Source organism: Chelonoidis abingdonii, chromosome 22, assembly GCF_003597395.2.
Source record: "Chelonoidis abingdonii isolate Lonesome George chromosome 22, CheloAbing_2.0, whole genome shotgun sequence".
In the NCBI taxonomy this organism is placed as follows: Eukaryota; Metazoa; Chordata; order Testudines; family Testudinidae; genus Chelonoidis; species Chelonoidis abingdonii.
This window is the reverse complement of record NC_133790.1, coordinates 9,724,874-9,791,127: the sequence shown is the minus strand read 5'-3', so window position 1 is coordinate 9,791,127 and position 66,254 is coordinate 9,724,874. Positions and strand designations below refer to the sequence as shown.

At 44.7% G+C, this 66,254-nt stretch overlaps 3 protein-coding genes and 5 non-coding genes across 9 annotated transcripts; 7 read left to right on the top strand and 1 right to left on the bottom strand.

Annotated features, from left to right (window-relative positions):
- The first annotated feature begins 5,740 nt into the window (after positions 1-5,740).
- BRI3BP (BRI3 binding protein) lies at positions 5,741-14,978 on the top strand. The gene is made up of 3 exons (XM_032791193.2): positions 5,741-6,016; positions 7,915-8,017; positions 10,246-14,978. Exons 1-3 carry the CDS (start codon positions 5,741-5,743, stop codon positions 10,662-10,664), a joined length of 798 nt encoding a protein of 265 aa, XP_032647084.1. The 3' UTR covers positions 10,665-14,978.
- A 2,492-nt stretch (positions 14,979-17,470) lies between these two features.
- On the top strand, positions 17,471-43,243 carry DHX37 (DEAH-box helicase 37). 2 transcript variants are annotated; one of them, XM_032791197.2, is made up of 27 exons: positions 17,471-17,674; positions 18,504-18,673; positions 19,612-19,724; positions 20,043-20,376; positions 21,308-21,456; positions 22,152-22,244; positions 22,875-22,971; positions 23,678-23,791; positions 26,046-26,147; positions 27,398-27,512; positions 27,898-27,993; positions 28,529-28,599; positions 29,432-29,576; positions 29,898-29,974; positions 30,723-30,955; positions 31,986-32,097; positions 33,155-33,261; positions 34,389-34,577; positions 35,614-35,738; positions 36,138-36,254; positions 36,539-36,711; positions 37,156-37,270; positions 38,113-38,250; positions 38,667-38,761; positions 38,856-38,929; positions 40,754-40,851; positions 41,981-43,243. In XM_032791197.2, exons 1-27 carry the CDS (start codon positions 17,572-17,574, stop codon positions 42,061-42,063), a joined length of 3,438 nt encoding a protein of 1,145 aa, XP_032647088.1. In that variant the 5' UTR covers positions 17,471-17,571; the 3' UTR covers positions 42,064-43,243. The 2 variants fall into 2 exon arrangements, with proteins under 2 accessions (XP_032647088.1, XP_032647089.1); XM_032791198.2 differs by having other exon boundaries at positions 17,669-17,754; positions 41,981-42,157.
- Positions 43,244-46,585: 3,342 nt separating this feature from the next.
- TRNAA-UGC (transfer RNA alanine (anticodon UGC)) lies at positions 46,586-46,657 on the bottom strand. The gene has a single exon. It is a non-coding gene; the product is annotated as a tRNA-Ala (tRNA).
- A 523-nt stretch (positions 46,658-47,180) lies between these two features.
- On the top strand, positions 47,181-47,252 carry TRNAD-GUC (transfer RNA aspartic acid (anticodon GUC)). Its single transcript has one exon. It is a non-coding gene; the product is annotated as a tRNA-Asp (tRNA).
- Positions 47,253-50,865: 3,613 nt separating this feature from the next.
- On the top strand, positions 50,866-50,938 carry TRNAF-GAA (transfer RNA phenylalanine (anticodon GAA)). Its single transcript has one exon. It is a non-coding gene; the product is annotated as a tRNA-Phe (tRNA).
- Positions 50,939-51,484: 546 nt separating this feature from the next.
- TRNAD-GUC (transfer RNA aspartic acid (anticodon GUC)) lies at positions 51,485-51,556 on the top strand. Its single transcript has one exon. It is a non-coding gene; the product is annotated as a tRNA-Asp (tRNA).
- A 739-nt stretch (positions 51,557-52,295) lies between these two features.
- TRNAA-UGC (transfer RNA alanine (anticodon UGC)) lies at positions 52,296-52,367 on the top strand. Its single transcript has one exon. It is a non-coding gene; the product is annotated as a tRNA-Ala (tRNA).
- A 2,418-nt stretch (positions 52,368-54,785) lies between these two features.
- On the top strand, positions 54,786-56,960 carry UBC (ubiquitin C). The gene is made up of 2 exons (XM_032791196.2): positions 54,786-54,914; positions 55,742-56,960. Exon 2 carries the CDS (start codon positions 55,745-55,747, stop codon positions 56,888-56,890), a length of 1,146 nt encoding a protein of 381 aa, XP_032647087.1. The 5' UTR covers positions 54,786-54,914; positions 55,742-55,744; the 3' UTR covers positions 56,891-56,960.
- The last annotated feature ends 9,294 nt before the right edge of the window (positions 56,961-66,254 follow it).

The following is a 66,254-nucleotide window of genomic DNA, read 5'->3' as shown; positions in this document are numbered from 1 at the left end:
AGAATATACCCACATTTCAGCAGCTTTAAAGACCAGAGAAAAATAGTGTGAACAGTATTCATTGTAATTCACCATTTTCACCCAAATACCTTTCAAATGCTACTTTTGTATAACAAAATCATCTCAAAACAAGATACTTCTGACACACACGCACCTCACTCCCGGTTTGGATTAAGGACACTCCACACACTCACTTGAATATAAATATGTGAATAAACCTGTGCGAGTATCCAAAGATTAAATTCCATTTTGAGAACTGAAGAGGTTGTCAGGTTGATACAAGGTGGCAGGATACACCACAACGTAGACATTTTATGGAATGATTGGAAGTCTAAACTCTTAAGCACCCTTACGAGGACTGTTCTAAAATAGACAAACTCCATAAGGAGACGCTAACAGGTTCAGCGCAAGTGGTTCTGAGAACTCCCAAAATAAAGCTTTAGTCACCAAAAAGACACCAAATGTCCTTTGTTCTGCTCCAGACCAGGCAGGGACAAAGGGATGGACCTTGCTTGTTCTGCAGGAGTGAGGGAGACCCTTCTCCAGTTGAGGAAACTTTCGACACAATAATTGAAGCAAATCTAGTTCTTGTGGACAACATATAAAAACGTACACTCAGAGTCCACTTCAGTCCTGGAATCTATTACATACATGAGAGTACTAGCTGTAATTTCAGATCTTGATTATAATAGATACAAATAATATTCATACCGGTACAAGTGAGGAGTCTGATAGTTCTAAAACACTAGTAATTATCTGTAGCTACCTTTCACCTCTTGATATTTAGGGTCTAAAGAAATGTGGCCCAGAGACACAACCTTAACCATTTTCCACCCCACTGTCAAAGTTTGTAGTATTTGGGGCTGTGCCTTTACAGACTGAGCTTCCCAGAAGAGAGTCTGGACTGGGTGCTGTGAAAGTATTGTTATTATGCACACAGAGTTGGAGTTGGACTCAGAACAAAGCAGAACTCTTGCAAGCAACTTAAACACTGTGTGATCACTGAACACCGTGTAGTTCATATGATGTCATAGCACTGGTCCCTGCCAAAGGTGCAATCACTATAAGGATGAGGTTGACATGGGGCCCTCACACAGGTAACATGTTTGGAGGAGGTGTAAGAAGCCTTCATCTCCAACCTTACCCAGCCTGCATAATGGCATGGGGAAGCCACAGCTCCTGTGCTATGAGGACCTGAGAGGCTGCTGTATTCCTACTCCCTAGGAGAGCTTCACCAGTGGTAGCAATCATGGTAGCATAACCCCTAATCCTGAGTACCTGCCCAGAGTAGCTTGTGGCTCTGGGAGCTTTCTCTATACTAGCACCATTTTGCTGGAAACATTGCTGGAAATCGACTCTTATTCCCAAGTCTCAACATTCCTTTGCTCTCTGGAAAATAGCTGTGAAACCCACTGGCAAAGTGTGCGTCTTCACCACCTTTAGTGGCAGGTCCAAACAAAGATAACAGCCTTCTACAACTACCAGTTACTTTTAGTTCAAGTGACAAGGGACTCTGCTGTGGATCTAAAGATCCCAACCCCAATGATAATGATCCTGACTCCTATGAAAAAAAATAGTTTGTGATCATGTAATTAGATTGCATCATAATACGCATACACAGAGGGGACCAAATTAAGATTGCACAAAGAAGTTGTTGGGGATTGCAAGGTTATTGCAGAGGGAGTTGCAGTACTGCTACCCTTACTTCTGTGCTGCTGCTGGCAGCGGTGCTGCCTTCAGAGCTGGGATCCCAACCAGCAGCCGCCGCTTTCCAGCTGCCCAGCTCTGAAGGTAGAGCCGCTGCCAGCAGCAGCACAGAAGTAAGGATGGCATAGTATAATATTGCCACCCTTACTTCTGCACTGCTGCTGGCAGGGTGCTGCCTTCAGAGCTGGTTGCCCAGCCAACAGCCACTGCACTCTGGCTGCCTAGCTCTGAAGGCAGGGCAGAAGTAAGGGTGACGATACCATGACCCCCCTAAAATAACCTTGTGACCCCCTTGCAACTCCCTTTTGGGTCAAGACCCTCATTTGAGAAATTCTGGTCTCTTCCCATGAAATCTATATAGTGTAGGGTAAAAGCACACAAAAGACCAGATTTCACTGCGGGGTGGAGGAGACCAGATTTCATGGTCCATGATGTGTTTTTCATGGCTGTGAATTTGATAAGGCCCTATTTATAATACATATACTGCACACCCACCTCTCACAGCACAACACACACACTGTACACCCTTCACAGCACAACACCCTTGTTGGCACCATTCCTCACAGCACAATACACCCCTGCCACCTCACGCCTCACAACATAACACACACCTACTCTCTTCAGAACACAAACACACCTCAGAGAGAGCCAGGCATCAGGGCAGCCACGATCAGACTGGTACATAACACACACGCCTACCCCTCCACACCTCTCCTCCTGTAGGCCTGGAAAGAGGATAATCAACTCCTTTTTTGGCCAATCTTATGATTTTGGGGAGTCTGACCTTGGGTGGTGGGTATCAAAGGCCAGGGGAGGCTAAGCTTCCCCTGACCCAGGCTGTGGCCCCACCCATGTTCCACCCCGAGGCCTCGCCCTCGCTCCCCATCTACCTAAAGCAGGCAGGAGCTCAGCTCCAGTCAGTGGCCTGGAGCTTGGGCCTGCCAGCAGTCACAGATCGCTTAAGGGGTCGGGCCAGCAGTCTGGGGTGGCGATAGAGCCGGCCCAGTGCTGGGGGAGCTAGGTGAGGCAGGCAGCCTGGGGCTCCTCCGGCTGTGGGGGGTGGGGCCTTGTGTGAAAGGACCGGGGCTGGCGGGCTATCGTCCCCGAAGGGGGTCTGACTCATGATTTTTGAATTTTTGAAATTGACAATATTGCTTCTTAGTAGTCAAGCTGTGATAAGATTCCAGGTAATATTTTCACTTTCCATTCTTCCCCACAACACTGCAGCCAGCTCCAATGCTCCCTTTTGCATTTTTTTAATTATTTACTGCCTCTGAGAAGAATTGTCAAAAGGAATTGAATAATTTAGGACAGGGGTTTTCAAACTGTGGGTCGGGACCCCAAAGTGGGTCACGAGCCCATTTTAATGGGGTCGCCAAGACTGGTTCCCCCCACCAATAAGGTCATGTAGTAATTTTTGCTGTCAGAAGGGGATCACGGTGCAATGAAGTTTGAGAACTGCTGATTTAGGACTTTGGAGCACAAGTTAAAGTGAAAGTCAATTGGACTCATGCACCTAAAGTCACTTGGTTGCTTTTGAACATGCCACCCAACCTCTAAATCAAGTTCATTCATGTATTTGGTACTTTCAGCAAAGTTGCGTACACATAAGCCTATCTATATATTTTCATATCAAATAACAGAGTGCCTTAGGCCCAGGGCTACCCCCTATTCTAATTCAGTGCACTTTCGTTAACAGGGGATGCAATACTACTTCTAATAGTCTTACATTTGCAGCCACTCAGAAGCCCACTCATCTCAATAAATGTCGTAACAGAGGATGTAGACAGTTTGAGACAACAGCCACCACTCTCCAGCTGCTCAACTCTGAAGGCAGCACAGAAGTAAGGGTAGCAATACTGCAACTCCCTCTACAATAACCTTGCAACTCCCCACAACTTCTTTTTGGGTGAGGACCCCTATAATTACAACACTGTGACATTTCTGATTTAAATAGCTGAAATCATGACATTTACGATTTTTTAAATCCTATGACAGTGAAATTGACCAAAATGGACTGTGCATTTAGTGGGGCCCTAATTATGAGGTGAGGGGTGTGCAGTGTGTGTGTTGCACTGTGAGGGATGTGCAAGGTGTGTGTGTTGTGAAACAAGAGGTGGGTGTGGTGCATTGTGAGGGGTGTGTGTGATGCACTGTAAGTAGAGTGACCAGACTTTCCGATATTAGGGACTTTGTCTTAAATACACAACTATAACACACACATCCCGGGGGGGAAGTGTCCTGATTTTTCACACTTGCTATCTGGTGATCCTATCTGTGAGGGGTGTGCGGTGTGTGTATATTGCGAAGAGAAGAATGTACAGTGTGCGTGTTGTTCTGTGAGGGTGTGCAAAATATTTTTTGTGAGGTGAGGATGTGCAGTGTGCATGTTGTGCTGGGAGGGGTGTGTGGTGTGTGTATATTGTGAGGTGATGGGTGTGCAGTGTGTGTGTGTATTGTGAAGGGAGGGGTGTGCAGTGTGCATTGTGCTGGGAAGGGTGTGCAGTATGTGTGTTGCACTATGAGGGGAGGGGTGTGCAATATATGTATTGCAATGAGGGGTGCGTATTGTGCGGGGAGGGGTGTGCGGTGTGTGTGTTGTTGTCAGGGGTGTGTATTGTGCGGGGAGGGGTGTGCGGTGTGTGTGTTGTTGTCAGGGGTGTGTATTGTGCGGGGAGGGGTGTGCGGTGTGTGTGTTGCTGTCAGGGGTGTGTATTGTGCGGGGAGGGGTGTGCGGCGTGTGTGTTGCTGTCAGGGGTGTGTATTGTGCGGGGAGGGGTGTGCGGCGTGTGTGGCTGTCAGGGGTGTGTATTGTGGGGAAGGGTGTGCGCGGTGTGTTGCGTCAGGGGTGTTGTATTGGGTTGTCGGGAGGGGTGTGCGGCGTGTGTGTTGCTGTCAGGGGTGTTATTGTGCGGGCGAGGGGTGTGCGGCGTGTGTGTTGCTGTCAGGGGTGTGTATTGTGCGGGAGGGTGTGGCGGCGTGTGTGTTGGCTGTCAGGGGGTGTATTTGTGCGGGGAGGGTTGTTGCGGCGTGTGGTGTTGCTGTCAGGGGCTGTGTATTGTGCGGGGAGGGGGTGTGCGGCGGTGTTGTTGCTGTTCACGGGTTGTGTTAATTGTGCGGGGGGTGTGCGGAGTGTGTGTTGCTGTCGGGGTGCGTATGTGTGCGGGAGGGGTGTGAGGTGGTGTGTTGCGCTGTGGAGGGGTGTGTATTGTGCTGTCAGGTAGTGTGCGGTGTGTGGTTGCGCTGTGAGGGGTGTGTATTTGTGCTGTCAGGAGTGCAGTGTGGACGCTGTGAGGGAGGGTGTGATTGTGCTGTCAGGTGTGCAGCGTGTGTGTTGCGCTGTGAGGGTGTGTAATTGTGCTGTCAGTGTATGTGCAGGTGTGTGGTTGCCTGTGAGGGGTGTGTATGTGTGCTGTCAGGAGTGTGCAAGCGTGTGGTTTGCGCTTGTGAGGGGTGTGTATTGTGCTGTCAGGAGTGGTGCAGCGTGTGTGTTGCGCTTGTTGAGGGGTGTGTATTGTGGCTGGTCAGGAGTGTGCAGCGTGTGTGTTGCGCTGTGAGGGTGTGTATATGTGCTGTCGGAGTGTGGCAGCGTGTGTGGTTTTTGTCCCCGCTGTGGGGGCTGGTTTGTGGGAAAAGGGGTTGTGTAGTTGTGTCGATGGTTGGTGTCGCGTGGAGGGGTGTGTATTGTGCTGTCAGGACGTGTCAGTGTTGTGTGTTGCCGCTTGTGAGGGGTGGTGTATTGTGCTGTCAGATGTGTGCAGTGTGTGTGTGCCGCTGTGAGGGGTGTGTATGTGCTCTGTTCAGGAGTGTGCCGCGTGTGTGTTGCCGCCTGTGAGGGGTGTGTTATTGTGTCTTGTCAGGGAGTGGCAGTTGTTGTCCCCGGCGAGGATGAAGCTGCCGAAAGCCGAGGCTCCTGCCCGGAGGCTCCTGGGCGAGCGGCCGGGCCCGAGAGCCAGGCTCCCGGCCGCTCCCGCTAGTAGGGGCGCTGCCAGCGCGCGCGTGATCCTGTGCGGCGTGCCCGCCTGGCGGAAGGATGCTGGACGGCGGCCACAGGACTCCTCGGTTAGGGCGGCGGCGCCAGGTGCTCTCGGCCGGGATCGAGCGACATGGCGGCGGCGGCAGCGGGGCGGCTCGGCCCGGCCTGGCGCTGCTGCTCCTGCTGCTGCTGGGCGAGGTGGGGGGACCTGGAGCCTGGGCGGCCCGGAGCCGCGGCGCCGACAAGCAGAACAGCCTCCGCCGGGCGGCCAGCGGCATCTACCAGGGGGTGAGCAGCCTGTTCGGCGAGGAGAACGTGCGGGCCCTGCAGAAGGTGAGACACCCCCCCGGCCCCCCGCAGGGGAGCCCCTGCTAGCGGGGTGAGGAGAACGCGCGGGCCCTTCGGCCGATTCCTCCCGCCATCCCGCGCAGCCCCCCTTCCCGGCCCGGCCCCCCCGTTCCCGGCTTCGGGCGCTCCCCTTCCCGTCGCAGGCCCCTCTCCTTGCGCTGCCCCCCAGCAAGTCCCTGGGCGCCCTGCGCCGGCCCTGGGGGACTAGGGCTGCCTGGTAGCAGCAATCGCTGAAAGCACCACGGAGGCCACCTGCCTTCGTTGCCTCCTCACCCCGAAGTGTCTCTTGGTTGCGTGTGGCGAGGCTGAAAGGGGGGGCTTGGTGCGTGCACGTTTTCATGTGGTTTATGAGCTAATAAACAGCCCCCCTCTGCGCAGACATTCTGCTCCCCGAAAGCTTAAGAGACCCCATTGTAAGGATGAACCAGCAGAAAAGAGCCTTCACAGAGACCATGGGGCTGGATGGGGGAGCACTGTGAGCAACTCAACGCAGCAGCGAGCTGTCTGGCTCCCTCTGTGGGTGGCTGCTCTGCGTCTCTAATCCACCAGATACTAACACAGGTTCGTGGGGTTTAGAAGCAGTGGGCAATGACCCTGGGCCCTCTGACCTCTAGTGGTCTAAAGCAAAGAAAACCAGGGTTTGAGAACACCTTACCATCCCAAGCAAACATTGAATGAGAAATCCTTAGCTGCCCCTTCCTTGCTGTTACAAACAGAAGTGTGGATGAATTATTGAACTAGTGCTGGGGGAGTAAACTAGAAGCAATAGTAAGCAATTTATACAGAGCATATATTTCTCTTTTGTCACAGTTCTTTTTGAAATATAATTACATAATTGTTTGTATTCAGTACAGTAAAGTATCAGAGGGAAAGAATCCTGAGCAAGGAAAGAAAAAAATGTGTTCAGATAAGATTATGGAAATGGAGAGAGGGGAAGGCTGAGCTGAATGTCACTAGGAGGCCAAGAGAAGCTTCTTGCACGATAGCTGGCAGTATGTTAGGGAGCAGCATGGAAGATGCAGGTGCTAGATTAGAGGAAGCAAGCTGAGCCAAATATCCATCTTTTTCATCTATAATCTTGATAGCTGTTTGTTCAGGAAGTTTATAGTGACAATCTTCAGAAGGCTGCCACTACATTGGCAAAATTTGGACCTGAAAACCTTTGGAGTAGCTTCTATAGCAGTGAAGGCAGTAGCATTGAGAGGATGCAGGTGTTTTTTCCACAGTGTTGTCTGACCCTTCTCAGCGATTCAGGTCAAATTCTTCAGGGATACACACAAGTACTGAAATAAGACTAACAAGAATTGTAATCTTCAAACCAAATTTAGATTAGGCTGTTTCCAAAACAAACCAAATCAGCCTTCAGGTGTACTCATTTTCTCATTCAGTCTTCTAACTTCACAAATTCCCAGTCTTAACCCCCTCTGTATCATAGTAACATGAAGGTATGTTAATTTACTGAATTGAATGAGTATAATTTGCACTGTCATTAAAGTTTTGTGTATATCTCCAACACATTGTTTATGGACCTGTCAGGTTTTCAGTAAATATCTGAGGATTGCATTGTAAGAGTTTTTAGTTTTCATGTACCAGTTATGAACGTGTTGCAAATAACACGCATATGAACAAGCAGGCAAACAAAATCTATGTTAATTTAGTTTTTCCTGTGATCTGGAAGGGAAGAAAGATTTGCTACATTTATTTTTAAATACTTGGAGGCACTCGGATATTATGGTAAAGGGAAATATATATTGTATGTACCTTGATTGATCAATCAGTGATGTATATATATTTTCAGATGTACTGAAAATTGAATAAACTGCATAAACCCCTCCAGGTTGATTTCCAATGGCCATTCTTTACAGTATAATTTTATTTTACAGTTTTTCTCTAGGCTGACGGAAAGATTTGTTTACGGTGTGGATGTATTAGTAGACACCGTCTGGAGAATATGGACTGATGTGCTGGATGTTCTTGGAATTGATGGTAAGTGTGGTGTCTGTTAAACCCAAAATTATGCAGGTAATCCTTATGGATGTTTTTACAGGTATGGGAAGGATGGAGAATGTTAATAAGGTATGTATTACCTTTGCATTTGTATTATCTTTGATACCTGTTTATTACATGCATTTCTAAATCATTCATCAGCACAGTTTCTGGGAGCACTTTCAGGGTTTACTTTTTGTCATTAATACTTCCAAACAAAAGAAGTAAAACAATCCTGCTACTCTACATTCTGTAGCATTGAATTAGAGAATGGAAAGAGATCTGACCAGTGAGCTAAAATCCGAGATCTGATAATTCACGGAGTTGAAAATCTGGGCAAAGAGATGTCTTGCATATCTTTCTAAATCTGGACAGGTTAGTGGTTAATCTTTGTTCTTCATTGGGTGTTTTGAGACTTGTGACTGGGTGTCATCCACTAAAGAGAATGGAGAGAACAGTTTCTAGAGCAACGAGAGTACACAACTATGAAGGCTGGTTTAGGTAGCTACCCTTTCTAATGTGTTGGTAGGAACTATTTCCCACCTCTTGTTTGTTTCTCTTTTCCTTAACAATTTAATCCCTCAAGTTCCATCTATCCCAACTCTCCTCTCAACGCTCCAGAAGCGGGTGAAGTGTATTGGTAAAGCAGTAGGAGAAAAGCTTTGCACTGCTACTATATCTGTTCTGTAATTAGGATTCAACACTGTTAAATTCTCTGGGCAGGGGCCTGGGAAATAAAACCTTTAAAGGGTTTGTGTAGCTTAATCACTTTACTGCGTTAGCATGGTGAGGATGCCTTGAAAATATTTCTCTGGAGTAAGGACAGTTATTGGAAAGTTTTCCTTAGAAAAGAATGAAAAAGGTCTGCATATTTTTTCCCAGTATTTTCACATTTTTTTTTCCATCCTTCATTTTGTCTGTTTCCTTGCCTGTACCTAAGTTTTTTTTCTTGTTTTCCCTCCTCTTCATTTCTCCCTTTTCTTACTCCCATCTATGATATTTGTAACATTCTTAATGCTAAGTCTGGTTGTATAGAACACTCTGTAAATGTGACTTCTTTCCTCTCTGTAAGAGAGAAAAGAAGACCCATGGTCCTGGGGATGCTGTAAATCAGACATTGGGGCTGGAACAGAGACATATTAAGAGGATTTTTATCTACTAAGTTTGTCACTTGTTGGAAACCATGTTGAAATTAATGGAGCACTGTTCTATGATGTGCTTTGCAATAGTTAGTAGTAGAATGTTCTCTCCACTTCTAACATCTTTTTTTGGTTTGACTGAATGACTAGCTTTTCCATAACCACAGCATACTGCTGTGGCTTGCCCATGTGCGCTAATATGGTGACATACTCGTTTGTGCTTATAAACCTTGCCTAGGAAATAGCACCTTGCTCCGGTGTTGTGTGAATTTTGAAGGAAAAGTTTGGGATATGTGGCTCTCTGATTATGATGACTGTGCTTGTAATCCATAGAGCAAAAAATAGACACTTTAAAAATTAAAATAATGTTTTTCCAACTAAATTATTTTCCTAATGGTTCTGGGATCTAGAGTCAATGAAGCTGAATAATTTTAAGCAGTCTTGCATGCATATGGAGTTCCTGTCATTAATCTCTTTACATGTTGTCATTATTTTATTGCTGATCATTTTATCAGATGGAATGGGATGAGGAAGAAGTCTAAAGGGTGAACTGAGAGTTGCTGCAGGGAAAGAAATGCAGAGGGGGAAAAGGAACGACACACAGGGAAAGGGCAGGGAAGCAAAGGAAGATGGGGGCGGAAGGAGAATGAAAAGAAACAAAGGGTAGAAACAGTCGTGATCCTACAGGTGCATGTATTATTCTGTTGTGTGATGCTGAATGCAGCTTAACAAATAATATCTAAACATTGTTACTACATGAAGGCCATATTTACCTTTGATCTTAATTCTAAACTTATGCTCTAGACTAGTGTGGCCCTCTCTTTAACTGAAGTGAATTCACTCAGTCACAGCCATAGAAATAATGTAGTGATTGCTGCTGTATGAAAGGGACACACAGGGGGTACATATATATTTATAATTATCCAGTAATTTGGTCATTCTCCCCCTCCCCCTTTTTTAGAAATCGCAGCCTTGAAACTTCTGCAGATATATGACCTTTCACTAGTTATGCTTACAGTTTACACTTATCTTTGCCTGAGGTAATTAAACTATCTTTTAATTTCTCATAAATTTGTTTTTATTTTTCAGCTTCCAACTTGACTCATTATTTCAGCCCTGCAGCAGTTGCCAACAACCCTACCCGGGTTCTTCTGCTGATTGGTGCTGTTTTACTTGCTTATTGGTTTTTGTCTGTCTTCCTTGGATTCTTCTTCTGTCTCTTACATATGCTGTTTGGTCGCTTCTTCTGGATTGTAAGAGTTGCTCTGTTTGCCCTCTCATGTGTATACATCCTCCAGAAGTATGAAGGAGAACCAGAGCATGCAGTCTTGCCTCTGTGCTTTGTTGTAGCAGTCTACTTCATGACTGGGCCCGTTGGATTTTATTGGAGGAGAAACAGCAGCAGCAGCCTTGAGGAGAAGATTGACCATATTGATAGTCAAATTAGACTTCTGAACATACGTCTTACTAGGATAATGGAAAACATGGACAGAGCTAATGACCAATGAAATAAAACCTATAGATCACTTTACACCAGCTCACTAGAAGGTTACTAAGCACTCTCTCACTGAAAGTTACTAAGCAACAAAATATCACATGATAAAAATGTGCAATGTTAAAACTTTAGATCATGTGTTAAGAATAAGAGTAATTTATCTAGACTATACACTCAGAAACATTACACTTGTAAAATAAGATATGAGATATTAGCTGTATATTCAGAGAATTTTATCCATGACGAGAATTTTATCAGTGAAAACGCTTACTTTTACAAGCTTTAAAAACATCTTTTTGTAGAGTTTTTATAAAAGCAAATTGAGTAGTCTATTTAAAATATTGAAGCTGAGCTGAGCATTATGCAAATTTGACATTAAAAAAAATCTTACTCAAGCTACCAAAAGTTTTTTTTGAGAAGTAGTGATTGTGGGTCCACGTTTTAATTTTTTTTACAAAGTTGTGAGCATTCTAATTTACTGTTGTCTTATTTCATTGCCTGAAGTTGCCTTTCCATGTAGTATGAAAAATGTTCTCACATTCAGGCCGAAAAATATCATACCATAGCTTTTAATGGCAAGAAGGGAATTACTTCATAAATCAGAACCCTTTAAAGCCACTCCAAAATGAAGAACCCATAACACTCTACAGGTATGTGGTTTTCTTTCTTAGTTGTTCATATTATGGACTTTGCCATCAGTGTTTTTTGGGGGTGGGGGGGGGGGGGGGGACGGTTTGTTTGTTTTTGTTCTTTAAAGTGCAGTTTAATAAAATTAAAATGTAGTGTGCTGGCAAATTTTCAGTGGCAGAGTAGTTTATATTTGATCTTCACAGTAAAGCATTTTCCACATAGGCGTGCATAGGAAGAAATAGGATTTATTTATTTTTTTAAATCTCAGGACCCACATGCTTCCTCAGAACAAAAAATGCAGCAGATAAAATACTTCCAAATGTATTGTTGCTTAAAGCTTTCTCAGGACCAATAAGCAGCAATAAATCTATCCTGAGGAAGATCTGGATTTTTTTCTAAAATTTTAAGTCTTACGGGTGCTTTTTGCTTGAAGTCCGTGTCCCCAGTGGATCTTTGGGGAGGTCAATCACATTATGGAGTGTGTATAAAATAGGGGATTATTTCAAAGTGATGTTGGAGAGCTTTGAAGCAACTTTATTTTGGTGAGTGTTTGTATTTGTGTCCGCATTAGACTATCATTATGACACTGACTTTGTAAGATTTCTTGAAGTGTGTTGAGACAAAGGTAACCTCAGGGAAGAAAGCCTGAGAAATCATTTAACTTTTGTAATGCAGTGCTTTCAAGGGTGTTACGGGGATCTATGGTGAGAGAGTATTTATACCATAGCAATGAGCACAGTACAAATACCCAAATAGGTAAAATGCACTATCATTACGAAGAACCTGTTTCTAATATTTTTAAAAAGCTGTGTTAAAATAAAATGTGGTACTGAGCCAAAACATGCTATTTCACGTGTCCTCGTCTTCTGCAGAGGAATTGCATATAACCACCTAAGCAGAATTTGGCATTCTGTCTTCAATTTGCTGCTTTGGGGTTTAACCAGGATTTTAACATTTCATTGAATTTTCATTGTCAATTTCCTTTTAATTTTTAATGCCGAAGTATACAAGACTATTTAGAAAGTGCATGTTACTTGCCTAATCTCTCTTTTGGTCTGTTGTATTGAACATATATTACTATGATTTATTTTTAAATCCATATTTATGGGCATTTTAAAATGTAGGGTTTTTTGACCTTTGGCACCAACTTGTCAGTGATCACTTAAACTTAGTTGGTATAATGTGCAATTGACAGTATGTAGTGTGAGCCATTTTAATCCTTCATGCCATCTGAGTGGCCACATATGCAAATGCAAAAACTGAATCCTTATGAAGTTTTTGTTGAAAATTGCGAAGTATCTGATTTAACCAAAAAAAGCCCCCCAAAACAACCCAACCCTTCCCCATAAAACAATAAATAATTATTGTGTGATTATGTGCAGGCTTCCAGATTAATAATGCTGTATGTAAACTTTTTTCTTCATTCTTATACTTTAAAAACTAGGTTAGGATCCTACAGGCTCAACCCTGTGAACTCTAATATATGTAGTGCTATTGATATCAATGGGACTATTCACAGTAAAAATCACTACACTCAGTAGTGCTTGTAGGATCTGGGTACAAAGTGGACTCTTAAATTAGGTATTAAAGCCCCAATTTAGCAAAGTGCTTTGTGAATTTTGGGCCTAGGGACTGAAGTCTGCCGACAAACCTTGCTAGAGCATATAGTTGCACTGTCTTCAATGGGACAACTGGGGGAGAAGGTGACATGAACTGTGTCCTAAATAAAGAAATACAGGGATGTGTAACTGTCACCTGAAGTCTGTACATTCATGCCTGTTTTCTATGAATATGATTTATATTTTACATAAAATGTTTTATATTTTAGGTAATCTATATTTAGTATTGAAAATAAAAAATAAAAATATTATTCTCATTTTTTTATATCACTTTTTTAGTTTTTAGTAAAACCAGGCCTTTTGTGTCAACACTCTTGTCCCAAACTTGCCCACCCTATTGTATGCAGGAAAATATATTTTTGTATTTACCTACATCCCATGCAGAGTGAAATGTTTCATTTTAAACACAGTAGAAAATTTAAAATGTTCTAAATAGACAAGACAAATATGCTTAGGCAGTTTATTTAAAATTGGCTGTTTTAATCACTATTGTTTCCCAATATTCAATTATCTCAGTGTATTGTCTGTTAACTTCAAAAGTAGTTATTTTGAAAGAGCACAAACAAAAATTAAATGATTGTACTTGAAAATGCTCTGAATTAAACATGCACAGTAGTTAAAATGTTTTTGGAAGGCTAATCTGGTGGTGTATTTCAGTTCAAGTGACGTTTGTAAATATATTTTACAAATATTTTTCCATACAAAATTATACTGTTCACCTACTAGGCTCTTCTACTGCATTCTTCATAATTCATTCCATAGGCAGTGACTGTGTTACACTGCCTTTTATGAGGGCCTCAGGGCACTTTACAAAGATATGTAATCATCCCATTTTACAGATGAGTAAACTGAGGCACGGAATTTGAGTGACTTGCCCACAACTACACAGCAAGTCAGTAGCAGAGATAGGAATAAAACCAGATCTCATGACTCCCAGTACTTTGCTCTAATCACTAAATGGCTCATTCTGAGATGGGCAGTAGTATCTTGGCATTCTTTAGCATAATTTAACAAATCCTGTCATCAGTTCTAGAGGCTAGTAATATTAAACTGCTCCTTTTTATTGTCCTGTCTTCAGCAGCTACTTAAAAGAATGTCACCTTACTTTATTGATTGACATGATAGTTTATGATGGATCTCAAGCTGTCTGGCTTAAACAGAAATCCCATTAAGATCTTAAGTATTTATATTTCATACTTTAGGGTCTAATATTTGAAACTACTGTATGTATTTCAATACATCAACATTCTGCAAAGCTTTACATTTGTAGCAATTTATCTTAAAGTACACACCTCACTTATAGTTAACTGTTTTGTATTCAGAATGTAGTGTTTTCAAAAGTGGTATTGAATGTCAGAGTACAATGTACAAAATCTAGTGTAGCTCAGTTCTGTACTTAATAGTGTGTTCTTCAAATTGTGATTTGCTTTTAAAGACTTGTTGCATAGTTAATGTGGAAAATAGACTGAGTACCAATCTTAGCTTTTTGATGGTGTAAAGTTTTTTAGTGTGATTTGCCTCACATACTAATAATCTGTTTTGGCAGCTAATGATGTTATTGACTAAGTTCAACTTGTCTGTTTTTTGAGGATAAAGATTTTATTGTATCTGCATGTATTTTAAATTTTTGGATAATTCCATTGAACTGTGACTACAATTAGCACATTAAAAATTGATCTTTCTTTTTTTTTAACCAGGAATTATATTTGCTATTGTAGTACTAGTTTTTAGCACTGATGTCAGTCATTTAATTTCACAACCTGTTTTGTACATGAGATTTAAAGTTTAGATCATCTTTAAATTTGTGCAAATTATGTAAAATGATTTGTTCTGAAGAAAATTGTGTATGTATACTTTTGACATATGACCCTTAGGGAAATATTAGATTTTGCTGATATTTTAAGTAGTTATGAATATCAAACTTATTTTTACAGAGCTATACTTGGCTTTATTTATTATTTCTCTGACCACCAGATCAATGTATTATGTAGTTAAATATTTGTAGACCAATTTCACGAATTATGGTATTGTGACTAAGCTTAAACAAAATAAATGTTTCCTGAAACTTTGCACTGAGACCTGTACTGCTCTTAAGACTGTTCTGTTGCAAAGCATCTGTTTGGAGGAAAAGTAATTGCCTGAAACTCCACTCTTGTACTATTTGAGAAAGAGGTATGATGGCACCTGACTGTCTAAATTATAGAAAATTTGCATCATACATCGTTTGTGATAACCCTGCAGTTTAAAGTTCTTTTAAGAGACGCAGACACTTCTTTATTCTTACCTATGCTATACAAGTTGTTGCAAGCCTCTGTCCCTTGACAATGGCAATATACAAAAACCTGTAGCAGAGCACTTCAACCTCCCTGGCCACACTATAGCAGACCTTAAGGTGGCCATCCTGCAGCAAAAACCTTCAGGACCAGACTTCAAAGAGAAACTGCTGAGCTTCAGTTCATCTGCAAATTTGACACCATCAGCTCTGGACTAAACAAAGACTGTGAATGGCTTGCCAATTACAGAACCAGTTTCTCCTCCCTTGGTTTTCACACCTCTACTGCTAGAACAGGGCCTCATCCTCCCTGATTGAACTAACCTCGTTATCTCTAGCTTGCTTGCTAGCATATATATACCTGCCCCTGGAAATTTCCACTACCTGCGTCTGACGAAGTGGGTATTCACCCACAAAAGCTCACGCTCCAAAACGTCTGTTAGTCTATAAGGTGGATAGGATTCTCTGCTGCTTTTACAGATCCAGACTAACACGGCTACCCTTCTGATACTTGTCCCTTGATAGTTGCACATAGTTCTGTTGATAGTGATGTATGATCATTGCCCACATAGTCTGTGGAAAAGTCACAAAAGACTAAAGAGGGTGGATCATTGACTCCACAGATTTTACAGCAGAGATGCTTCCTCCCAAACCCTGTTGCTTTCTAGCACTATTCCGTGTCATCAGGTGCCTGCTGATTTGGCAGTGCAACAGTATAAATGGTGCCTTGTCCTTCAGGTGGCCTTTGTTTTTGTCTGTCAGCCTGCATGGGGGTGTCTGAGCTAGGTGTAGACAGAGCCCAGGCAGCTCACCACACAGCCCTGTATAGGAGCTGACAGGTCTCTGGTTGATATCCTGCACTCATTGGAGGTTTTGTAACAGATACAGCTGGGGGAGGTGAGGTTGCTCTCTGGCCACGATGAGACCATAACTGCTTTGGTTGGCTGGAGGAGGCGGATTATCCTGGGCGACATCTGCCCAGCGCCGGCAGGTGGGCGGGCGGACTCCCTGCGGGCAGTTTGCCCCCGCGAGCCAACAGCTGATGACCCCACCCCTACGGTCTAGCGAAGGGGGCGGCTTCTCCATGGGCACCGGGACCTATCGCAGCCCGAGTGCGGCCCCCGCATCCCAAGCTAAGACCGCCCACAGCCGGGGCGCGTGGCCAACGGCCAACTGCACGCGGGAATTTCAAAATGCTTTATCCCTGCCTGACCAATCCTTCTAGCCCCGCCTTCTTGTCTGATGTTAGAGGAGGGGTGAAATTCCTGGGTGCGAGGGAAGCTAAGCAGGATCCTGTTAGTGTGGCCCTTGGAGGGGAGACCAAAAGGCGTAGGGTGATTGAGCAGGGGTTGGGGAGGCTTTCTGCAGTTGTGTCCTCGGAGAAACTTGTCCCAGTCTGGGGGATAGGAAAGCTGTAGCACCCCGCCAATGGGTCTGCCTGAGGAGCAGCGCTGTGTTGCTAATTCTCTTGATCTCACTATTTGATGGTTTTATTAAAGCCCCCCTATCGCGCTGCCTGGCTCACGACTGTGACTGCCAGTGTCTACATCAGGGCAGAGACCCCAGACTGGTGGGGTGTTTTATAATTAGATTTTACCAAGCCAGGAACAAAGGTGAACTCCTAGGTCACTATAACACTTACCATGGAGTCAAAGACAGTCCCCTTAGACTCTCCAGTCTATCTTGCCATCCAGACAAACTGGACTTAGTGATAAATGGTCACTTACACAAAACATCACATAATATGCAATTTGCTCTCAGTCTCAAGAGGCCAGTCACTTACCCCCAGATTAGCACAGTCAACTCTGCCCTTCATCCAAGATGGATAAACTTTGCTTAAGTTCCATTGCAACCCATAGGGCTACTCACACACATATTTATGATTCCAAAATACGATACTGGGCAGCCCATTTGTCAGGAACCGGAAGGCTCCAATTAGTTCCATTGCATGCATTCTAATCGCATGTTGCTATTGGCCACACACACACACACACACACACACACACACCCACCCCACCCCACCCCCCGTAGCTGTATTTTATCTGAGAGGTGAAACAGCCAGTGCTGGTTTGCTGAGTTTATGGGCAATAGAAAGATGCAACTGATCTGCTCTGCACACACAAAGGAGAGGAAAGTCAGGCTCTGCATTGCAGCCTGCCCACTGCCCTCCCACAATCCCTTCCCTTCCCTTCCCTGCTATGTGTCACTCTATCCACGCCCCGCCTCCCGCCTTTCTCTCGCCCCGCCCCCGCCCCTGACCCTGCAGCTCTCGCGCGATCTGCAGCTGTGACCCCGGAAGTGTTTGTTTCTGGTGCCGCACGTGGGTGCCAGCGTGACCGGCGGCCCTTTCCCTGTCTCCGCAGGGTCTCTGCTTCTGGTGCTGCTCTCCCGCCCCCGCCATGGGCAGAGCTCGCAAGAGGCACAACTGGAAGGCGCGGCTGCCGGGGGGCGCCGGGGGGCAGCAGCCGCCCGCCCCGGAGCTTGTGCAGCTGGAGCTGGGAGGTGAGTCCGACGCCGTATGACCGCCCCGGGGGAGGGGCCGGAATGGGCGCCCCCCTGCACACTCACCCCCTACCGAATAGGTAACTTCTTTGCACACTCACCCCTTCCTGAGTGGGTGCCCGTTGCACGCTCACACCTCCTTGTACACTCACTCCCCTTCCTGAATGGGTGAGCCCTTTGCGCACCAACTCACTCCTGCTGAGCCCTAATGTCTCTCTTTTGGAAGAAAATGAACTGGTTGTGAGGTTGAATTGACCCTCATCTTTAGCTGTCATGGTTTTGAGGTACATTCTCATTGACAGTGTGGGGAAACTTGCACTGCATTTGCTTATGCTGTACCTGCCCTGATCTCAGATACAAGCCTATCAATAAATCCAGGGTTACTTACTCTTTAGCGGCAACAAGAGGTGACAATAAGATGAGACCAAAGACAAGGTCTGTTTTAGATCCACGTGGTGGAGCTTTTGAGTGTTGCTAACTTGGTGTGTGGGCTTGGACAGGTCACCTAGCTCGTGTGTACCCCTTTCTTCATTATGAAAATAGGGGTAGTGCTCACTTCCCAAGGGAGGATTATTTGGTACAATGTTTTGATTATGAAAACTTAGCCTTTTTCATAGAGGTATTACTCAATAACAAGAAAAGATGGATTTTTATCATGAAAGCAACCGTAAGGAGAGGAGCATTGTTTCCCTGCACAGCAATCCTATTGGCTTTGCCAATAATGTAATTGTTGCTATTGCCATTTTATTTAAAAGCAGCGAGCTTTGCAATAAGCCTGTTAAAAATAAGCTATCTGAGGCCTGTGACTGACCATAACTGACTCTTTCAGATGAGGCAAAGCTGAAAGGAGTGGATGGAAGTAATGCCCTAGTCCTGCCAGGGAAAAAGACAAAGACGAAAAAAGTAGTTTGTGTCACACAACGAGAGAAGAAGCCCCTGAGCAAAAAACAGAGGAAAATATTGCAGAAAATTTTAGAGCAGAAAGAGAAGAAAAATCAGGTAGGTTGCACCCCGGTCATAAGGCTCTGCCCAGCTGTTTAGTGTTAAAGAAAACTGTTTAAATGGGGCTGTTGTGAACAGGCTTCCAAAGTGGCTTCTCTGGGAATATGAGCAAGGGTTTTATCCTTAGAATCATTTTATAGCATCTGCCTATCACCAGCTTGGGGAAGCAGAGGTGTATCTAGACACCTTATTGTGACCCAGTGCAATGTCAAGAACTGTGTAGACTGCCGCCTGCATTTCAGTGAGAGGTTGACACTGAAGCCTGCTGCCAGTTTAAATTGGAACAGCGTTTACTATTTAACTGCTGCTTTTTTTGGTAAAAGTATACAGCTACTCGGGGACTGTTGGTACAGTGTGCTGCTATGGACAAAGTTTGAGTAGAGTTCTACCACTGACATCAGAATGCAGTGAGAGGGCAGGAGGGTAGATCTGGGAGCCTTGGACTTCTGAGGTCTAGTCCTGCTTTGGGCAAGTCACTTAACCACTTTGAGCATCTAAGTAGGGAGGATTCTTAGAAGTATTATTATGAGGATTGGCTAATATTTGCAAAGTATTTTGAAGGTGAAACATGTTATTTGTAAATAAAAAGCATTGGGCATATGTTACCTTTTTCAAGATGAATAGCAAAATGAAAGGCTCCAATACCCCTATTGTACCAAAATGAGACAAAATTCCTTCAATTAAAATGTAGAGAAATAAATAGGATGATGATCCTTGACCAGCCTTACTCATGGGGTCACTAGCAACACTTCAATAGTGTGTCTCTCTAACTTACCATGGTTTTCCCCAGCATGCAAGTATAATATGGCTCTGTCCCCTAGTCCTTACTCAAGCTAAACTGCAGTTGACTTGGTAGCTGAGTAAGATAGAACTTGAAGTGAATCTTTTTTGCTGGTGCAGCAGTTCTAACAGCGATTATGTATTTTTTTCTGTAGCGAGCTGAATTGCTAAGAAAGTTAAATGAGGTCCAGGCTTCTGAGGTTGAAATGAAACTTCTGTACACCACTTCCAAGTTGGGTATTGGAGAACGCATGTACCAGACCAAACGGTAAACTTCCATCTATTGCTACTGTTGCAACTCAGGCATATTATTGCTTTCTCAGTCTCTGTGTTGCACATAGATTCCTTTTTTGCTTTAAATGGCTTCTTCGCCTAAGTTACTGTAAATATTACTTGATAGATTTGTAAATTATTTAAAGTAAAAATAGTTTGGTAGTTATGGTGAGGTAGAAAGAAAATGAGACTTATTACAGCTGCTTGTTCTTTGAGATGTTTTTTTTTTTTTTGAGGGGTGAGGATCTGAAGTGTGAAAATGCTAGTTATATTGGGGGGGAAATGCCTATAATGTGTAAATATTCTGTTTTAGGACAGTACAAGAAAGCGGCACCACGTGTCCGGAGAAGATTAGTAGCATCAGTGGTGCAAATAAAAAAAGGCGCAGACTAGATATGGAACTGGAGACTGAGAAGAAGACTGAATCCTCTGATAGTTCTGGTGAGGATGAAGAGGAAGAGCATAAAGAAGCAATTGAAAAGACAGCCACTGACAGCTTTAACTTTGGAAAGGTGGAAGAATGCATTAAGAAGCCCTTGAATAGTGATCAGGCTCTTCCTAGCACGCCAGCTCTTCAAAAAGCTTTTAATAAGCCATCATCCAAGCCTGCGGTTTTCATCCCAGTGGACAGGTCACCTGAGATACAGGTCAGTCTTTGTTAGTAATTCATCACAATGAACGTTCTTCAAGGAGTTGGAGTGACACTCTTTATTAGACTAATTCTTGACAAATACTTAAATGGAGACTTGTGGGATTCACCTGCATCAGTCAGTAACATTGATACAGTGCAAACAATGCAGAGTGCATTCCCAGCATTGCTTTAAGTGTTACTGATACCAGCTGTTGCTGGTTAGACACACAGCTTTGAGCTTGTCAAGTGAATAAAGAAGGAAACTACTTTCAGTTTTGTTTCAAAAGATATGTATTTGTCACTAATACTAAATATGTAACTTATTAATGATCTGAGATCTTAAACCCTTTGGTGTAATGAACTGAAAATCTTAATTGTTAAACTGGGTTTTATTCTCCATTATGCTAAATGTAGTTTCAGATAGATTTAATTCTGCAGAAATTTGAAAGAGTCCACTTATCACTGAGCAGATATGATAGTGAGTTATGGAATGAGTTTCCATTTGAAATGTTGTTAAACGCAAGTGAATCTTAGATCACTGTATTGAATTTAATAAATCAGAGCACTGGTTTAGTTTCATGCTTGAGTAACCAGCTATGTTTTGAGAAGTCAGGAAGAAATATTTTGCTGATCCTAGTTCCTGGTTGGCCTGGCAGTGTTTTACCCTACATTTTATAACTTTCCAAGCCATGAGGAAGGCAGTGTGCTACCAGAATATCCTAGATATGAGGGATCTATATCCTCTTCTGCTCCTGCATGCATTGGACTGTATGTGAAAGTATCATTCATGACTTTTGGAATGGAAAATCCATGATGGGGTGAATCTTTTAGACTTTTCATACAGCTTTTTTTTTTTTTTAATTGAGCTTGACCCATTAAAAAAACAAGCAGAAACAGGAATCAAGACACACAAACTGAAAATAAAGTTTCTGTTTTGTTTTCAATAGGAAGCGAGGTTAAAGCTTCCTATCCTCGCTGAAGAACAAGTTATCATGGAAGCTATTAATGAGAATCCTGTTGTCATCATATGCGGAGAAACCGGGAGTGGTAAAACCACTCAAGTGCCTCAGTTTCTGTATGAAGCAGGCTATGCCAGGTGGGATTCTGTTCTTTTATACTGAAAATTGATGAGAATATATATATAAGTTCTATCCCTTTCTGGTTTTGGAATGTTGTCTCTGCTTAAGACTCCTGTGTTAGTGCTGTTACCTCTATGAGCAGCAAGGAGGTGAAATGAACTTGAAGGAGAAAAATCTGTGGGCAGTCCTTAGTTTGCACAAAAGTCCCTCAAGATTATTTATTTTAGAGCTTTTAAACTGCTACCTTGTTTTAAAGATCACTGTTCTATTTTTCACAGTAGGACTGTAGTACTTGTCACTAAACTTGAAGGTAGGTTAGCTAAGGGGGAAAGCTGGTGGGTTCATCTCTACAAGATACTCCACATGTTCCTTGCAAAATTAAAATAAACACCATTCTACATGGTGAAAAACCACCTGCAGCTTGTGCGGAGCTACTGTCACTTTTACAGGTTTAGGCAGCGCATTTTAAATGCTGCCTGCCTTCTGCAGCTCAGTCTCATTCAGTTGCAATAAACATTCTGCTTCTGCAATATTCCCTCTTCAGCCCAGGCTTCTTCCCCAAAGGACCCAGTTTGGTAGGGATTACCTGGTCCTCCCAACAATAAAGGAGAACCTGCATGTGTGCTAAGACAAGGCCAAAACCCACTTGGAGGAATTCCTCTTGTCCTGTTTCCTAGGTTTGTCTGTAAAAAGCTTTCCTCCTCTATCCTAGTTCCAATGGCATCATTGGAATCACAGAGCCTCGGCGTGTAGCCGCAGTGTCTATGTCTCATCGGGTCGCTAAGGAAATGAATATTTCACACAGGTAAGGGCCAAAAGATATGGGGCTAACCAGGAAAATCAAAAGCAACAGAACCTAGCACCCTCTTAGTATAAATCTGCTGCGTGGGAGAGGTTGGAGGGATGTTATCTTGGAGTCGGATTAGCTGAAGCCTGTTCTGCTGGCCTTTCCAGAGAGGAACCGTAGGAAGTTTTCAAAGAACTCAGCTCTGTTGCTCCCTAGAAAAACCGATGGTGGTCTTGGTCTTAACATGGTTCCTGTTGGAGAGTCAGTGGATTGTTGAGGAGGTGGGGAAGGAGACGTGGCTGTGCTGTTTGTAGGGGAGAGCAGGTGTGCCATAACAATAGGCTAGTTGAAAATAAAGCTATTCTGTATCCTGCTTTCTTAGAAGGAAAGGTTCCTGTATAAGGCAGTAGAATTCTGTATTTGCTGGAGTTTGGGAAGTGGAGATTCAGGCAATCTGTGGTCTTCTATGCACCTTATGTTATCGTACCAAGTCGTAGCTGAATTGGGCTGAAGACAGCATTATAACCTGAACTCTGACTTTCTTTCCTTTCCTAGCTTTTTACGTTTGGTCTATTTTTTTTTTTTTTTTTTTTTTTTTTTTTAAGTATGTGGCTTTGTTTGTGCAATAATGATGTATTTTCTCTACAGGGTAGTTTCGTATCAAATACGTTATGAAGGAAACGTTACAGATGAAACCAAAATAAAGTTCATGACGGATGGTGTGCTACTGAAAGAAATTCAGAAGGTAAATTACCTTCTGCAATGAAAAAACAGGAGGCATTTAATGTCTCTAGAGAAATTCCATGCATTCCTGCTAGGACTTGCCATGAGTGCAAGCGTTCCTTCCTGAAACAAAACCTCTTTCAGCAGTTGTATTTTTGGCGACTAGGTATCTATGATTATTCTTTTTATGCTTAGTGGAGGTACAATTCTTATTTTAGCTGCTGTATTGACCTTCATAGGAATAGGTATTGGATTTCTTCATCACATTCTCCAGACTGAGAATGGTCCAGGGATTAGAGCACCAGCTTACATCTTGGGAAACCTGGGTTCAAAGCCCCTGTTCTGCCACTTGCTTCCTATGTAACCTTGGGCAAGTCACTTAGACTGTGAACTATGGCTAGACTAAGACTGTGCCTTCGTTTCCCATCTGTAAAATGGGGATATTAACACTTTTCTACCTCACAGGGGTGTTAGGAGGACAAATGATCGCTAATTTGGACCACCAGGCATTCCTCTACCCCAGTGAGGCACACCCAATTTTAAGACCATCCATTTTAGTACATGAAAGATTGTGATGTGCTCAGATAGGACAGTAGTGGGAGAGTCATATAAACCTAGATAGATTCGAAGTGATGACTTAGATGACTGACCCAACCTTAACGTAGAGAGACCCGACTGAGCTTTGACTTGATGTGGTGAGATGACTCCGCTTCCTTCTTTATTTCTAGGACTTCTTGCTTTTGAAGTATAAAGTGATCATTATTGATGAGGCCCATGAAAGAAGTGTGTATACCGATATCCTGATTGGCCTCCTGTCTCGCATCGTGCCCCTTCGTGGAAAGGTAAGAAAAGCAGAGGTGGTCGCACTTCTTAGCGGGAGCAGATATGGGTCAAAAATGGGTAACAGAAATGATTAAATGCATAGAAAGGAGAGAGTGGAGAAATTAGGACTCCTCTGCTTGGAGACGAGATGAATAAAAAGGAATATTAGGAAGCTAGATTAAATAAAGAATAGCAAAAAAAGAGCCCCCTTTCTCTTTTCTTATATCACAAGAACTGGGGTGATGTTCCGTGAAACTGACAGGTAAAACACTTAAACACTGATAAAAAGGAAACAAGTAGTTATTACACAATACCCATTTAACCTGCATAACTCACTGCCACAAGACATCAAGTCCAAGAACTGAGGAGGATTTAAAATTAGACATTTATTCAGAAACTAAGGACATTCACCTTTGCATTTGGATGTAAACTCTCATCCTTCAAGGTATAAGACAACAATTAGGAAAAGACTTCCCCAAGAGAATCTTACACCTACCGTACACCATGGTTTTTGTAAAGGAAAATTATGCCTCACTAATATACTAGAATTCTTTGAGGCAGTCAACAAGCATGTGGACAAGGGGGATCCACTGGATATAGTGTACTTAGATTTTCAGGAAGCCTTTGGTAAGGTCCCTCACCAAAGGCTCTTAAGCAAAGTAAGCAGTCATGGGATAAGAGGGAAGGTTCTCTCATGGACTGGTTACTGGTTAAAAGATAGGAAACAAAGGGTAGACATAAATGGTCAGTTTTTTCAGATTGGATAGAGGTAAATAGTGGTGTCCCCCAGGGGTCTGTACTGGGACCGGTCCTATTCAACATATTCATAAATGATCTGGAAAAAGGGGTAAACAGTGAGGTAGCAAAATTTGCAGATGATACAAAATTACTCAAGATAGTTAAGTCCCAAGCAGACTGCAAAGGGCTTCAAAAGGATCTCGCGAAACTGGGTGACTGGGCAACAAAATGTCAGATGAAATTCAATGCTGATAAATGCAAAGTAATGCACACTGGAAAACAATCCCAACTATATATATAAAATGATGGGGTCTATATTAGCTGTTACCACTCAAGAAAGAGATCTTGGAGTCATTGTGGATAGTTCTCTGAGAAAATCTACTCAGTGTGCAGCGGCAGTCAAAAAAGCTTACAATGTTGGGAATCATTAGGAAAGGAATTGATAATAAGACTGAAGATATCATATTGCCTCCATATAAATCCATGGTACGCCCATACCTTGAATACTGTGTGCAGATGTGGTTGCATCATCTCAAAAAAGACAGTGGAAAAGGTTCAGAAGAGGGAAACAAAAATGATTAGGGATATGGAACGGCTGCCATATGAGGAGAGATAATAAAACTAGGAGTTTTCATCTCAGAAAAGAGATGACTAAGGGAGGATATGACAGAGGTCTATAAAATCATGACTGATGTGAAGAAAGTAAATAAGGAAGTGTTATTTACTCCTTCTCATAACACAAGAACTAGGGGTCACCAAATGAAATTAATAGGCAGCAGGTTTAAAACAAATGAAAGGAAGTATTTTTTCACATAATGTGCAGTCAGCCTGTGGAACTCGTTGCCAGAGGATGTTGTGAAGGCCAAGACTATTACAAGGTTCAAAAAAGCACTAGATAAGTTCATGGAGGATAGGTCCATCAATGGCTATTAGCCAGGATGGGGACAGATGGTTTCCCTAGCTTCTGTTTGCCAGAAGCTGAGAATGGGCAACCGGGGATGGATCACTTGATGATTACCTGTTCTGTTCATTCCCACTGGGGCAGCTGGGTTTGGCCACTATCAGAAGACGGGATACTAGGCTTAATGGACCTTTGATCTGACCCAGTGTGGCCGTTCTTATGTACCTTGAAATATCCAGTACTGGCCACTGTTGGAAACAGGGATGCTGGAGTAAGTGGACCACTTGGCTAATTTAGCATGACAATTCCTAGGTGTTTGTTTTTTATTGTACCTGTGCAGACGTGCAGCAGGAGGTTCAGTGCCTTGCTTAAGGCTGGCCTCTTGGTGAGTCTGTGGCAGAGTCAGGGTTGCCAATAGGATTTTTGTCTGTCTAAGGACTGCAGTATTTGGCCTTCTCTCTGTCCTGTCCTGTGGCCTTATATTGCACTTTGTGCCTTCAGACTGTGAGGGCTTTGGGGCAGAGGCTTATATCTGGTATCTGTTACAACAGTGCACATGCATGTGTGTAGTGCTGCATAACTGATTACAAGTGGCCAGACTGCAGTGTTAACGCTGCATATTTGCATTTCCACAGAAAGGGCAGCCTATGAAGCTAATCATTATGTCTGCCACCCTTCGTGTTGAAGACTTCACTGATAACAAGAAACTCTTTCCTGCTGTTCCTCCTGCTATACAGGTAACGTTCATCCTAGTGGGGTCTGACTATTTTCCTTTATAAATCTGGATGCTTACAGAGGCATTTTTCCTTTTGCTGCCTGTTATTTACAGTCCTCTCAGCCAGCATTGCAGTCATTTCAGCAATGGCGCTGCAGGCAATTGTCCTGCTTGTAATTTGTTTTGAACTATGTATTTTACGGCTTCTCTTGCTAAGAATTCCAGCTCCCACTGAAGAAAGTGGTCTCAAAACACTGACAGTTACAGTTTAGAAAATGATCCAAGTGGAGTTCTAGTTTTCATAGAGTGGAATCTCTCTCTCTCTCTCAAATTTTGACAATAATTTTTAAAAAGCCTTTTGGATTCCAAGTAGCTCTCTTGAGTTTCTGATTCTACTGACTTGTCATCAGTTTGTGTGGTAAGGACAGGAGAAATGCCTGCTATTTTTGGTAAACTACAAAATGTTGGCTTGGCGAAAGCAGTTAACACAGTATTCAGAGTTGTGCTGATATTGCCAATGCACAGAAGGTGAAAGGCACCGTGAAGTCAGATTAGCACCTTCATTCTTACTTTGAAATGTTAAGTCTCTTTAATGTTAATTTAGTGCCATTTGTGTGTAGTAGGAGTGCAAGATGTTTGCAATTTTTCTGTTTGTTGCACTAAATGTTACAGCTAGTTTTCTGTGGGTAGCAAGCTAGATATAAGGAATCTTAAACCCTTGATTGTTTAGAAAGTTATACTGGAAAGAAAGGTCTCCATTCAAAGTGGTAATACTTTACATTCGATCAACCAGAATCATTGGAAAGGTCTTTGTAGTACGAAAAATACTGTTGTACCCTAGGGCAATAGCCAAACAAATTGGTTGTAGTGAGCTTCCCGTCTTCGGGGTCTCAAACTAACTACATCTTAGACACTGGGGCTTCAGCTAGGACACTTAACAAAGCAATGCTGGACTGGATTACCTCTCATGTATTCTCATTCTCTTTATTTTTTTAGGATGATTTGCTGCACTCATTTTCAGAGGGTCAAAACAGTAAAAATGAGCTTAAATACAGAGAAGAAATAGAATGGTTTACAAGAAACTGGGTTATTTCAAAACAAATGCATAAGCCAGTTCTGTGAAGTGTGGTGAAAATCTGTTTAACTGTGTGAAACGGCACATTGTCAAGGCTTTTAATGAGTTTTCTGATTTCCCCCTGAACCACAGTACGTAAAACCCGCTTCTGCTGTAATCGTAAAATGAGGCTTGTTTTCTGTTGGATTCCTTTCTAGGTAGATGCAAGGCAATTCCCTGTGACTGTTCATTTTAATAAGAGAACGCCAGCGGATGACTACAATGGGGAATGTTTCAGAAAAGTCTGTAAAATCCACCGAATGTTACCAGCAGGTAAGACTGCTGCAGACAACTCTTCAGCATCTCAAATTCTTTACACTTAAAATGTTTACCAGAAGGGTCTAAGTGGTTTCAGGGACTGAACATTTTTTATTAAAAAAACAACAACAAAACAACCTATAAAAACCAGCAGCACTGTCTCCTGTACTTTATTCCTTGCAAGGGATGTTGTTGGAGAATAAGCCTGTACTTAAATATGCTGTGGTATTCTGCATGGTTTCTCACATGTGTTAGTAAGGAATTGTGAAGTGGGTCACGCGTTATGTTCCACAGTTGTGATATATTTGACGTTGTCCTCTGGAGAGTGAGTGCTGGTTCTGTGATTTCCCTTTTGAAATGACCTGTCTTTTTTGATTTATGCTGACCTGTTCTGTTGCAGGAGGGATTTTGGTGTTCTTAACAGGCCAAGCAGAAGTACACTCGCTCTGTAGAAGACTAAGAAAAGCCTTTCCATTCCGAAAAAATAAAACTGAAGGTAACTCCAGGGACTAAAGGGCTGCTAACTTTTAACTGTTGATTGTATGGAGATGCAAGTTTGCTTTTAAGCAATGAATGTTCCAAAAATAAACTTGGGAAAAGACCTTTTGAGAGACATCCTGATGACTCAGCTTTGAGAAAACTGTGTTGTGTGTGATTTCACCCTCCTTAACTCCCCTGGGGTCCACTGCATTTCGCCACTGTTTCAGCCTTGCATTGATTACAGGAGCTTGCAAGGAATGGTGCTGTTTCCTAAAATGGAAGATCGCTTTCACATCCTCTCCTGTTGCAGCAAGCTAATCCTCTGCTTCAGAGTCCTCCTCAAAATGCACCACTTCAGAGCAATCTGCCAGCCCTCAGCCACTGATATGATTCCTTAACATAACAAAAATGCCCGAGGCCCTCTCAACCACTTGATCACTAGCTATTTTTTGCTTTGACATCTTGAATGATGAACTCTTTAGAGCAATGTTAAGCTCTGCTCTGCAGAGTCATCTTTCAGCACTCTGAGAATCCCACATGCTTCTTCATAGGAGGTGAAGAGAAGGAAGAATCAGTCGAAGAAACCAGGAAATTTAAGAAATCCAAACAGAGGAAAACTATGGTAATATCTTTTAAACTTGAATGGAACTGGCACTCGTGTCAGTGGATAATTATTGCAAAAGAGCAGGAATCTAGATTACCCCTGTTGACCTGAAAAAGAAGTTCAGTTTTGGCTTTCGTTTGTGTATACCTCAGGAAAACAGAATGTTTTCAAACAGATTTAAAAAAAAAAAAAAAATACTTTGGTCTGATTTGTAAGCGACTTACAGTTGAGTGGCTGTCCCTTAAGTAAATAATTCCATCCCACTTTGCTCTAGATTTGTAACTCCTGCATTAAGTGGTTGGTTGAGGGAAAGGCTTGAATGCACCCCTGGGCACTACAAGGAGGGGAGATGGATTTCCACTATTAAGCACGAATAAATTAGCACTTCAGTGGAAGGAACTCTGGACTTCGTGGGTTCAGGATTCCTTTGTGAGGAAACCTGGTGTTTGGCCGCTGACCGTATAAGTGATGTGAACTTCATTGCCAACAGATCATTAAATTATTAAAATATTGCTCTCTGATTTTAGACACTGATGGGTAAAATTGCCTGAAGGAGGGTTGTGGGGAAGGGAGGAACCTGATGTACAAAACATCATTTCTACACAACACGTCCTTAAAAACATTTAACCGGCTTGTCTTTCCTGATTCCCCTCAGTTACGGATGCTGATCGAATGTTCCTGCCATGTAGTACGAATGAAACCATTTAGGGCCCATCCCCCATGCATCTTGAGATCAGTGGAAGTTCAGGATTGGGAGTTGCATTTATTACCGCTTCCAATGACCATTTGCACAACTGCTAATATTAAATGTAGAAAGACTTTTAATGGTTCCCCTTTTTCTCACTTCTAGCCACTACCCAAAATCGATCTGAACAGTTACTCCGTTTTGCCGGTGGACGAAGGCGATGAGGACAGAGAAGCTGAAATGGATGAAGATGAGGATGCTGTGGGCTCTGACATTGACCTAGAGTTGGGGGACGATGGACTAGAGGAAGGTTGGATGCTTTGAAATGAAAACCACACATGTAAAACAAACCTCACTTACCAATATGTGAAGCTGTTACTGGGCACCTGTCCTGTTTGCTTTGTTTCTAAACTGGTGTGTGACTACTTTAGGCTGTGTAGTGTAAACCATTATTTATAAAGCGGGGGTTTCTCATTGCAGGGTTTCTGATGGCAATTTTAAAAGAAGCAAAATCTGACTCTTTTCAGGTTGAAATGTGTTTAAAAGTTTAGTTTGTCAGGATGCTGTTGGGAATGAAACGTCCAGTGTTTGCTTGCGATGTTTTTAAGAATGCCATTTTATTTCTCTACAGGTGAGAAGTCTGATTCTTCCCTTCCACTCTACGTGCTCCCACTCTACTCGTTATTAGCACCAGAAAAGCAAGCCAAGGTAAAGGATTATTTGCACAGAAACAAGTGACTGTTCTCAGTACCTGACTTTAGAATGTATACAGCAGCTCTTGGTTTGTGTGCTAAAATTAGCATCTTGACATAGCCTGCAGTGGGCAGACCAGCGGGAGATTCAGGTAGGGGAGAGAATAGACCTCTGCTGACCTGTGTGCTCAGTTCACCCCTCAGGACACATGATATGAGGCCACGCTCGTTGTGATCGCTTTTGTCTTTCTAGCTCGGGGTGGCCAACCTGTGGCTCTGGAGCACATGTGGTTCTTCAGAAGTTAATATGCGGCTCCTTGTATAGACACTGACTCCGGGGCTGGAGCTACAGGCGCCAGCTTTCCAGTGTGTCGGGAGGTGCTCACTGCTCAACCCCTGGCTCTGCCACAGGGCCTGCTCCCACTCCACCCCTTCCCACCCCCTCCCCTGAGCCTGCCGTGCCCTCCTTCCTCCCCCTCCCAAGCCTCCTGCACACCACGAAACAGCTGGTCGGGAGGTGCGGGGAGAGAGGGGGAGGTGGTGATCAGTGGGGCTGCCAGTAGGTGAGAGGTGCTGGGAGCAGGGTGGGGGAGCTGATGGGGGGCTGCTGACATATTACTGTTGCTCTTTGGCAATATACATTGCTAAATTCTGTCTCCTTTTCAGGCTCAGGCTGGCCACTCCCATTCTAGCTTATCTGAGTTGACGTCACTAACTTGCTTTACGGGCAATGCGGTTCATCTGTCAAACTGTGTTTGCTGCAGGTGTTCCGACCTCCTCCTCTTGGAACAAGACTGTGTGTTGTCGCAACCAACGTGGCTGAGACGTCTCTCACTATCCCCAGCATTAAATACGTGGTTGACTGCGGGAAAGTCAAGAAACGCTTCTATGACAAAGTTACTGGGGTTTCGTCTTTCAGAGTCACCTGGACGTCTCAAGCATCTGCAAACCAGCGGGCAGGACGAGCTGGTCGCACGGAGCCAGGGCACTGTTACAGGTTAGCCAGTTCCCTCTCCGTAGGCTTCTCGCAAAGGAGAGGTCAGAGTCTGAAAACCATTCTCTGTTTGTTGGGCAGCCAGATGAAAGGAAAATACCAGCACTTGCCACTGTGTATCAGACAGCTCCACTGGGTCTCGTTTCGTGCACTTCACTTATTTAGAATGCACTTCTCTCAAGGCAGTGAAGCACCATTTAGTAAAACAGCCCAAATACAGAACAGTTAAAATGATCCAAATGGAACTGCCCAGCCCAAAGAGAGCCCTTAGATAATGTTAGCAAAGAGGGAGAGGATTGCAGGATATTAACTACTAGATGCCTTCCTGAAAATCCCTTGTCTCACCACTGTCTTTGCAACAAAGGAGATCTGGATGGGACTGTAGGGCCAGCTAGAGTTTTGAGAAGTCATCAAGATTTCCTAACTGTAGCATTGCTAGCTTCCTCTGGCTCAAGGAATCAGACTTCAGTGGGAGGAACTAGACCAGAGTGCCTGGGGGGGCACTGCAGAGCATTGGCTGCTAAGCTAGCCCTCTAGCTTGGCTTAGCCATTTATCACAGCATAGTCAGCTGTTCTGTTACGTTTTGTTTAACTGAAATAGATGTAGCGTGATCGTTTCCACAAGCTACCTATTATAATATGTTGACTGAGAGACCTCATCTAGTGGATGAAAATGCAGGGCAATGAGGGACAGATACACTGAGCTGCATACTTGTGCTGGCTTAATTTGTATCACTGTGATTTTAGAAATATCTGTGAACACATTCTATGTCAGGTTCCCATTTAACGATGCTGTCTTACTGCTTTATGCATGAAGATGAATTGATCTCTCTGGTGTGGTATTTTAGATGTAAATGTGGTTAAGATGCTTTAAAATCTGAAGATTAAACCTTTAAAAATTCACTTGTTTTTAGTCCAAAGCAATTTTAAAAACAAAAAGAGACTTTATTTGCTTTTGTTTTCATCTGTGTGACGTATATGTTGTGGGTTCAGATTTCATATCCGTCTCTAACCAACACGGCACTTTCGTTAGGCTCTATTCATCTGCAGTTTTCAGTGACTTTGAGAAATTTTCTCCTCCGGAAATTACAAGGCGACCTGTGGAAGACTTGATTATACAGATGAAAGCGTTAAACATTGAAAAGGTGAGCCAAAAAGCTGGCTTTACATTCTAGCACTCTTTTTCAGTGTCTTCTGGGAGCCAGACATAAGCATAAATTGCCGCTCTGCTACCTGTTTGGTGTGAGGATACGTTGTGTCTTGTATCATAGATGGGGGGGGGGGCAGGAAATGTGCTATTTTGTAGTCCCAGGGCTTGGTTTGCATTCAGCTCTGGTCTTGCAATGCATTGCATCAGACCTCTTCAATAGGCTTAACAACCTCATCTCCACTTGTACGTGCACTGTGCTTTTTCATTAACAGTCTCATGAAAACAGCCAGCAAAGCACAGAGCTGGGATTTCAAAAATGGGGCGAGGAAAATAATGAAATCGATTGTTCCTTTAAAAGAACTGAGGTTACATTCATACAAAAGGAGCAATAAAGCCTACATGTCCATTGTTTGTGTATGTTAACTTCACAAGTGTCCTCTAAGCCTCTCAACTTCCCTCTGAGGGGCAATATCTCCATTTTACAGAGGGGTGCTCTGAAACACACAGGCTAAGGGCTTACTTTTCAGAGGGCTGCTACGGAGTCCCCCCAGACTCTAATTGCCTTAAATTGGGAGTTCTGGGTACTCAGCCAGGGCTGGCTCCAGCTTTTTTGCCGCCCCAAACGACGAAGGGAAAAAAAACAAAAAAACCTTTGAGCTGCCGCCAAAGAGGAAGAGAAGGAGTGAGGGGCCCACCGCCAAATTGCCGTCGAAGACCCGGAAGTGCCATCCCTTTCTGTTGGCTGCCCCAGACACCTGCTTCCTTCACCGGTGCCTGGAGCCAGCCCTGTACTCAGCACTTCAAAAAAGGCCTTCAGGCAGCTTGTCTAAGGCCATACTTTGATTCAGTCACAGTCGAGAATAAAAACCCAGATTCCTGACGCCTAACCGCTTGCTCTAGCCACTCCCTTCCAAGTGTCTGCTTGTGCTGGGAGTTCTCCTAAATATATTGCCTCTGTTGGCTTTTGGAACCAAAGGAGACTTGTCTCAGATAAACAGCCGAACTTTACTGTTCAGTGTCAGTTATACATTCATTTCTTCCTGCGTTCCTAGGTGATCAACTTCCCTTTTCCAACCCCACCTCCAACAGAGGCACTTGCAGCTGCTGAAGAGTTACTGATAGCGCTTGGAGCCCTGAAGGAGCCACTCAAGACAGGAAGGTAGGGTGCCTGAGGTCTCCCACAAGTTTTTTCACAGTGATAACTTACTGAGGATTATAGCAGTGGCTGGAAGCAGCAACAGGGGCAGTGTTTTTCCTACATCATCTTTTACATGACGGTGAGACGGAGCTTTGCCGGTTTCCCTTCTGTGCTAGTTCTCTGATAATCTCCCCTTGGTATCCATGCTTTAGCGGGTTTGTCAGCTAGGCTGCTTCCTAGAATCCTTTGCACTTCCTAGTCTGTAATAAACTGATGATTTAAACCAGCCAAGCTGAGACTGATTCAGACTTTAATGGCTTGGTTTTTGCTCCTCCTTCCTTGGATTTCTACTGCACCTTGAATCGAGACAGCTCTTGAAGCACTGTGAAGATGGGGAGTATTTCATGCACCACTGAAATCTTGGTGGTTAATGTTCAGAGGCCTTTCCAGGCCTTGTAGTAAATTCTAGGGGATCCAATAGCTCTCCTTGGCTACCCCACATGCTTGCAGCAAAATAAGTCAGTTTTAATTCACCCCTTTTGTTGTTTTGCTGTGAGTTTCTGTGTGGCCACTCTTACTCTGCAATAAGTGCCCTGTTTTGATATTCAGCAAAATCAGTAAAAATAACAATTTCTGCTACATCAAAATGGGACACGTTTTTATTCTGAAATGAAAGTTTGCATGCGGACTTGCTATGAAATAACAAAAGGGGTGAATTAAAACCGATGCTGTTCCTTTGCTGTGAAATTGGGTAAATCAGCCCATAGTGACCATTTCAAATGCAGTCCACGCTTCTACGGACCAGAAATTGTCACCATGTGATTCTTGTTCTGCGAAATGGGGTTTTCAGCCTATCTCTTGCTGCCTTCCCACACTTGCTCACACCCTGAGAGTCCCAGGACTGAGAATGAGCCCTCCTGACACTTGGAGGTGGTCCCTCAGGGGAGGGCAGGGCAGAAGCAGTGTTGGGAAGACAGGAATTCAGGCTGAATTTGGAGTCATTCATCACTACTAAAGTCACATGTGCAATCAGAGAGAGAAAAGTGCAAGTGTGCAAGAAACAGCTGGCGAGTCAAAGTCTATAGAAAAAGCTTGTGTGAAAGGGGGGAAATGCTGTTATCACTTGACTGGGTTTCCGCCTCTTCCAGGCTGAAAGAGCTGCAGAGAGCAAAGCTGAGCTGTCCAATTAGTCCCTTGGGCATGACCATGGCGTCCTTTCCTGTGGCCCCACGCTATGCTAAGATGCTTGCTTTAAGTAAACAGCACGACTGCCTGCCATATGCCATTACCATAGTGTCGGCAATGACCGTTCGAGAGTTCTTTGAGGAGTTTGAGAGGTGAGTGGCTTAAGCTGGAGTAAAAATAGGTTCCCTTAGCACCAGATACCATTTAAAGAGTGCCTAGGTATTGCTTTCTGGAATACCAGCCAAAGCTGGAGAGACAAACTGGACAGGAAAATATTTGTTTTATCCCCTTATATACAGCAACTCTAATGGTTACCCCATGAAACTAGTACCTATGGAGCTAAGCATGAAGGTGGCAGTGAAGTATCATTGACTGACCTCTGTATTCTGTGCTTGGTGACATGAATTAAAACTATAGCCTTGTAGATACCTAGAGACCTTTTCTCCCCATTTCTAACATTTGTCTTCTGATTGCACTGTGGAAGAGTTACAGATAACAGACTAAAATGCAGCCCATGTATAGCTGACATCAGTGGTCATTCTGCCAGTAGCCTGAAGTTGGAAAGCTAGAGGGGAGATCAGAGCAGAGGCAGGATATTCTGTTAATCGTGACCAGCGTGCTGTCTGTCTGATCCCCGCACTAATCATTTAGCTTTTTAAAACCTCTCACTCAGAATTGTTTTGTCATTCAGTCTCACTTGCTGGATGGGGAATTGGGTCCATATGTAGGCAGGGGCATGGTGGTGAGTCTGAGTCTCTAGTCCCATGACTTCCTCAACGCTCTGTTCAGACATACACCTCTTGGATAGGCTGCAGTACTGGCCCCACCAGCAGCAGTGTCCCATATCCTTGTTGTAGCTTCTAAATAACTCCCGGGGATGGCGTGCCAAGCTTGGAATTCACGCTCCATTCTCCCATGTGGTAGAACGACTACTGGAGTGTTGAGGCAGCACTTACTTCTCCTAGTCACCCAGTTTTATCTATTTTGGATCAGCCTGAGATAATGAACTGACTGATTCCCTGGGTTTTCTTTTTATCTTCCAGTTTCATACAGGTTTTTGGTTACTAATTGTATATCAGTCTGTCTGGTGTTCAGTGATACTGGAAGGGATGATACAGAGCTGCTTTGACATGGCTGATGGTGCTTGCTAGAAAGCTTTAAAATGTATCGATTGTGCTTTTGGTTTAGACCAGCTGTAAGTGAAGAAGAGACAGAGAAGCTCAAGGGGAAGAAAGCAAGAGTAACACAGATGCGAAGGATCTGGGCTGGACAAGGGCCTTTTCAAAAGCTAGGAGACCTCATGGTGATGTTAGGTATCTATTGCCTGTGACTTGAACATACTGTTTCTTGCGGGGAGATGGTTAATTTCAATCAACATGATCAGATATTCAGAGCTAAAGGATTCATAGAGCTGTAGCAATGGGAAATGCTGTATAAGGAGGGCTACATGCTGTTCACAGACGTTAAGTCCTCTGGTCCATCTCTCGCTGCTGGAAGATGGTGTTCTGTATTATGTTTTATCAGTGCATTCTCCAGCCTAGTTCCAGCCAGTGAGCAACCTGAATAGATAGAACCTATGGGATTCGCTACCCTGCTGGGGGAAAATGTTCTCAGGCCTAATTGGTTTCACCTTTGGAAAGTTAGTTGGCTTTTTTGTTTTGTTTTGTTAAAGCTCTTTGTCCTTTCCCTGCTGAATAAAGATTCTCTTCCAGGAGCTGTGGGGGCCTGTGAGTATGCAGGGTGTACTCCTAAATTCTGTGAAGCAAATGGGCTGCGATACAAAGCAATGGTGGAAATCAGGCGCTTACGGGGGCAGCTGACAACAGCAGGTAAAAGTTTAGCAGCAGATAACTCAGTCGCAGGCTTGGGCTTTCTCTGTTCAGCACGCTGCAGCCTTTTATGCTGCCAGCAGCATAGCCCATGCTCCGTGGCTCACCACAGTGGTATTTTTCATAAACCCAATGTAACTAGAGGCTAAGTCTTCATGGCAAATACCCCTGGCTTTAGAGAGTATGTACCTATCATCAGGTGGTGGTAAATTAAGTGGGATCCTCTAGTCACACCCTTTTCTTTCCAACTTTGTCAGAATCTTAACTCTCTTGCTTTTCCTCAGTGAATTCAGTCTGCCCTGATGCTGGCCTCTTTGTTGATCCAAAAATGAAGCCTCCCACAGAGACCCAGGTGACCTATTTGAGACAGATAGTGTTGGCGGGGTTAGGGGATCATGTTGCCCGAAGGATCCAGGCAGAGGAGCTTCTGGATGAGAAATGGAAATATGCCTACAAGGTAAAGATGAGTGGCATTGCTCAGTTTGACCATCGCCCTCCTCCTGTAACTCTGTGATCTAGAAATAAGAGTTCTATGCGGAGCATGGACTAGTGGCCCAAATGCAGGACTGGTGCTTTGTTCTCAGCCCTGCTCCAGTCTCACTGTAGGAAGTTAACTCTTCCGTGCTGCAGATACCCCACTCCTAGTCTGGGGTGATTACTTTCTACGGTGTCTTGTCAAGATTTTTGGGAAGTGTAATGAATGGCGATTTGCGAAGCGCTCTGAGGTCCCTAGAAGGAAGGTGATGCAGAAAACCAGGGTGTTACCAAAAATCTCCATCGCTTAGAGAACATGGTAAATTGGTGAAGGATTTAAACTAGATGCTGGCAAGGAACTGGATTGCTAATCATCAGTCTCCTTCCATGCTACTGTTCATCCTGAGCCCTTTGTGCTTTTTTTAAGACTCCTCTGCTGGATGACCCTGTCTTTATCCACCCCAATTCTGTCCTTTTCAAACAACTCCCAGAGTTCGTGGTGTATCAAGAAATTGTTGAAACTACTCAAATGTACATGAAAGGTAAGACTGGGTAAGATGGCTCAGCTCCTCCTCCCTCTTCAGATCTATCCAGCAGTTCTCTATGGAATCAGAAGAGTATTTCACTTGCTCGCAGCACAAGTCCCGCCTGCCCTTTGGTGTGGGCCAGGAGTATGGGGATCAGTAGATGGCAGGTCTAATTTCTCATTGACTTATCCCCAGGACCAAGGAGCCCTGTCCAGCTGGAAACACCCTCCAGAGCTGCCAGCTCTTGGTGGCTCTGGGCATCCCCGTGGCAGCCATGGAAATTGCTGCTGATTTCCTTCTTGTTTCACAATATCCTAGACCACCTCCCTCTGGCTCCTTGTGATCTTTCCCTTCCTAGGTGCAGAGTTGGATTGGCTTAGGAAAACTACATCTAGATGTGTGGTTGCATTCTCTCCGACCACTTGGGTGATTCTCCCCAGTTGACTGTCCTAAGCAGGGAGAGAGACTTTCAAGGGAGTCAGCTGGTCAAAAGAGGAGCTGGAGCCCCATGGCTGCCAGCTGCTTTCCAGAGACCAGCCAAAAAGAAATGGGCTTGATCAAGTCAGATTGTGCCTCCCCTCCCACCCAACAAAATGATGCGGGGCAGGAGAGTGAGGCGTGGGCTCTGGAACGAGGGCTTAGAGTCCCTCTCCAGCTCTCCTTTGACTCTAGGTCAAACAAAACTGTGCTGGAATGCATGGGGATACTTTCAAATGGACCCTGAGGCAACCTGTCTGAGGAGCTCACCTCCAGTGAGTGCGAGTTTCACTGAACGTTACCCCTGCTTAAACAGTACTGAACAGATTGTTCTGAAGGCAAAGATGCTTCATTTTGTAGTATGTGCTTCCATTCTGAAGGTGTTTCGGCCATTGAATCTGAGTGGATCCCAGTCCTGCTACCTCCGTACTGTCACTTTGGGAAACCTTTGGAAAATCCTCCTCCATTTTATTGCCCTGAAACAGGCAGAATAAGATGCCAGAGACCAAGTGTTTTCTGTAAGTTTCTTGAAACATTGCATGTTGGAATGTAGTTCTGATGTATATTACATTCCCCTGAAAACTGCTCTCTGTTGCCCTACTGGCTGTAAGGCCATGGAATAGAAACTCTTTATGTCCCAAAGGACTGAACCCTGCTAGTCATCAATGTTATACATGCCTTGAGATGGCTTATGTATCTCCACTGGGTTCTCCAGAGTTAGCACAGAGGTGCTAGCATACTAACCTCTAGGCGCTGGTATTGCTGTGATGTGTCTCACATCCTGTCCTGTACCTGAGGACTTCTAATGTCACTGTTCCTAGCTGTGCATTTCTCTAAATGCCTGCAATGTCTCTTTGTGTTCTTCAGTCTTACACTGATGAAACAATCCACACTGAGAATTAAATAGAAGACCTAATATGACTTGTCTTTCCAGATCGAGTAGGCTGGCAGCTTCCAGCAGTGGAGGTAGATTACCCAGAGGGTATTGATCGCTACAAATACTTTGCCAAATTTTTACTGGAAGGGAAAGTAAGTGATTACAACTTGCATGGTTTCCCCGTACATTTTAGAGCATCCTCTTACTTTATGGCAAGTGTCTAACAAATGCTAATATTTATTTTAGATCATTAAACAGCTGGGCTCTTATAAGCGTTGTTTGCTGTCCAGTCCACTCACAATGCTGAAGACATGGTCCAAGTAAGTTGTTAAAACAGTCGACTAAACAGGTGTCATGCACCCAGCAGTGGTGTTAGTCACTTGAGCCTTCTTAAAAGAGAGGGACTTCCAAACTGAGAAGAGTGCGAAGATATTTACCTCAATTGTTAAGCGGAGAGAGAAGGAAAATTGTCTTAGCAAACCTAAGGCCAGTGGCCTTTATCATGCAAAACTGATGAACTGTAAGGATTTACACATGTGAGTAGTTACTCTGGCTTCAGTGGGATTATTGGTGCCAGTAAAATTACTTGTGTGTAATTATATGCAGGATCAGTCCCTGGGATTCTGTACTTAATTTTCTTCACAGTTTAGCCAGCTAAACCATTTTCAGTTGTCTAACAAAACAGAAGTTCCAAAGAGGTTTTGCCTTTTGTGGCAATGACACTGTAGCAGTACAGTAATTTAGGGCCCCACCAAAGAAATTTCCGTGAAAAACATGTCACAGAACATGAAATCTGGTATTTTATGTGCTTTTACCCTATACCGTACATATTTCACGGGGGAGACCAGTGTTTCTCAAATTGGGGGTCCTGAACCAAAAGGGGGTTGCAAGGTTATTTTGCAGGGGGGATCACAGTATGCCACCCTTACTTCTGCGCTGCCTTCAGAGCTGGGCAGCCAGAGAATGGTGGCTGCTGACTGAGGGACTAGCTCTGCCAGTAGGAGCATAGAAGTAAGGGTAGCAATACCATACCATGCCATCCTGACTTCTCCGCTGCTGCTAACGGTGGCTCTGCCTTCAGAGCTGGGCTCCGAGCCAGCAGCACAGCTCTCCAGCTGCCTAGCTCTGAAGGCAGAGCCTCTGAAATAAAAGCAACTCGCTCTACAATAACTTTGCAACCCCACCCACAACCGCTTTTTGGATCAGGATCCCTACAATTACGATGCTGTGAAATTTCAGATTTAAATAGCTGAAATCATGACATTTACAATTTTTAAAATCCTATGACTGTGAAATTGACCAAAATGGACCATGAAGTTCATTGATAGGGCCCTATCAATGATCAACACCGCCCCCCACACACAGCTTTCAAGATCCACGGAATCTACACGTGATGTGGTGTACCTCATCCAGTGCACTAAATGCCCCCATAAGAACTGCATGGGTGACTATCACAAATGAGCTCACACAGGAAAAAGATAAGACAGAAACACCCTATTACCTGTGGGCGAACACTTTTCACAAGCAGTCACTCCATATCTGACCTATCAGACCTCATTCTCAAGGAACTCTGCATATTTTCAAAAGACGAACCTGAGAGCCTACATTCATAACTTTGCTAGATACTAAAAATCATAGTCTTAATAAAAACACTGGATTTATGACTCATTCCAACAATCTGGAACCCACTCACCCCCTTTTAATCCTATGACTACAGGAGTGTTAACAGCCCACTTCACCTTAAGTTAAATTCCCTGTTCAATCTTGTATTTAGCTGTGACACTCTGAGTACCTGTCCCAGACTCCAAAAAGAGCTCTGTGTAGCTCGAAAGCTTGTGTCCTTCTCACCAACAGTTTGTCCTATAAAAGATATTGCCTCACCCACCTTGTCTCTCTAATATCCTAGGACCAACATGGCTACAGCAACCCTGCATACAACCAGTGGTAGATTTCTAGTTGGGGCTGTCCCTTTAGTCATGGGTCACATGTTTTATGTCTACATCTAATCTTTAATCAGTATTATAAAACAAATGCAGAACACTAGACTGAAAGCACTAAAGTAGAGACGCAGCCATAATATAGTTAAATAAATGAACGTAGCTCACATCTATATTTGATCCCCTTTCATTTTCGAATTCACTCAGGCTTCAGCCCCGGACAGAAATCCTGCTGAAGGCTCTCGTTTCAGAAAGTGCTGATAGTCGTGATGCTTTGCTGGCTGCGTGGAAGAAAAATCCCAAATGTAAGTGTTTAGTTTGCTGGGTGGTGACGATTAACCATTCTAGCATAGGGTTCTTACCTGATTTCAAGCAGAGCTGGTCTTCTGAACTTTAACTAAAGGAACAGACAATACCCTACCAGTGAAAACAGCAATCATTTTCAGTGTCTTTCTCATTAGGGTAGTTCGTGTTGTGGTTTTGGTCTTCCAGTAGGCCTGGAAGAGTTATGAGAGTTCATAAACTGTCATCCTCCGGAAATGAATATTTGAAAAGGTTTGGGTTTTTTTTGTAATACGGTTGTCTGTATTTGTACATAATTAGGATTTGTAGCAGCTCTGTTACAAAGTGGCCATGTTATAGGAAGACTCCTGTACCACTTAAATTTATTTTTCACAATATTAAGCATACCAAATAATCTGACCTTTATACCAGATGCTGCAAGGGTAAAAAATCCTTCATTAGTAGGATTCCCAGAATTAACTTGAACAATAACTCTTGCATTCTTGTTCACACTTTTAGACCATTAAAACACTTTAAAAGTGTTACCAGTCGGACAAGTATTTCACCCATTTTTACAGGTGAGGAAGTTTAGACAGAGGTTAGAGGCCTGTATAAGGTCACAGAGAGCTTTGAGTAGTTCCTAGTTTCCAGTCCTGTACCTTTCTGTGTACTCCTGTTCACTCCTAAACCCCAGGCCTTAGGACTATTCCCAGGATTAGAAGATATCTAAGTTAATGGTAAGTACTCTGTTGGATCAGGGCCTTAATTTGGATTTAATGATGATTTGTCTTTGTCACAAAAAAGCAGAGATGCCCCAACACTTCAGCTGTACCTTTCTCTAGGAGAAAAGTTCTCTCTCAAGTTTGTGGCCCTGAACACTGCGATTTTCTTCTGGGATGAATGTGTGCAAAGGAGTTTCTTCTTTGGTCTTTCCCGGGAAGACACAGTACAACAGAAAAATTGAAATAATCCACCCTTCTATTATTTTCTTTTCCCCCCATTGGCTGTAAGCAGAGTCCAGTTCTTTTACAGACTCTCTTGAAAGCATGATCAAACTGACCCAGCTGTTAGAGCCGTGCCTTCTAGTAGACCCTGTTCTGCTGTTGGCTATTTTTTACTTGTGCACTGATGATTCTTATCTTTCTGTTTCAGACTTGCTGTCTGCATATTGCCAGTGGATCCCCGAAGTTATGCACGATGACGTAGCCAAACGCTGGCCACCTGTGACATTGTGAATTGTCAAGATTTTTCCCGTCTACAGATAATCCGTATCTCACAGACATGTCCAGAACTCCCTTTTTCTAGGAAGACTCAGAAGCAAAAAGAAAGTCTATATTTTGGTGGGGAGAGACTGATTTACTAATGGAGGACATCTTACCAGCTGTTTTTGCTAGGGTGTTTTGTAATATTTATTATTTCTTGGGTAACTTTATCCATTGTATTTAATTGATTTTTCTTAAAAGCTTCTTTTTAGACTATATTAGTCAATTAGACTACAGCAGAGGGGTAGAGTACTTGACTTGAGCAAGTAAAGGGGTTTGTATGTGACTGTGGTATGCTGTAGCTTAAAAAAACAAAATCTCTAGTGTTCCTGGTCATCCAGAATGAACGCCTCATATGCACACCTGAAGTTCAAGACACAAATGCGTATGTAGCCCCTTCATGTTCCAGTATTCCTTTTGTCATTTGAATTCACCATAGAACCAGGATAGGCATAAACCTCACACCTTCAAGCCACTTTTTCTTTCTTCCTTTTTTTTATTTTAATTCCTTTCCTGTCTCATCACTTTCTCCAACTGTTTTTTTTTTTCCTGCAACCTCCCTCTGCAATCAGCCTGCCTGTGTCTAGCCCCAGTGGGGAAAGAATTCCAAGACTACTGTCCTGCTAGACAACACGCTGTGTCTTGCCAAAAATCCAGTTGGTGCTGATCATATTTCATGTGGTCAGCAAATGCTGTATGGTTATTTGTATTGTCAATTTGTACAGTGCAAAACTCCTTTTGAAAAGTAATAGGACAGGGGGGAGGCGGATGTGAGAGCTGCCTTAAATTATTTTACAGAAATAATCTTTTAATATAAAAAATGAGCCTGACTAAAACGTCATAAAAAGGTATCATGATTTCCTTGCCTAGGCAAGTCAGCATCCCACACTAAACCGGAGATGTATTGAAATGTGGACAAAGCTGATGCAGCTTTGTTTGGGTCTGACTGTTCAGTGTGCATCTGTAGAAATGTGGTGAGCTATTGTGTATAAAATAGGTGGGTTTTTTATCCTTCATAGAGACCATGGACCTGCCGTTATTGAAATATGGCCATAAACAGCTATTTGAAACTGTTTATACATTGTAAAAAATGTAAACATTGTTTATATTTTGGAAGGGGATTTTGTGAATTAAAACTTGTCTATTTCTTTTATATCTGCTGGCTCATTTTTTCCTGTTTGTATCAGGTTTGCAGAGTGCTAGACATGTCCCTATTAGGGACGTAAATACAGGTTTAAAAGTTAACCGTTTAAACCATTAAAGATATTTTGTTTAAATGATTAATCAATTTAAGCTGGTGGGGCTGGGCCCACTCCAGCTGGTCCGGGCTCGGCGGGCTGGCTGGCGCGTGGGTTAATGGTTAAGGCGGGTTAACCGGTAAGACTAATGCTTACCGGTTAACATTTTTCATCCCTAGTCCTTATGATGCACACTAGCAAAGCAGGATACAAATCATGGTTAATTCTAATGAGTCCCTTCCTTAATACTGCCAAAGTCAAATCAAATGGTCCCTAAGGAAATTAAACTTGATAAGAAAATCCAAAGTTTGATATCTTAAGTGTTTTTTACATAAACATTGAACTACAAATCGGGGGGAAGTTGCTGCTGCTATAGATCAGGATGGCAACTGATCTGTTGGTCTGTGTTTAAAACCACTGAACACTGCCAAACAGAACAAGGCCAAAGAGAAGCCTGAGCAAAGAAAGAGCTGTGACAAAAGCATGCGGTCACGTCTGCCTGACATGGGCACATCTGTGGATCCCTCACCACTTTACATTTGCCCAAGATGCACTACAAGAAGCAGACTCTCATAGGTTGACTATGACGGGAGACGCCGATGACAACAAAAGCCAAATTCAGTGGCTAAACCTCTTCACTTCTAGGATTTAACTGAAAGCAGGCACAACTTTAAAGTGCAATTGAGACTAGAAGATCATGTAATAAGGGCACCTCTTGAACAGCTTTGTTCCCTGGTTGTATATTCACAGTCCTATCTTCTTTGGTTAGTTACAGTTTTTATTCTTAGCACTGCAGAGCCTGCAGCTCTGGAACTGCAAACTGTTCTTACCAGAACAGGACCACACTTGGAGTAGCAGAGCCTAAACTGGATGTGTTCATTCTGAGCTGGCTTGAGCACAACTCTGCTTTTCAGATTCTGGGGTAACTTGGCAACTGCAGGAGGGGAAGGAGGAGGAGGTGTGTTGGGGAATGAGGGGAAACATCTCTTGTAATTTGAGCAAAGAAGATACGGAACTACTGAAAGGCAATCATCTGGTAAACAAACCCTTAATGTGCTGTGCAGAAGTTAGGGTTGGAAGAGACCTTAAGAGGTCATCTAGTCCAACCCCTTGCTCAAAGCAGGACCACCCCCAACTAAATCATCCCAGCCAGGGCTTTGTCAAGCTGGGCCTTAAAAATCTCTTAAAGAATGGAAATTCCACCACCTCCTTAGGTAACCCATTCTAGCGCTTCACCACCCTCCTAGTGAAATAGTGTTTCCTAATATCCAACCTAGACCTCCCCCGCTGCAACTTGAGAACATTGCTCCTTGTTCTGTCATCTGCCATCTCAGAACAGCCAAGCTCCATCCTCTTTGGAACCCCCCTTCAGGTAGTTGAAGGCTGTTATCAAATCCCCCCTCACTTTTCTCTTCTGCAGACTAAATAAACCCAGTTCCCTCAGCCTCTCCACATAAGTCATGTGCCCCAGCCCCCTAATCATTTTTGTTGCCCTCTGTTGTACTCTCTCCAGTTTGTCCACATCCTTTCTGTAGTGGAGTGCCCAAAACTGGACACAGTACTCCAGACATGGCCTCATCAGTGCCAAATAGAGAGGAATAATCACTTCCCTCGATCTACTAGCAATGTTCTTACCAGTGCAGCCCAATATGCCATTAGCCATTTTGGCAACAAGGGCACACTGCTGACTCATATCCAGCTTCTCATCCACTGTAATCCCCAGGTCCTTTTCTGCAGAACTGCAACTTAGTCAGTTGGTCCCTAGCCTCTAGCAGTGCATGGGATTTTTCCGTCCTAAGTTTGGAACTCCGCACTCGTCCTTGTTGAATCTCATCAGATTTCTTTTGGCCCAATCCTCCAATTTGTTTAGATCACTCTGGACCCTATCCCTACCCTCCAGGATATCTACCTCTCATCCACAAAAGTGCTGAGGGTGCAATCCATCCCATCATCCAGATCATTAATGAAGATGTTGAACAAAACCAGCCCCAGGACTGACCCCTGGACCGTTTTGCTTGATACCGAGTGCCAACTAGACATCAAGCCGTTGATCACAATCCATTGAGCCCAATGATCTAATCAGCTTTCTATCCACCTTATAGTCCACTCATCCAATCCATACTTTTTTAACTTGCTGGCAAGAATACTGTGGGACACTGTATCTACTTCTTATAAGCTTTCCTTTTGTGTTTAAACTCACCAAAGATTTCTCTGCGAAGCCAACCTTGTCAGCGTTGCCTGCCATATTTGCTATTCTTTCTGCATGGAGTCTAGGCCTAAATGAAATTGCTATAGTCAGACTCAATGTGATAAACCTTGTCCATAGGCTTTTCTGTACCCTCGATTCTGCACCCATGGTCTGGCTGATGGAGACCCTTCTGTATTCTGCACTGATCCTGACAAAATGCCCTTCTGATGGCAGGAGTGGCTCTATGTATTTTGCCGCCCCAAGCATGACAGTCAGGCGGCTTTCAGTGGCGTGCCTGTGGGAGGTCCACTGGTAACGCGGATTCGGCGGCTTGCCTGCGGAAGGTCTGCCGGTCCCGTGCCTTCGGCGTACCCTCCGCCGAATTGCTGCTGAAACTGCAGGACCGACGGACCTCCCGCAGGCATGCCACTGAAGGCAGCCTGGCTGATGCCCTCACGGCGACCAGCACACCACCCCCCCATGGCTTGCTGCCCCAGGCACCTTCTTGGTGCGCTGGTGCCTGGAGCCGCCCCATCTGATGGACCCTCTACCCTAGCACTGTGAATTGAAAGGAAGCAGTAAGCACACTTGGGAAGTGGCAAAGAGCAGCTCTAGCACTGTACACACATTCAGAATGAGTCTGTTGGCAGGAAGGAACAGTGTTGCATTCTCTAGGTTAAACCACTAGCTACACTTCCCTTTCCCTTCACCTACTGTTGCGATATTCCTTATTGCTAAATCCATTACCCAGGCCGCATCAATTCCCTTTAAAGCTAGTTAGAGGGTGAGGGCAGCACTGGGCATTGGCGCTAGAAATGAGGTACCCCACACTTGCTCTATAGTTTGAATCAAACCCGAGTGTATCTTTTGCATTGCAAATACAGGACATTGGTTTAAAATGTCACTGCGGGCCTTAAGCGGCACTAACCCAGTGGGAGGGAAGGATTTTTTTTTTTAAGGGCCCTGCCTCAGGAGTCAGCACTTGTTGCAATGAGGTTGCATCAGCTTCCTCACACCTGCTGCGTGCAATGAGTTGGCCGGAAAGCAAAATTCTGCAGCCAGCGAAAACTGGAGATGCCGGGGATTGAACCCGGGGCCTCATACATGCAAAGCATGCGCTCTACCACTGAGCTACATCCCCGCTATAACAAAGCCCTTGCAAATAGGCTCTACATCGATGCACAAAGCTACTTCCCTCCTTCTATGGCTGTTTTCTATTCAACTCCTTCCCCCCCAACGGCCCCACACCCGCTCCCTCCACTGCATCCCCCAGCCCGGCTTTCTGTGCCGCCTCCCTCCGCTGCTCTCCCCAGGCAAGAGGCACAACTACCGGTCCAGCGCCCCCGGCTGCACAGGGTCCCGCAGGCCCCGCGCGACTCTCTCTGGCTCGTGCCAGGCGCTGTATCCGCGCTGCCAATTGTGCAGCCTGTCGCAGCTGTGCCTGGGGGGTGTCCAGGCGCTGCACCCCAAGGAGGGGAAGGAAGCGGCTGCTTGTGCATGCAATAGACGTGCACTAGAAGGCAGCGTGCGTGCGCGGTAAAGCCCAGCTCCTTGCCTACGAGCCCTGCAGTAAAAGCCCTGCAGATATAAAGTCAGCGCTGGTTGCATTGCAACGCGCATGTCCGGTATATCACAGCTGGTGGGGAAAACATTTTTCATGTACTTCCTCGTTAGTATAGTGGTAAGTATCCCCGCCTGTCACGCGGGAGACCGGGGTTCGATTCCCCGACGGGGAGACTGTCGTGTTTTTATTTCTTTCCTCTTCTATCCAAAGGGGATTTTGGCTTTGAGGATGGGAAGGAAAAACCCAAACCCTTCATGAAATGTGTCATCATTGATACAAGCCAGTCTTAGCACAGAAACATCTTGGGCCAAGGAGCCTGTTCAACTGTTGCTTGTAAATTATTTTGCAGCAATGGTATAACTCTAAAAATTATATCCCCCACCCCAAACTGGTTTCCGGCGGTGTGGGGTCATTTATTGCAGGAGATATTATTGCAATGACAGAGACGCAACTCCATTAAAAACATAATTGTGCTGTAAAAAGCTTTGCTGTATGGATAATCTACATATCCATGTAACCTAGATGAAAGAAATAGAAACTATATGAGTCCTGCAGCTGCTTTGAAGGCAATGGAGTAATAAACTGCGGGGCAGATGGACTGCACCTCTCTATTCACACCCCACATGCTATTGTAATAATCTTTTTACCAAATATGCCTTGTGAGGTGTCATTTGAAAAGTAATAACTCAATGGTCAATAATGTCATGATGAAATGTGTGTTACAACATGATATGTAGAGTTATGAACTTAAGCTTAAATTATGATTGAAGTATGTTTACTGGACAAGTCTTGGGAGTGGGTAAACCTCTTTCTGAAAGACAAAGAACAAGGTGACAACACTAGCCAGGTGTCATCAAAGCTGATGGACAATTACCTATCAAGTAGCCACTCTTTGGCAAGGAACCAGTTAGGATCAAACAGATCTGCCTTGTAGCAAACAACAGCATACAATCTCTTTCACCACCAGACCCCTTGATTCCAACCTTGCAGTGGAAATGAACTTTCTCTCTGGGTAACCCTCAGGAAAATGTATTTCAAAGCATGACTAAACTATAAAAGTGAGGGGCAAGTTCTCCCTCCCTATCCATCTCTTTCCTTTTCACCTAAGAAGACAAAAAAAGAAGCAGCCACTGGACTTTGGGTGAGATCCTGACCGGAAATTTAGTCAGCCCTGTTGCTGGAAGCCTATGGTAAGAATTTTATCTTGAACCTAGTCTAGCTTGTAAAATTGTATTTCTCATGTAACCATTTCTGACTTTAATGCCTTATATCTGTACTCACTTAAAACCTGTCTCCTGGTACTTAAATAAGCCTGTTTTTTTTTCGCATCAAAACTGTGTATTATGTGGGTAACTCCATTTAGGGTGGCAAACTGTTGTATGTTGATCCCCTTAGATGGGCAATGCACCTAATATATCTCGACTGCCCAGGAGAGGGATGGAAAGTGCAGAACACATGTTTTGGGGAACATTCAAGACTAGGAGTGTTTTGGGGTCACCCCACAAATAGTAACCAAGGCTGTTGCAAGACAGCATGACTGATGGGACAGGCTGATGGGGTCAGAGTAACTGGACCAGGTCTGTGGCTATATGTAAACACCCAAGGTATGCTATGCATGCGGTTTGGCTGTTTGTGAGTGGCTCAGGTGGGAGCTACAGCAGCAAAACATTGTGAGACAGCCCAAGTTGCAGGGCAATGGTGACACACGCCTCACTGTCTGGACTGCACCCCAGAATGTCAGAGGGGGATGGCCACTCTGATCTGCTCTCTGACTGATTGAACTTTTAGATTGTACAGTTTTGGAGCACTGTAAGGATGCACTGTCTGCAGCAGACCACTCCTGCTTAATCCCCTCGTTCTGTGTGCACTGTATTGTGTGTGTGTGTGTGTGTGTATATGCACTACAGTGCGTATAGATAGATATAGATATACAGATTGCTGGAAGGTTATTTTAACTGAATGTATTATCCTCTCCCCACAATACTGTTTACCCATGTCAAATAGCCCACAATGCTTTGCAAAGCTGAAGTCAGCATTGCATTTGAAAATAGGAAGCCGGTTAAGATAAGTTACATGAATGGTGATTCCTAGCAGAGGCCAGGCTGTTCCTCTCCACCCAACTGGTTTGGAGCGTAGTGTCCAAAACAAGAGATAAGAAAAAAATCAGAACCAAACAAGTTATGGAACTATTACAAACTGGTGGGCATAAAGAGTTTTGTAACTTATAACATCATACTATAAATTCACGTATCTTTGACACAGACCTTGTGTGTAAGGGGAACATACTGCGAGATAAGAATTGCTTCCGGGAAGGAGGGTCTGTATGTCTCCTTTTCATAGTGGACTCTTTTGCCTTTAGACAAATTTGGCTACATTTGGATATTTGGTCTCTTGAACATTTTTCAGCATGAACCTGAATGTCATCAAAGAATTAGCTACACCTTTTGTTAGTAGGATACATGCATGGGAAGAAAAGCAGTGAAGGGGTTAGGATTTGAGCCATAATACATATGTGCAGAGTGGTCACAAGGTTGTCGTGGAAATCCTAACTGCGTTTCCTCATTGTTGTGTATTTAGTCTCTCACTACCAGCGCTGGATACACATGGCTGTTCATTGTTTGGAAAAGAAAAGCAACAGAGTATTTATTTGTAGGTGGCTAAATACAGACACATTTGACTGGTGTAATAGGATTGCAAGATCCTGAGTGGGTCTGAGCACCTGCACCCCTGTTTAGGCCTGACCTGGTTCAAATTGGAGAAAGTCTGGGAGTTTTGCCACTGACTTATATGGGAGCAGGACAGGGCTGTTGATGTCACTGGGAGTTGCCTGTGCCCAGTACCTCTCTGAATCAAAGCAGATTTTCACACTCCTGGGGTCACCCTAGAATGCATGAAACACTGGAAACTGCAAGCATCAGGAGCCAACAGAAAAGCCACTAGACCTCGAGGGCCTTTTCAAGTGCTGTTTTAAGAGTAAGAGGCTTCAAGTCCCAGTGCAAGAGGAACATGGGCAGAGTTACCAGGATGCAGATCATATACACAGTAACCTGCAATCAGCAAGTGCTAAAACCAGTAAGAAAAACTATGGTGAACAGCTCTGTTTCCTTTTGTTCACAGCTTCCTTATTTCTTAACAATTTTTGTTTAAAAATAAAGAGAGCTGCAGACCTCGCTGAAGCTTGATGCACGTGCTATGCTTCAAGTGTTAAACTGAAAGCATTGTTCAGTTACTTGAACACACACATACAATAACTGGATGCTTCCATTAAGTGTAAAAACCATAGTTTTTATGCTCAGATAAGTTGAACATGCCCAAACTCTTTGAAGGAGATGAGCTCCCCCCGTCCTTCAAAAACTCCTGAACACCCATTTATTTCAGCTACACCACTAGCTATGTTCAATCCTGCAGGTTATACACCTTAGGAACAGTTATTAAAAACCGTAGGCGCTTTCTGCATGAGCATTTACAGTATCAGGCCCTTTGCTCTCTATTGAAAAAGTATCTTAAGTGGTTTAGTCTGTCCCTACGAGTCTGGATTTATTGAATGGTACAGCTAACCCGCAGTCCAGGTCTATGTTCATATCCAGGCCTACATTAACAATAACGTTAAACAATTCCTCCTCTGCACATACACAAAATACTCCTTTGGGCAGAAAACAAGCATTTAATCCCTAACAACATTATTTAACAAATGTATGAACATGTTAACCCAAAAATCTACTATGCATGATTGTGCTTCCGGATAGCAGCGTGGTGTTCACACTCAGCCCCAGCTTTCCTTACGTGCCGAAATAGCTCAGTTGGGAGAGCGTTAGACTGAAGATCTAAAGGTCCCTGGTTCGATCCCGGGTTTCGGCAGATAATTTTTTCTTTTTAGGAGGGGGGTAGGGGCCGGCGGTGTGGTGAGACTGGAAGTGCGGAAGAGCAAACCAGACCTCGTACCCTCTGACGGTACTTTTGGGGGGATGGGATTGTTATTTTGGCGGTGGCAAGTGGAAAGATTTGTGCATACTTGGTGTGCTGCAGCTTTGCGAGCGTGCTGCCTAAGGAAACTCTGGCTTTTGCATGGGCAGCGAGGGAGGCCGGCCAAGGCGCAGCACCACCTGTCAGGACGTGCTTTGGGGGGGGGGGAGAATAAAACCTGCTCCCGCTTCTCACACCACGGCCCCCTTTGGGGTGCAGGTCTCCCCAGCGGCGGGCAGGTTTGCATTGCACAGAGCATTTCCCAGGCTCATTGCACGGAGCGGCCCGGAGCGCGCCCCGGCCGTTTTGCAGGGCTGAGTAGCACGTGCCGCGGACTGCAGCGAGACCCGCAGCTCCAGCTTGAAACAGCAGGTGGCTCCCCCTATCGTCTGCCTGCGGAGCGCTTCGAGTAGCCGCTGTGGGGCAGAGTTTCCCAGGCATTCCTCGTTAGTATAGTGGTAAGTATCCCCGCCTGTCACGCGGGAGACCGGGGTTCGATTCCCCGACGGGGAGGGCGCGTCACTTTTGGTTTTAGAGGCTTTTGTTCTGTTTCCCAGGCAAGGGCGGTCTACAGGGACTCTCCACCCACTCATGTCGCGCTACTGGGGTTTATAGCTTATCCCTTCGCATTGCAGCCTTATTCTGCATCTGGAAAAACAGGGGCGACAAGACGAGTCTGGAAACGATTGCGCTGGTGCTGCACAAGTTTAGATGGGGGGGGGGGGGCTGTATATTGCCGACGGCGAAGTGCGTTGCACAGAAACCCCTGTCCGTCGCTCGTTGCATTGCACCGGCTGTATCAAGCTTCGTACTGCATGTGTCCGCTTGTCTTTCTTCGTGCATCCCCCCCCACACATACACAGTCTGCTGCCAGCCCCCCCGAGTCTCCCCTTACTTCGGCTGCGTGCGAGCCCATTGCTCTCCATCTCTCCCCCCGGCTCTCGCTAGATTTGTTTCAATGCTCCCCATTAACGGAGAGCTCAGCCCCCATTGGACGCCCCCCCACCCCCACCGAGGCGGGTGCATTTCGGCCATGCTGAGTCTACGCCACGCGTGGAGAGGGGCTATTTAATTAATGGAGCAATTAGGCGTTTGTAGGGCATGTGAAAGGCGTGAGCTACGAGCGGCGGGGCAAAGCAGCGCGGCTACAGGTCTGGTTTTGTTGCACTGCAGAAAGGATTTTAACAAGAAATCGAAATGCTCTTTGGAGGCGAGACTTTGCTCATTTCGCTGCAGCACTTTCAAGCAGGAAGGGGATGTAGCTCAGTGGTAGAGCGCATGCTTTGCATGTATGAGGCCCCGGGTTCAATCCCCGGCATCTCCATTGCTTTTTTCTTTCTCCCCCACTACCTTAATTTTTTAACAGCCAGCTGCATAACCCAGTTTTTCTGCTCCAGACCAGCATGAATATATAAATTGCATATATTTACAAAGCAATAAAATGATGCTTCTAGCAACATGATAAGAATAGGTCTTATATACTATTTATTGTTATTATTCATAATTGTATTGAACCAAAAGTGCTTTACCAACAAGCCTGAAGACAAGTTTCCTGCAGTAAATGGTTTACAATCTTAGTACCAATTAAGGAAAGCATCACAAAGTACACATTTAAGTGTTTTTCTGAATTAGGGTTTAAGGTCTCAGGCCTGCAATCTGAGCCTCTAGCACAAGCAGGGCACCCCACAGATCTAAGTGCAGGAGTCAGGCTTTAAGGGGAAAATCACCCATAGAACCAGGCACTAGGCCAGGGGTGGCCAAACTGTGGTCTGAAGCCATTTTAAGTTGGCCCCCAAGCGCTCACTGGGGAGCAGGGTCTGGGGCTTGCCCTGCTCCACCACTCCACTGGGGGGCTGCACCATGCAGCTTGACCCTGCTCCGGTGCTCCAGCTGGGGTGGGAACCACTCCAGCCAGGGCGCTGGGTCAGGGACCACACTATGCGGCTCCCGGAATCGGTGGCATGGCCTCGCTCTGGGGCACAGGCTTGGGGGCTGCACCACACGGCTCCCAAAAGCAGCCGCATGGCCCTGCTCCGGCACTAGCAGAGTCAGGGGCCGCTCCACACATAGGAGCCGGAGAAGGGACATGCCACTGCTTCCAGGAGCCACTTGAGGTAAGTGCTGGTCAGAACCTACACCCCTGAGCCTCTCCCCACGTCGCAACCCTCTGCTCCAGCCCTCATCCTCCTCCCCCTCTCCAAACCCCTCAATCTCAGCACGGAGCACCCACCTGCAACCCAAACCTCTCATCCTCAGCCCCACCCCAGAGTCTGCACCCCCAGCCTGAACCTGCACTCCTTCCCCTAGCCCTGATCCTTCTCCCACCCTCCAAACCCCTCAGTCCCAGCCCAGAGCACCCTCCTACACCGCTAACTCCTCATCCGCAGTCCCACTCGAGAGCCTGCACCACCAACCAGAGCCCTCACCCCACCCCTTGCATCCCAACTCCAATTTTGTGAATATTCATGACTTGCCATACAATTTCTATTCCCTGATGTGGCCCTCAGGCCAAAAAGTTTGCCTACCCCTGAACTAGGCCCTACACCACTAATGTAGATAGATGGCACATAGGGCATGAAAATTAGGCAGGTATCTAATCATGCTGTGAAAGTCCACCTTGTAGCAAAATAGGTTGTTCTTCAGTTTTTAGATTTGATCATTTTAAAATCAGTCCTGCCTAAATGCACACCGGCTAACTAACAGAATAAGCCTAACATCCCTGCCTATTTTCAGACTAGATAATTGGCCTTCTACATTTGAGCTTCTATTCAAGTCTTTTATATTTCTCTAATTAAGAATGCACACAATGCAACCTCTTCCCTACAATTCCAACTCTACTTTGATCAGAAACTAAGGGACCTTTGCTCCAACTAAGCCAACTAGATGTTTAGACTGTTTTTTTTTTAAATCTATTATATTGAGAAAATTTTAATAAGCAAGTAGCTTACAGCCCACTTACAGGCTGAAATAACTCCCCACAGAGAAACCCCTCCTCCTGTAAATTCTAGGTGTGTCATGTGAATGTATGCCTGAAACCAATCAGGTAGCTGTTGCTGGGTTTCAGCTCGTTTTCTATATCTGTTAGGCAGCTGTTATCTTTTGGGGGCCTGCAAAGGAAGGGTTTTGTAGGTGGAGTGAACTAAATGCCAGCTCAATGAATCATGCAAACAACGCCAGATTTTGTGATGGCCTGTATGCTTTGTGTATGGCTCACAAGGCTCACTTTGGGGAACTTGTCTCTCTCACATTTCCAAGTCTTTGATCTGCCTCCCTACGTGGCAGACACCATCCGCCATTCTGTCTCTCCCACTCTGCTGTGTTTCAGGCCCCCTTTGAGCTCAGGGCCTGGATGCCAGAGGACAGAAGTGTTATTAGCTGAAACCACAGTGCACAATGCTGCATGTTTGTTTTACTTTTTCTGCTCATTTGTCCACATTAATTTTCATGTAGACATTCGCAACGACCCAGACACACAGAAGGAAACACACAATGAGACACAGAGCCCCAGCACCCAATTACACGCAGGGACGTGTTCTCCAGGCCTAGTCCCTGCGCAGGGAACCAGGCTGAGCTGAGATCCCGTTCCAGGCAGGCGGAAACTCCAGTCCTGGTTTTACTCCACGCTCCATCTTCCGTTTCTTGGCAGTCGCATCACACACTGAGCGGCCGGCTGATTCCTCCGCATTGCCAGCCGCAACTCACCCCACCCTCATGCTGGGTGCGCGCGCCACTTATGCAGTGAGACGAGATAGTCCCTGGCGGAGGGATCTCAGCTAGGGGCTGGAGAGACTATATAAGGGTCACGCCAGCGCTGTGACGCAGTTAGATCCGCTGGACTTCGTGACTGGCTGTTTGGAGCGCCGTCCTTGCGGTGAGTGAGGGGGGCTGGGAAACGGGTCCGGTTCGCTGCTGGGCTTCCGTGGAGAGCGAGAGGGGGTGAGTCCGGCCTGAGGGCAAAGAGGGTCCGAAGCTGTGGCTGCTGAGGGATGTGACCTGGGCTGTGGCGGATATTGGGGGGAGGGGAGGGGTTGGTGGTCTGATTTGGGAAGCCTGGCGGGAGGGGAACCGGCCCTCTGTGGTGACTGAGATACGGGGGCGGCTGTGCCCCAGCGCGGGGAGGGGGGCGAGGTAGACATGGAGCGCGGGCTGAGGGAAAAGGTGCACGACGTTCGGAGCGACGAATGGCGGCTCGCGGGTGGGGTGAGCGTGTTAGAGGCGGGCCGGCGCTAAAATGGCGGTTTGGCCGCGCGGAAGTCACCGCCCCTCCGTGGCTGTGGCTGCTCCCTGCCCGCCTGGGGGCGGGGTTAGGGACCGGCTTCGCCGCCCGCGGGAGCCCGGGCCGCCGTGATCAGACCGGCTGAGCGCTGAGGTAAGCGGGGTGGTTTGACAGGGTCTGTCCCAGTGCATTGGGCGCGGCTGACCAACCGTGCTGACGCAGTGGTCCTGCCGCACTGGCGTTTTCAGTGTGACGCAACTCGCGGGCAGGGCCTGGAGTGAGCTCTGGGAGGAGGAAGTAGCCTGCGTGTGGGGGGGGAGCTGGAGCTGCAATTCAGTGTGTGTACTGGTGTCAAAAGTTCTCTCTCCACTGCTTGATACTTAAGTGAAAGGGTAAAGTCATGCCTTTGTGATTTCTTGTGATGTAACTAGTGTTTTGGAGTCTGAAAATGCTTATATATTTCAAAAACTTTTTTTGTACAGAAAATGCAGATCTTTGTGAAAACCTTGACAGGGAAAACCATCACCCTAGAGGTAGAGCCCAGTGACACCATTGAGAATGTCAAGGCCAAAATCCAAGACAAAGAAGGCATTCCTCCAGATCAGCAGAGGCTGATCTTTGCCGGAAAGCAGCTGGAAGATGGGCGCACCCTGTCCGACTACAACATCCAGAAAGAATCCACTCTGCACTTGGTCCTGCGCCTCAGAGGTGGTATGCAGATCTTTGTGAAAACCTTGACGGGCAAAACCATCACCCTAGAGGTAGAGCCCAGTGACACCATTGAGAATGTCAAGGCCAAAATCCAAGACAAAGAAGGCATTCCTCCAGATCAGCAGAGGCTGATCTTTGCCGGAAAGCAGCTGGAAGATGGGCGCACCCTGTCCGACTACAACATCCAGAAAGAATCCACTCTGCACTTGGTCCTGCGCCTCAGAGGTGGTATGCAGATCTTTGTGAAAACCTTGACGGGCAAAACCATCACCCTAGAGGTAGAGCCCAGTGACACCATTGAGAATGTCAAGGCCAAAATCCAAGACAAAGAAGGCATTCCTCCAGATCAGCAGAGGCTGATCTTTGCCGGAAAGCAGCTGGAAGATGGGCGCACCCTGTCCGACTACAACATCCAGAAAGAATCCACTCTGCACTTGGTCCTGCGCCTCAGAGGTGGTATGCAGATCTTTGTGAAAACCTTGACGGGCAAAACCATCACCCTAGAGGTAGAGCCCAGTGACACCATTGAGAATGTCAAGGCCAAAATCCAAGACAAAGAAGGCATTCCTCCAGATCAGCAGAGGCTGATCTTTGCCGGAAAGCAGCTGGAAGATGGGCGCACCCTGTCCGACTACAACATCCAGAAAGAATCCACTCTGCACTTGGTCCTGCGCCTCAGAGGTGGTATGCAGATCTTTGTGAAAACCTTGACGGGCAAAACCATCACCCTAGAGGTAGAGCCCAGTGACACCATTGAGAATGTCAAGGCCAAAATCCAAGACAAAGAAGGCATTCCTCCAGATCAGCAGAGGCTGATTTTTGCCGGAAAGCAGCTGGAAGATGGGCGCACCCTTTCCGACTACAACATCCAGAAAGAATCCACTCTGCACTTGGTCCTGCGTTTAAGAGGTGGTATCTGAACTTGCTCCTACTAGCATCTGAATAAAAATTTCACTGCACCTTGTTCCAATAAAGCTGTTGCATTCACAACTTTTTTGTCTGTTCCTTTCCTTTCTAATGTAAAAGTGCACTAATTTAGTCTGACTTCACTAGCATTATAAAAAGTCTAATTATCAGCTGAGTCATTTATTCTAGTTCATTACTCCAACTGTAAAAGCTTGTACACTGTTGGTAAAGGTGGTAAAATTGGCTACTAAATGATAAGGTGCTTCTGAGATGTCTGGAATCTAGTCTTGTGGCTGAGCTGTATCAACTACTCATTACTAGAGTCAGACTAACCTTTAAAGGTTGCTGTTGTGCTTGTGGCCCCTTTTGCGCTAGATAATGTGCACAGATATATAAGCACAGTACCTGCTTTGAAGAACCTTAATTTGAAACAAGCAAGGATGCATAGGAATGTAAGTTACCTGGCAGTTCTCAGATTTGATAGTTATTGCCAGTATTCCAGTGTGTAAATCAGATTAACCAAATCTGCCCTGTGAAGAATAAATAAAAACAGCTTGTCCATTTTCAAAAAAATTACAACCCAGTTAAAATTGGTCAAGGTGGTCTCACCAGACCCTTACACTATGCTGGGAAGGAATCCATTTTAATAGCTGCAATGAGTTTGGCATATGTCAAATAAGTGTTAAGGTTACTGTACTAGAGCAGTGTTTTTTCAATCCGTAGGTCGTGACATGTAAGGCACTGAGTCATTTTGTTCTGGTCAACAGTGATGACCTGGACATTAAAAGTTCCATAGGCAGTGCTGCCCAGCCATAGCAGGCTAGTGCCTATCTTTTCTGACACTGTGCTGTGCCCTGGAAGCTGCTAGCAGTGGTCTGGGCTTTTAGGCTGGGGGACCATGGGGCTCCATGCAATGCCCCCACCCTGAGCTCTGAGTCTGCACTCCAGCCAATGGGAGGGAGAGCGCGGGAGCAGTGCCTTCTGGCAAGAGTCATGTGGGGGGGCTTGTGCACCTCTGCCTGGGAGACAGACCTGCTGCTGGCCGCTTCTGGGGCGCAGTGTGGTCTGTAGTCATGCCACTGAGCTGCCAGAGGCAAGTCCATGCCCCAATCCCCAGCGCTGACCCCCCCTTGCACCCCAGACCACTCAGCCCAGAGCCTTGACTCCCTCCTGCACCCTGACCTCTAGCCCTGAGCCCCACCAAACCCAGAACCCCTTCCTGTACCCCAAACCCCTCATCCCTGGCCCCACTCCAGAGCCCTGCCCCTTCCTGTATCCTAGCCCAGAGCCCCCTCCCACACCCTGAATCCCTTATTCCTGGCCCCAGCCCTGAACCCCTCCCAACCCCCTCATCCCCAGCTCCCTTGGGTCACAGGTTTGAAAACAACTGGTACAGAGTACACTGTAGCTAAGGCCTCAATTCTAGTGTGAACATACCTTGCTGCTACATTTAGCAATAACCTTACAGTAATGAAAGATGAGGATGCTTGAGCCCCCGTAAATGATTGGGATGAAGAGAACCTGCAGAAGTATGTTAAAATTTCCACATTAATGCTATCTGCATTTCTAATAAAGGGATTCAATGTCCCAGTTTGAAATAGTGAATTAAATTGAGCAGTAGTTGTCTCCAACACAGTGCAAGGAGTTGGTAATTAGAAACATTCTGGAAGATCCAACCTGGTCCTAAGTGATCTGTCTCACCATGGATGGGTTTTCCTAATTAGAGATGGAAAAACAGCAGGAGTCTCAAACTCCTCTTTCTTAAAATGCCTTGATTGTTGGTAGGGACAAATGTATATGGAACACTGAATGTTATGGAACCCTACCTTCTGTTTGTGTAATCTGCTGGTAGAGCAGAGTAATGCATCACATTAAATACACAGTTGCTTAATGATACTATGTAAAAGCAGCAGAGTCCTGTGGCACCTTAGGCTACGTCTACGCTACCCGCTGTATCGGCGGGTTACAATCGATTGCTCGGGGATCGATATATTGCGTCTCATCTCGATATATCGCGATATATCCCCGAGTGCGCTTATATCGATTCCGGAACTCCACCAACCCCAACGGAGTTCTGGAATTGACGGGGAGCCGCAGACTTCGATCCTGCGTGGTGAGGACGGGTGAGTAATCTGATCTTAGATATTTGACTTCAGCTACGTTATTCACGTAGCTGAAGTTGCGTATCTAAGATCGATTTTTCCCCGTAGTGTAGACCAGCCCTCAGAGACTAACAGTCTGTTAGTCTATAAGCTGCTACAGGACTCTTTCCTGCTTTTACAGATCCAGACTAACATGGCTACCCTGCTGATGCTTACGAGATTATGTACACTTTACCATTCCTCATCTGTGCAGGAGTCAGGACCTGTTTAGCCTGCAGTCAAAAGTCCCTGAGTCCTTCAAGGTAGTTCAGCATATGCATTGGTAGTTCAACATGTGACATTTCTTTCGGAGACAGTGCTGATGGTGGTGCTAGAGGGATGCTGGAGAATTGTATGTTTTGAATAAATGTGTAACTAAGGTCCTGACCTCGGGAAACAAACTTCTTGTGGGAAACTTTGGAAAAATGATAGGCCAGGTCCTCTGGCTAAGTTCAGCCTACATAAAGTCACTATACAATTTCAAATAGTTTTTCCCAACTACTGTTCTAGGGGAGCATATGGTGTGGGTGCCATTCTACTTCAAAGCAGTGATTTCTAATTGAGAGTACCTGTGATATAATTCAGACTGTGTGCTAAACTAATGTATTAGAGTACCTTGAACATAAAGCACTATTTAAAAAATAAGAATCAGGATAGATTCATTTAAATCCATTTTAATAAACTTTTCTGTTTGTATTTCAATTATTTTCTAAAGAGAGGTGCATTCTCATTGCTTAATATAAACATTAGAAGATGGTGATTTTAAACTAAATAGAGCCTTTACACTAGATTTTGGTACCTATTTTTGCTTCCTGGGAGGGAACACTATAGATAAATTAATTTAAGCAACTACTTAGCTTAATATTTTTGCATTCTTAATTGTTTTCAGTACATTAGGAAATGGTGAATGATTCATTGCTTATTTACTAATCACTTTTTCCTCATGATTTGTTATAACTGGAATGTAATTAAACACAAAACAGCATAACATTTATTATTATTGAACAAAAGCCCTTAATACAATACATGACTGAAGTAAGTAGCCAACTGCACTGACATAACTCCACCTCCATGAGAGGCATAGCACTAATGTCAATGTAGTTAGGATGATGCAGTATGTGTGTAGACTGTGCTACTTACGTCACCTGTTGGCTGTCCACTTTGAATAAGGCTGACAGCTGGAGCCCTCCGTCCACCCCAGAGCTGACAGCCAGGTGCTGGTTTCACAGCTGTGAGACCTGCCTGAGTGCTGACAGCCCAAGTTGTCAGCCTGGCATGGCTTGGGGCAGGGGGGTAGCTGTGCCCCTGCACCTACAGCTGAAGCTGTCAGCCCCAGGACTGCCAGGCTCCAGCTGTCAGTATCCCACAATGGCCCACTTCAGTCTGTGGAAGTGCTCCTGCTGAAGATGTGCACCGCTGACAGAAGAAGCAAGTATGGACATGAACCCCTGCTTTAATTATTGCAGTGGCTACACGTCAACTTAATTTTGTAGTGTCCGCAAGCCCCAAGTGTCACATCCTGGATTTAGCTGAAGGTGATGGTGATGGCTGAGCCCCCCTTTCTGGCCTCATATGGTTAGGCTATTGTTAAAGATCAGGATGATGAAGGCCCTGGGGTGTCATGGTGGGTTCCAGATGACTGGAGTGGCAGCTATCCCAGTAAAGCTTGCAGCTTTTGGCCCCCTGGCTCCTTTGAATGGCCACAAAGAGGCTGTAGCTTCATCCCATGAACATTAATCTACTGAAATGCTTTTCAGTGATTTCAGCAGTAAACGTTTCCTCCTATTTCTAGAATCTTTCAGCTCATTGTCATCTCAACATGTGGTTTCGGGAGGAGCTTTGAGAAAGATCACTTATCACAGTTGTTTAACTAAATCCAGTTTGGATCAGTCTGTTTACCTTCACCTTTTGCTGACTTTCATAAACAATTTTCTAGAACACTCTGAATTGGACTTTTGTCAGGTTGGCCGATTTAGAATACAGGGGTTATCATAAGCATAATTCCCAAATCTGGACCTTAGCGTCCAGAAATCTGGGTGCCTGCATGAAACCCTCCAAGCTTAATTACCAGCTTAGATCTGATATCGCTGCCACCATTCAAAAATTCCAGTGTTTTGGCTCACTCTGGTCTCCCCAAAACCTTCCCTGGGGAACCCCCAAGACTCAGATGCCCTGAGTCTACAACAAAGAGAAATAACCCACTTCCCTTCCTCCTCTCTCTCCCACCCAGAATTTCCTCTCTGGGCTAAACTGAGAGTTACTGATGCAACCTCTTTAAGCTGAGGGAGGGAATGTTTTTGTTCTTTGTCGTGTGTCTATGCTCTCAGCAATATGAAGAAGGAATCGTTGTTCTATCTTCAAGCTTCTAACTTCAGTTCCAATTGTAAGTAATAAGGTAATAAAATAAGATAGCTCTGTTCGTTCTTTTTTGTTATTTACATGTGTGTAGTGCTGGAATAGTTTAAATTGTATTCTTTTTGCAGAGGGTGTTTATTCATATTTTATCTTTACAGTAATTGACCTGTATTTGTCAACTTTGATGCAGAGAACCTATTTATGTTTTGTTCTTCTTTTTATATAAAAGTTTTCTCTTTTAAGACTTAGTTTGAGCCTTATCAAAAGAGATACCATTAAACATTCCAGCAACTACACACATGTACAATGATTCATCTGATGAGTGAGAGGGGAGAGGTGGTTGATGAGAGGGGACGTAAGTAAGGGGAACAGAGATAAGAATTTTTCTGTTTCCTTGTTGTGGTTTGTGTCTCTTGTGGAAGAGAGAAGACATTGCTTCTTGGTATTGTGATGCAGCTTTGAAAAATCCAGTTTCCTGATTGGTCCTCTGATCAGGTGTTTGGTTCTCTTTGTTAACCCTTTACAGGTGAAAAAAACATTAACCCTTAGCTCTTTATTTATGACAGGGGTCTGCATAAATTGATCCAATTCCATGGTCCTTATTAGGCAAAACTCCAGCTGGAACCACCAATAGTTGTTTTACCTCAGTATAAACCTCAAAATTGAGCCCACAGTTGATTTTTGATCATCCTCATCCCATCTGTATCTCCCTTCCCTATTTTCCCTCACTCCACTGATTTACGATTCTGGTCTTTTTCCCTGGGCTTCTCATCTAAGTTCATTCTCCCCACTCCCTGGTTCCTTGTCCCAGAAAACTACTGAGCATGTGCAAACACATTTTTCAAATGCTTATTACTGGGCAAAATTTGGGTGGATTTCCCAAGGACAGTAAAAGGCACATCTCTGACTCAAAGGCCATCCCTGTCATATATCAATTTCCTGCTCCAAAACATGGGGTGCTAGAGCTTCTCAAAGAAAGGGTCACTAACATTTTTTTTGTAAAAAATATATTCCAAAACAATATATTGTTTCCTGACTTTGTTCTTGGAAATGGCTAAACTGTTTTGACTATAATTATATATAAAATCCTGACGCAGACACCCAGTGTGGAAAATTTCAGCCTAAATGCTCAAAGTCGGGCAAACTTTTAAGCAGCTGAAAACAGAGCCTCTCTAATGGGAAGTATCAGGCATCCTTAACAACGGGGAGTGCTATCAGCTGGATTTAAAATTTATCTAAGAACAGTTTAAACCTTGCTCTCCCCAATGCTAACAGATAATAAATATATTAAAGTAGAGATGGGCCTAAGTAGGAACATTTGGGTCAGAACGTCCAATGTCCAGTTTGGTCCTTTATAGGCAGATACTCAGGGCCAGCTGTGACATTTTGACATATGGAACTACTTCTCACCTACTAGAACAATATGTGCTCATGCTGCACAAGCTTCATTTCCCCACCCTTGTGTCCTGCCTAGATACCAAATGGCAGGACCTTTTACCAGCAGGAGAGTGTGGGGAACCCCACTGGGCCAGCTTATATTCTATCTCAGTCCTGTGGCCTGCCAGGGATATTGGATGTTGGCTCATACATAGAGCCATGAGTATGCGAGTATACTTGACATGGTTCACCTCTGTCCCTGAAGCCTGTCCCTTCTGTGTACCTTCAGTGCGCCAGGCTGCAACCCCTTTTCTGGTGCCTCCAGAACCTCTTATTGAGGTTCTGGCTGCACTTTTCCCTGCACTTGTTTATTTACACACCCGATCTTAGGCCCCATGAAGTCGCAGGACCACTTCGTCAACCTCCTTCTGGCCATGGCTAAGGTGGCCATTTGCAACACCAGGGAGAGGAGGTTGGTGGGGGGGGCCCCTGCAATTGTGGGGCTTCCATTCTTCTGTCCACTCATATCCGGGCAGAGTTCCTCTGGGCAGCATCGACCAGCATCAAGAGAGCAATGGGCACTGTCCAGGGTTCTCTGCTTGGTTTCCCCTTCTGGTTCCGTCGTTTTGGCCCTTTGACCCCCACACCTGTTCCCGTTATTGCCTTTGTTGTCCCCTGAACTTGGTTGGGTTCTGGATTCAGTAGCTCCTCTCTAGGCTGGGGGAGGGGCTTTTAGCAGTGGCGAGCTAGCGCCTGCTCACGTCCAAGCGTTCAAAAGGACTAGAACAGCCTAAGAACATAAGAACGGCCGTACCGTGTCAGACCAAAGGTCCATCTAGCCCGTATCTGTCTACCGACAGTGGCCAATGCCAGGTGCCCCAGAGGGAGTGAAGCTAACAGGCAATGATCAAGTGATCTCTTTCCTGCCATCCATCTCCATCCTCTGGTGAACAGAGGATAGGGACACCATTCTTTACCCTTCCTGGCTAATAGCCATTTATGGACAAAAGAAGAGAGAGAGATAGAGTCTTCATATCTTGTATCCTCCACTAGCAGGACTCCTTTTTCGAAATTTTTCTAAGAAGGTCTCCGGTTCATCAACGCCTGCCTTGGTAGTTGGGAATTTCCTGGCGGTTGACACAACAACTGCGCCGGAGGTTAGGATTTGCTGGGAGTCCATGATGCTTAGCCTGTTCTAAACTTCCAGTTCATGCTTCTCCTGTTTTTCCCTCTTCACTTTCTTGTTGGTGTTTACTCGTTCCCTCTGGAGTTCTATCTGTCTCTGCGGCCGCACTCCTCTATCTTGCTGTTTTTTTGAAGGCCAGCTCATTTTCTGAAGTTGTCTTTCGAGTGATCTGCCTTTTTGGCTTCATTGTATCTTCTGTGTGTGCATGCCAGTTTGAATTTGTTCCCCCTTCTTTCAGTCCATACTCCTTTTGTTTAATTTCAAGGCAAGAAGTTTTTTCTCCATGTTACGTTTGTGTTTCAGAGATCCTTGGTTTGTTCCTTCTGGTACTTATCTCGGCTCTCTTGTTTTCTTTGTGTTGGATGTCGCCCAATCTGGATGTATTGTTGCCAATGCGAAACTAATGACTGAGGCTCTTCTCTCTTGAAATTTGCCTTCAGCAACTGTGGCTTGACTTTGCTCTGTTCTGTTTGATTGTAGCAAAATTAAACAAACCAAAAACAAAGCTCACACTAAGTATATTACATTGTGTGCGTTTGAGCGTCCAGAGCCCTCGCAGAAAAACTTAAGTACCAAATTAGTTTAACAAAAGTCACCTCGTAATCTCGCGTCTCCTTCAATCCGCGCAGCTCTCTAAAAATGCAAGCTGCTAAAAGCAGAGACAAAAACATCTACACTGAGGCATGACCTTTTAAAAACCACCCCTTATACTCTCTGCTAATCACTAGCAGTGAAAAAAGAAAAATACATGGTAGCTACTGCTCTCTGATTCGCCTTTTACGAGAGAGCGCTGGTGCCAATCCATCGTGTAAATCGTACTGTCACCCAATATCTGGACTTTCTCAGCGTACAATACAACCTGGGACTCTAGCTTGTGAACCTCCCAAGGCTTATAACCAGCTTGGATCTGATATCGCTGCCACCAACCGCAGGACTTTTTTAGGGTTCCTGGTCAACCCCCCGAGTCACCCAACCTTATCGCGCTCTGGGGACCCCCCAACACCCAGACCCCCTGGGTCTCCCTACGCTCATCCCAGCCTTCCCCCCCTTTTCCCTGGGTGAGCCTGGGGATGCTATATTGGTTACTTAACTCCGTGTGAAATTCTAAAAACCAAGAGAGAGCTATTTTACGCGGGTCCCTCGGACGCTCTAGCATTCGAAAACCCTAGTCCCACAGCTAACATCTACCAGGAGATTCACCCCTCCTTGTCTCGTAGCAGTAACTAGAGAAAAAACCTCAACACAAATAAACAAGATTCGATTCTTTCTCCTATTCCCTGTCAGCACTGTTCCCCAGGAGTTGCCTGGGACAATCATGGAAAGTCAACACATGAATGTAATGTATTCCCCTCCCCCTACACCCTGCTTCCACCGTGAGGGAAAACAGATACCGGTAAGCCAGGAGAATTTCTTTATCCCTTTTGCCTCACTAGGAATAAGAAACTCCAACCAACTTTACAAAAGAAACTTTATATAAAAAATAAAGAAAGAACTTCACAATATCACTACCTCGCTATTTAAAGCAAATTCAATCACAGAGGGAAAGCATGGTAAACACGAAAATAGAATAAACGAGCCTGATTTAAAAGGATAGCCTCAATTAAATCCAGTAACACAAAATCACAACTCATGTAAATACAAAACTAAAGTCACTATCCACACAGCCCGATTCAACTTCGCTTCTTGCGATCCTCTACACCACTTATGATAGTAGACATATTGAAGAAGATGAGTTAAGAAGAAAAGCTTGTTTACTCACTACGAAAAAGCTCGAGGAAAAACAGAGAAAGAACCCCGAGTTACCACTTCCCTCCCAGACATTTAAAAAAAATCCAGGTCTCTGATTGGTCCTCTGCAGGTGTTTCGTTCTCCACCTTCTGTTCACACCAAAAGAGGACCTTTTACAGGTAAGACACTCAACCCTTAACCTATCTACATAGAACATAACCTCACCATAATGAAAAAGATTAAAGAGGCTAGGGCCTCTTCAGCTTGGAAAAGAGGAGAAATAGTAAGGGAGTAATAATGCAAAAATAGAGGTATATAAAATATCATGAGTCATGTAGTAAAATAGTGGATAAGGAAAAGCTATTTACTTATTCCCATAATTACAACGAATCTAAGGAGTCACACTGAATATATTCAAACGAGATAAGCTAAAGGTTTAAAAACAAAATATAAGGAAGTTCTTCTTCACACAGGCACAGTCAAGCTTGTGGAAACTCCTACCTGAGGTAGGTTGTGAAGGCTGGGAAAACTATAACTTAATGTTTAATAAGGAAACTTGGATAAAATTCAGCAGTGAGCTTTTAAGTCACA

Bases quoted from the DNA above. Each gene is read 5' to 3' on its own strand.
- BRI3BP (XM_032791193.2), top strand. From the start codon at position 5,741: ATGCTGGACGGCGGCCACAGGACTCCTCGGTTAGGGCGGCGGCGCCAG. The intron at 6,017-7,914 runs GTGAGACACCCC...TTTATTTTACAG, and splicing joins ACGTGCGGGCCCTGCAGAAG to TTTTTCTCTAGGCTGACGGA. The intron at 8,018-10,245 runs GTAAGTGTGGTG...TTTATTTTTCAG, and splicing joins GGATGTTCTTGGAATTGATG to CTTCCAACTTGACTCATTAT.
- DHX37 (XM_032791197.2), top strand. From the start codon at position 17,572: ATGGGCAGAGCTCGCAAGAGGCACAACTGGAAGGCGCGGCTGCCGGGG. The intron at 21,457-22,151 runs GTGGGATTCTGT...CCTCTATCCTAG, and splicing joins TATGAAGCAGGCTATGCCAG to TTCCAATGGCATCATTGGAA. The intron at 36,255-36,538 runs GTAAAAGTTTAG...GCTTTTCCTCAG, and splicing joins GGGGCAGCTGACAACAGCAG to TGAATTCAGTCTGCCCTGAT.
- UBC (XM_032791196.2), top strand. From the start codon at position 55,745: ATGCAGATCTTTGTGAAAACCTTGACAGGGAAAACCATCACCCTAGAG.